This window comes from Spinacia oleracea, chromosome 6, assembly GCF_020520425.1.
Source record: "Spinacia oleracea cultivar Varoflay chromosome 6, BTI_SOV_V1, whole genome shotgun sequence".
Taxonomy (NCBI): domain Eukaryota; kingdom Viridiplantae; phylum Streptophyta; class Magnoliopsida; order Caryophyllales; family Amaranthaceae; genus Spinacia; species Spinacia oleracea.
This window is the reverse complement of record NC_079492.1, coordinates 118469997-118542085: the sequence shown is the minus strand read 5'-3', so window position 1 is coordinate 118542085 and position 72089 is coordinate 118469997. Positions and strand designations below refer to the sequence as shown.

The 72089-nt window shown below is 36.1% G+C and overlaps 3 protein-coding genes and 1 long non-coding RNA gene across 5 annotated transcripts; 2 read left to right on the top strand and 2 right to left on the bottom strand.

Moving 5' to 3' along the window:
- Window positions 1-36999: 36999 nt before the first annotated feature.
- LOC110790820 (UDP-arabinose 4-epimerase 1) lies at window positions 37000-43952 on the bottom strand. 2 transcript variants are annotated; one of them, XM_021995588.2, is made up of 11 exons: window positions 43783-43952; window positions 43091-43212; window positions 42456-42580; window positions 41978-42091; window positions 41787-41894; window positions 41344-41435; window positions 40698-40839; window positions 40469-40566; window positions 38341-38470; window positions 37672-37816; window positions 37000-37537 (listed from the first exon to the last, which is right to left on the bottom strand). In XM_021995588.2, the coding sequence occupies exons 2-11, from the start codon at window positions 43149-43151 to the stop codon at window positions 37293-37295; spliced, it is 1260 nt and encodes a 419-aa protein (XP_021851280.1). In that variant the 5' UTR covers window positions 43152-43212; window positions 43783-43952; the 3' UTR covers window positions 37000-37292. The 2 variants fall into 2 exon arrangements, with proteins under 2 accessions (XP_021851280.1, XP_021851281.1); XM_021995589.2 differs by lacking the exon at window positions 43783-43952 and adding an exon at window positions 43340-43464.
- A 3521-nt stretch (window positions 43953-47473) lies between these two features.
- Window positions 47474-48199, top strand: LOC130462401 (uncharacterized). Its single transcript, XR_008922507.1, has 2 exons — window positions 47474-47564; window positions 47675-48199. It is a non-coding gene; the product is annotated as an uncharacterized lncRNA (long non-coding RNA).
- Window positions 48200-51105: 2906 nt separating this feature from the next.
- Window positions 51106-55885, top strand: LOC110790818 (uncharacterized). Its single transcript, XM_021995587.2, has 4 exons — window positions 51106-51298; window positions 51454-51685; window positions 52134-52159; window positions 55614-55885. Exons 1-4 carry the CDS (start codon window positions 51242-51244, stop codon window positions 55779-55781), a joined length of 483 nt encoding a protein of 160 aa, XP_021851279.1. The 5' UTR covers window positions 51106-51241; the 3' UTR covers window positions 55782-55885.
- Window positions 55886-56397: 512 nt separating this feature from the next.
- LOC110790817 (cationic amino acid transporter 2, vacuolar) lies at window positions 56398-63769 on the bottom strand. Its single transcript, XM_021995586.2, has 14 exons — window positions 63100-63769; window positions 61548-61749; window positions 61315-61399; window positions 60854-60994; window positions 60628-60746; window positions 60448-60544; window positions 60177-60349; window positions 60031-60097; window positions 59706-59864; window positions 58784-59030; window positions 58349-58457; window positions 57615-57727; window positions 56956-57031; window positions 56398-56861 (listed from the first exon to the last, which is right to left on the bottom strand). Exons 1-14 carry the CDS (start codon window positions 63266-63268, stop codon window positions 56705-56707), a joined length of 1914 nt encoding a protein of 637 aa, XP_021851278.1. The 5' UTR covers window positions 63269-63769; the 3' UTR covers window positions 56398-56704.
- Between the last annotated feature and the right edge of the window lie 8320 nt (window positions 63770-72089).

The following is a 72089-nucleotide window of genomic DNA, read 5'->3' as shown; positions in this document are numbered from 1 at the left end:
GATCGAGGAGAATTATTTTGCAATGATTGTTGCACCTTCGTAAATGATTTTATGTGAATATTTTTTATTGAGGCGATCTCTATGGTCAAATCAAATATTGCTTGATATAGAATGGCATGTAAGTGATGTTTAGAACCTAAGATAGAGTATATTAATTTCAGGTCGTGTTATAGAATGGCCAACAATAATGATTTAGTTGTTGCTATTCGCCACTTGGCGGAAAAGCTGATCCAAGAGAGAACTGAGCGTCCCGATTCTGCTGAGGACATGTTGGAGAGACTAGCAAAAGTTAAGTCACCATACTTTAAGGGGGAAACTGATCTTACTTTTTAGAGAACTAGTTTAGAGTTTGAGAAATTGTTTGAGGCTGTGAACTGTCCTGAGAATATGAGAGTGGGTCAAGTTGTCATGTATTTGAAAGATGAAGCCGATTTATGGTGGAGAGAGAATAGAGTTAGGCTTAGCGCTGCTGAGAGATTCAATTAGGATTCAATTATTACTGCCTTAAGGGAAAGTTTTACCCTACCTTTTATGAGAAAGCAAAAAGTTTAAGAATTCATAAACCTTAGTATGGGGAGCACGACCATAGCTGAATACTATGCAGACTTATAGCATGACCACCTTAGGATTAGGTGGAGAAACCTCTATGTCTTTAGATATTGTGTATGGGAGAGCTGCTCATATTTATGGCCTGTAGTCCAAAAGGGACAAGAAAAATGTTTATGGGGAGAAAAGAAAAGAGTTTAATGTTGGGGAAAACCAAGGGAATTTCAAGAGGAATATGAATAAGAATATCAATGGGAATGGAAATAGAAATAGAAATTTTCAAGGAAGCTAGGAACAACCAGGGAAATAACCACAACAATAGGAACCAATCTGAGAGAGTGTATCACTGTAACATGTGCAATAACAACCATCACAAGGCCCGGTAAACTGCATGTGATAAGTCGAAATGAAGCTGAACGACCTACTGACTTAGTTTCTGTTACTTTTCTATTAACTTCGTGCTAGTTAGAAAGTTATTTGATTCGGGGAAAGCTTATTCTTTTGTTTCGTCATCTCGTATTACGAGTCTGAAGTTGGTAGATTTTGAGGTGATTGATTTACCTGTTAGTATACCTACTGGTGTAACCTTAGGGTGTACCAAGTTATTTAAGAACTTTCCTTTGAAGATAAAAGACTGCGTTTTCTTTCTGACTTGATAGAGTTTAATGGGAAACCTAGATGCAATTCTGGGAATGGATTGGCCAAGTTTTTTTTTTACAAGGCTAAGGTAGATTGTGAAATTCTGAAAGTAAGTTTAAGGAACCCTATGGGAAGGTTGACCTCATGTGGATGTTTTTAGAAGTCCAAGAACCTTTAGTGATTTCTGTAATGCAAGTGAGGAAATTGATGAATAGAGAGTGTGAACTATTTTTCTGTAGTGTGTTAGAGGTGAGTAAAGAAGTTGGAGTGAAAATCGAGGATGTTCCCATTGTGATTGGATTCATTGATGTTTCTACGAGTGGAATTGCGAGTATGTCACCTACTAGAGCCCTTGAGTTCATTATAGAGTTAAATCTTGGAACGACACCTATATCCAAAGCACCATATAAAATGACACTTCCTGAAACGAACGAATTGAAGACACAATTGCAAGAGTTGTTCGATAAGGGTTATTTTAGAGCCTAGTACATCACAGTGGGGAACTCTTGTGTTGTTTGTTAAGGAAAAGACAAGAGTATGGAATCATGCATCGATTTTAGGGAGCTAAACACCATCAAGAACAAGTATCATTTGCCTAGAATAGAGGACATATTGGATCAATTGAATTGGGCGAGTGTATTCTCGAAGACTGAGTTGTGTTTGAAGTATCACCAATTAAGGATAGCTGATAAGGGCCTAAGACCTCATTAGGACTCGTTATTGTCATTATGGGTTTAGAATAATGTCTTTTGGGTTAAACAATGCACCTACCATAATTATAGATTTGATGAATAAGATTTTCCACGAATTCCGAATTAAGTTCGTTATTATATTGATGATATCCTGATTTATCCAAGGAATGATAAAAAGCATGACAAACACTTAAGGATTATTTGGAGACGCTTAGAAAGCATCTAGTTTTATTAAATGAAGTATACAAATCTTGAAGTCATGTGTGTATAAGTGGCACCGACGGAAAAATGAAGGACTAAATTGATTGAGAACTATGTTACGTAAGGAAATAAATTTAAGAGAAGATTCCAGTGGTCCAGGATCGTTAGAAATCATTGTTGTATTGAAAAGATGGGAGGAAACACATGAATTGGTGTAAGATCTAAGAGTTAAGCCAAAAGTTATACATCTATTAAAGGCGTAATGAAGTTCGGTAAAAAGGAAAAGTTGAGCAGAAGGAGTTTTTGTAGATCCTGCTAAGATTCAAGCTGTGAGTGAGTGACCTACTCCAAAGAACGTGTCCGATATTTGAAGTTTTCTAAGCCTAGATGACTATTATAGGAGGTTGTGAAAGACTTTTCGAAGAAAGCAAAACCAGTGACCAACTTGTTGAAAAAGGAATCGAAATTCAAATGGAGTGAGAAATGTGAAGTAGCTTTCAAGAGTTTAAAAGAATGTTTGACTTCCGCACTCGTTGTCGTGTTAGTTGAAACCTTATGAAGCTAATTAACCTACTCATGACCTATAACTAGCTGCTATTATGTTCGCTTTGAGGTTTAGAGACATTACCTTTAGGGGAAAACATTTGAGATCCTTACCGACCATAAAAGTCTGAAATTGGGGAAAAAGGTCCAGTTAAATCTTGGGACAACATTGAAAATGATACTGCTTTCCACCCTGCAACCGATGGTCAGCCTGAGAGCGCTAACCAAACCATGGGAGATATGTCGAGAGTGTACTATTGGCTTTAAAGAGAAATTGAGAGATCATCTAGATTTGATTGAATTTTCGCACATCAATAGTTACCATGCGAGCAGTAAGATGTCACATGTTGAGACATTGTATGGGAAAGAAGTGAAGAAGTTCTACTTACTGGAATGATTTGAGTGAAAATATAGTATTAGGGCGGAATTCGTTGAATAAAAGTCATTCCCTGAGATGAGTTACGAGGGCGTAACTCGTTTTCTTTAAGGGGGTAGAATGCGATAGAAATTCACGCTTTTTACCTATTTTTATGGTATTTTTATGCATTTAATGCTTTTTTTTAGCAACTTATACATGTTGATGCAAGTAAATAGATTCTCCGCATAAGAAAATGTGTTCTTGAATATTACAAGTAACTTTTAGTTGGCAAAAGAGTGCACAAGAGTGGCACATAGTACTTCTCCAGTAAGAATAAGTTGAAAACCTTTGAGAAATGGGTGAATTTTCGTGTCAAGTTTCGGGACGAAACTTCTTTTAAGAGGGGTAGATTGTAAACCCCCGTAAATTTATAGATTTTATTAATATATTTTAACGTATAGTTATTTATATTTTAATAGAATTTACGAATTTTAATAATAAATATATAATTAACGTATGTTTATTTTAGTTGATTACATTTTAAATATTTTTAACGATTTATGAAATCAAAATAGTTTTAGAACTTTTCAATGAAAAGAATTCGTTTTACGAAAACACGTTCGATTGAATTTAGAAAGCAATCTTAACCGTTTTGGATTCAAACAAACTCAATTCTATTCCTAGCCCAAGTTGCAAAGCCCAAAACAAGTAAGCCCAAAATTTCTCCTCCCTTCCCTTCCAACTTCACGTGAAACTCAAAACCAAATACACAAAACCCTTCTTCTTGCCATTCACGTGAACCTGTAAAAAAAAAAAAAAAAAAAAAAAAAGAAATTTCTCTCGAGCCTCCTCCTTCGTCAGCCGCCGCACCAGGCACCGACTGGCCGTCGTCGTTGTCACGCCGCCGCTCTCCTCCACTCGGTAACTCATTCCTTCTCCTCTCGTCCGTTCTTCTTTCTCTTTTTCGTGTTCCCTCTCCTAACTTACTGGTTCTTCTTTTCTTCTCCGGGCAGTCACCACCGCACCATCACTGCCACCGTGCACTGCTGTTGCACCGCCCAGCTCGTCGACCAACGTTTCCTATCATCCTCTTTCTTGTCTCTTCATTCTCACGACGGCAGCCAAGCACGATAGAGTGCGACCACCGTAATCACCACCACCAGGCTCCAGCCGCGTCGCCCGTCCCCCGCGACCAGCGCCTTGTGCAGCGCCGCCTGTGCTCCGTCGGCCAGCCTCCTCTCTCCCTCTTGATTTGGTTAACTCTTAAACCCTAAACTAATTAATGTTTTAATTACGTTTTATTAATATAATTCATGTTTTCCTTGAATTAAGTTATAGTTTTTATGGGTTAATGATGAATTTTAGATTTTATGTTTTTCACAATTAATAATTTTAATTTCAGATTATATAATTGAATTAAAATAAGGATTTTAATTATTAAAACATGAATTTTTAAGGTTTTAATAGTTTTAAAATCATGATAGAATGGTTTGAATTATTAAAGTTATTAGTTTTATGTTCTAAGCATGATAATTTGGTTTTGGGAAAGCTTTAAACGATTTCATATTGCTGAAAATTTAAAGTATGATGTTTGCGAAGAGTTTTCAACGAATTTCAATCAGTAATTTAATAACTATGATGTAGGAAATCAAATATTCAAGTTTGGATATTGGGGAAGGTTCTAAATATGTTTAGGATGTATTTAGAATGCTTTATTATAGTTGTGAATGATTAGAAATTGATTGGGAATCCTTGTTGGTTGTTTTAGGCGGAGAATTCTCTTTAGACGACTTTTGAAAGTGTTAAAGTGGCCTACTAGTTGTTTATGCAAGGTACGTACATACCTGTGTGCTTGGAATGTGTGCTAATTGTTGAAACCATGTTGAATTATTGATGAACTTGGTTATGTTAATGTTGTTGATGAACTTAGTCAGGTTGAAATTGCATGTTTGATACTGTTGGATGAACATATTAAACCTTTATTGCATTTTAAGGATTATAACATGTTAGTATGGAAGATTGATGCAAACATGTTCGATTGGGAACACTAGATTATTTAGTATATAATTCAGATCAGTTAATTGTTGTTCCCTTTTTAGCTTTTCACTACTTTATGAGGGCGGAGGACCTTATTTAGTAAGTTGAAACCTTATACCCATATTCAGGGGTTGATCAGTATTAAAGAAAAGATTGGAGTTAATTGGAATGAGTCTTGTTTGATGCCTTTGTGATCACTTACTCAATTCCAAGATAAAAACGGTTATAAATAAATGTGAGTTGCATGCCTTATGTGATTGTTGAGTCATAACAGGGTGTCAATTTGTAAATCATGTAAAGTGAAACTGAGTAGCAATAGCTTTAGACTGTGCACGTCTAAAGTGACGGACAAACAGGAGTTGGGGTTCATGGTGGTAGCCCATGGCCTTTCATTCGGACCGGATTGATCACCGCGTCCTATTTTCAGTCAAACGTTCCTCGATATCGCAGGTCACTGAGGTTACGGAGTCGCGCCCGTACCTCGCCTAGCTAGAAAACTCGGTCCATTGCCTATTTCAATTAAAATAATATTATTGTTATCAAAGTCTAGTCCAGTCTAGCTTAGTCTAGTCAAGTGTGGTATTCAAATTAATATGTGTCGTTTGCCTTTACTTATGTTTCATCAGCATCATGTTATGATTGTTCGTTTAATAGAATCATGTTAGGATTATTATTGATTTAGTATGTAGTACTCAGCTTTGCTGATTACGTGCTTTTGCTTGTGCATGTTGATCATGGCTATGCCTTATTGATCCTGTGATGACCCAATCTTTGGTGAGCAGTCTATAAGGATCAATAAGCATTGTCCATCTGCAGGTTTGAAGATGTTGCATCATTGGGATCGGGAATAGAGAGCTTGTATTTAGTTTTGATTTGCTAAGTTGACTTGGGTTTGTTTAATTGGACTTTAAACTGGTCGTACTATTTATATTTCCTTATTTTTTGTTTATTGGTTTTTGGGATTAAACCTGTAATCGATTATTTATAAACCTAAAATTAGTTTTATGTTTTCCGCTGCAAAATTCTGAATAAGCCGTTACGTTTTCACACGGGCGATAATGCCTTGATAATTTTCTACGTTTTATATTAAAAGATTATTTTAGAAAAGAGAGAATTGTCGGGGTGTTACATTGAGAACATGTGGACTTACGGGCTTGCCTTTCTTAAGCTTGGTCTCAAGAATTTGCCTATGAGTCTCGAATCTTTCGACTCGAGCCAGATCTTGGAACATGTTCTTCAACTCACTGATGATTGTGAAAGCATCTGAGTTGATGAACGTTTTCTGCAGATCTGCACTCATGGTGGCGAGCATTAGACATTTCACATCCTTGTTGGCATCAATCCAACGATTGAGGGCTGCCTGAGTGACCCCGTCGCCTGCGGCTTCGGGCATCGCCTCTTCCAGGACATACTCCTTTTCTTCCTGCATAAGAACTATTTGCAAGTTCCTTTTCCAGTCAAGGAAGTTTTTCCCGTTCAACTTCTCCTTTTCGAGAATTGACCGAATGTTGAATGAATTGTTGTTTGCCATAGTTAAAACTACAATTGAAAAGAATAAACAAATAAATAACCATTCACAGTTTCTCTTAATAAACTTAAATTCTAGCATACATGCATAATTCAATGTTCATTAAGCATTTTATTCAAGTTATATGTTCCGGCAGGTGTGAATAAAATGATTCCAAGATCCTAAAATCATTGAAGAATTAAGCACAGTTTGACGACTGAATTCTAAAACATCTCAGGTAAGCAAAAGCCTTTTTCTAATAGTCTAGAAACTATTCTTGGTTGATAGGTACGTCTAAAAACTTATTAGGTAAACCTATCGATTTTGCCACGACATAAAAGGACTCCTTACTTATATCGTTGAGTTTCACCAATGTACTCACAATTATTTGTGTACCTTGCCCCTTTAGGACCAATAAATAACACCTCGCTGAGCGAAAACTATTACTAGATTGATGTAAAGGATATCCAAGCAAGTGTATATTTTGGCATGGCACCTTTTAACTCAATTTTTAAGTTTGGAACTTAAGGCTCTTACTATGTTGGTTAGATTTTAAGTGAACTAAAATCCTTAATCATGCAACATAATCAAGCTTTGATCTCATGCATATTTAAGACATATTTAAAAGCAATAAATAACTTAAAACATGCATAAGATAAATGTGATCTAGTATGGCCCGACTTCATCTTGAAGCTTCAACTTCAAAGTCCGTCTTGAAAATCTCCGTGGGAGGCACCATTTTCTTCAAATAGGATAAGCTATAATTAAAACTAATTACAACTATTTGATGGTACGCAGACCATATTTGAATTGAAAAACAATTTTGGTACTTTAGACCAATTACTTTCAAATTAATGGTACGCAGACCATATTTTCTATCCTATTTGGGCCATACTAGTCACTTCATAACCTGCAAAACAGTACATATACAATATATACCATTCACCCATTCATTATCATGAATGGCCCACATAGCTGGTTAGTAAAACATGTTATGCATCACATAATTATTTGCAGCAATTAATCAAGGGCACCAATAATCTACAAATTATTCAGTCCTTATTAATTCTAATCAAGTTGTTTTAACCTTAAGGATTTGTAGACCTAATCAAGAGTTTATGACTAAAAGGGCTCCCACTTAAACCAATAAATTCATATGCTTTACTAATTTTAAACATAAAAATGTATTTCTAGTCTAACCGGAAACATACAAATTTAATTAAAAATTTAAAGCTCATATAAATTTATAATTGAATCCGCTTATTTAATTTATTTTTCAGTCGTATTTAAATTAATTCATGATTTTAATTTTAGTAAAATAATTAGAATAAATAAAATTTATTATAATTATAATATTCAAAATTAAAATCCAAGAAAACAATTTAAATTATTAATTTTAAAATTAATTAAAATTAAGAAAACTGAAAATTTCAAATTAAAATTTTAAAACGATCTAATCGTAACGCAACAACCCCACGCAACGCACAGCCATGGGCCACACGCACACAGCCATCGCTGGCCATGTGCGCGCAGCCCATGCGCTGCATCGCATCGCTGCTGCATTCCATCGTAAGGCGCGCGCCAGCGCTCGTCGCAACAAGCACGCTGCTCACCATCGCTGGGCGCAGCGCTCGTCGCATGACTGCGCGAGGCAGTGCGCGCAGTGGCGCAGCTCGCTTGCTGCCCACACGCGACTGCTCGTGCCTTGCTCTCGCCCTTGCCCATGCGCCCATCGCACACAACCCACGACACAAGGCAGGGCAACTGCCTTGTGCTCGTGCACCATGCCCTTGCTCGCTGCATTCGTACCGCATGGGCGACGAGCTCCCTTGCTCGTCGTCGCATGCCCGCACTATACAACACCCCTTAAGGGTAACACGTAGCGTCCATTGCTTTGTGCGTGCAAGTTATATGAGCGAATCGCATAAAAATTAAAAATTTTATTTTCAAAATTAATGACAAATTAATAAATCATATTAATTTCATAATTTTAGGGCGAAAAATCAAAAATTTATTAATTTATTGATTTCCGATTAACATGGATTCAAGTCTAGGTCATAAAAATTTAAAATTTAACATAAATTTACAATTTTTATGGTGGTTTTTAATTATAGGTATCTAATTAAATGATAACTAATTATGAAAATCAAATTAATTCTAATTATTCCAATTTTCAACAAATTAATCATAATTACAAATTAGATTGCATAATTAACAAGGCTAGGCATTCAAACTTGTTAAACATATACAGTAGGTCAATCAAAAATTCAAGATTTAACAACAAGAATCGCAAATATTTAATTTAACATCTTAAATTTACGAAATTTTGCATTCGAAAAACTAAAACCTCCAAAAAGTCATAGTTAGGCTTCGAATTTGAGAATTCTGGGTTCGGCCGAAAAAACTAATTTTGTCAAAATTTTAGAATGCCTTTTACATGCGGAATTGACACAAAAATCACTCGATTTGGATGAGTAACGAAAAAACTGCCGAAAAACTGCGTACGTATAATTAAATAAACGCAATTTGCAATTAATTAACAATTACGAAAATTAATCACCCCTTTTAATTCTTGCAAATTTGTAATATTTAACCATTTTAATGCAATTTAGATTATGAAAAAAATAAGAGGCTCGTGATACCACTGTTAGGTTATGATACATATGACAATTCATAAATCATGCGGAAAAACCATAAAGCCAGGAAAGCATATTATTTACACATAATCATTTAGCATAGAATAGATGCATACATGTTGTAGCGTGCCTTCCCTAGCTGCGCCCGAACCGAACAAGAACAAGTCTTTAGGACTCCAAATGTCGTCCCTCCGTAGATAGTCCACAGTACGTTCGGATCCGCCTCAAGTTAGACCAACTAGAATCGCCCTTAAGGTGCTTAGGAATTTCGGCTAGTGTTTGCAAGTGTATGGCTGATTTTTATTTCAAAAACTTACCCTTTGAATACTTCAATCGTGCCCATAAATTGTGACCCTAGGCACCTATTTATAGGAGTATGGAAAAGGAATTGTAATCCTACTAGGATGTGGATTTGCTAGTTAGAACTTTATTAGGACTCTAAATAAAAAAACAAATCTAATAGGATTAGGATTTTAATCTTTGCACAAATCCTAATAGGATTAGGATTTCCCGCACAAGCATTGCACAAGCCGTGCACCCGCGCAAGCCTTGCGGCCCACGACAGGCGCACAGCCCACGCTGCTGTGCTGCGCGCGTGCGCCCTTGGCTGGGCCTGGCCTTGCGCTGGGCCTGGTTGAGGCGTGCGTTGGTGCGTGCGGCTCGCTGGGCGATGGCCTGGCTTCGTGCTGGGCCTTCGTCTAGCGAGCCTCGTCCGATGCTAATTCGTACGATACGCTTCCGATTAAATTCCCGATTCCGGAATTCATTTCCGATACGAACAATATTTAATATTTCCGATTCCGGAATTAATTTCCGTTTCGAACAAATATTTAATATTCCGTTTCCGTAATTATTTTCCGATTCCGATAATATTTCCGATTCTGACAATATTTCCGTTTCCGGCAATATTTCCGATTCCGGCAATATTTCCATTTCCGATAATATTTTCCGATACGTACCATGTTTCCGTTTCCGGCAACATCTACGACTTGGATAATATTTATATTTCCGATACGATCCATATTTCTGTTTCCGGCAATATCATCGTTTCCGGAGTATTCATTTCTTGCTTGTGACGATCTCAGCTCCCACTGAAACCAAGATCCGTCGATTCCAAATATCCATAGATAGAGTATTTAATGCCATTAAACACTTGATCCGTTTACGTACTATTTGTGTGACCCTACGGGTTCAGTCAAGAGTAAGTTGTGGATTAATATCATTAATTCCACTTGAACTGAAGCGGCCTCTAGCTAGGCATTCAGCTCACTTGATCTCACTGAATTATTAACTTGTTAATTAATACTGAACCGCATTTATTAGACTTAACATAGAATGCATACTTGGACCAAGGGCATTATTTCCTTCACTTACTAGCTCAGCATAAATAATTGAAGGGACATGCCTTAACTATTAAACTAATCTGAATTGATTTTAGCAATATGCAACACATAATACTAGATCGATCGTGATTATCTGGTTTAGATTGATTTGGGGGACCTAGCATGATAGTTCAATTGTCCAAGATATTATCTTTATTAGGCGTGATAGAACAATCAGATTTAATAGTTTAACAATTTTATAAAAGGGTGATGAAAGCGATTAAATCAGGCGAAGGGACACATTACGACGCACCCTTGAGAGGTGCGTCATGGTTCTCAGAAAACTAACCACTTTGGCTTTGCTATTTCTCCTTTTATTTAACGAATCTAAAGTTTCCGGGCTTACTTCTTCAGCTACAAGGGACAGGATACGTTCTGTTCGATTTTTGGATCGATTACGACAGAACGCGGGATCAATTTCGCAGCGTGAGGCTTAGGCTTAGGGGTTGGAGTCAATACTCAGAATATGAATTGTGTGTTCACGTCGAATTTGGGGCTGTATTTAAAGAGAAGAGTTCGTCGAAAGATAGAATTTTAGAGCACTAATCTAAGAAGAATTAGGAGAGAACACGTACCCAGGTAATTTCAGCGCCCAGGGCTGGGCGCCGAAGATTTCGGCGCCCAGAGCCAGGCGTTGAAAATAGGGTCTGGGCCGTATTTCCTTGTCAGATTTGGACTTGTGGAATACGGAGTCTTTGAGACTTATCCGAGTCTTTTAGTGCATATTAACTTTATGACGGAATGCGTCTGGGCCCGTTATGAACTCTAGGTTCGTTAAGATTTTAATTAATACGTAACTCTTTATTTTCGAGCTATACTAGGAACAGGATTCCTCTTGCAAATTATATCTCTTTTAGGATTTATGTTGGAGTGCAACACCTAATTCTGACAGGTTTCTATCTTTTATGTCTTGCCACTTTTAGCAACTACCCGTTACGGCAGTTGTGAGGGGGTCGAAAAAGCACGAGGCTAATGCGTGACCTCGTCCCTCGTGGGTGTGACGTTTCTTTTTGTCAAATCAAGTGTAATTGGATTTCCTGTGAGTTTACACCCAATTGACTAGTAATATAGGAGTCGCCATTCAGTTTTTAATGACAATGAGAAAAACTGACAAAACCCGGTTAACGTGACATAAAGGGAGTGCAATTATGTTTGACCACGACGGCCGTAGGTTCCCTTGTGATCCCTGGTGTGGGGATCTCTCAACATACACCCGCAAGGTAGAGATTGAGGGTTCGGGGGACTGTAACTACCGAGAGGAGTACTCGCTTTTCGATAACTCCAGAGGCAGGATATCCTTACTAGTTCAGCATAAATAATTGAAGGGACATGCGTTAACTATTAAACTAATCTGAGTTGATTTTAACAATATGCAACATATAATACTAGATCGAGCGCGATTATCTGATTTAGATTGTATTAAGGGACCTAGCATGATAATCCAATTTCCCAAAAATATTATCTTTATTAGGCGTGATAGAACAATCAGATTTAATTAGTTTAACAGTTTATAAAAGGGCGAGGAAAGCGATTAAATCATGGAAAAGGGACACATTACGACGCACCCTTGAGAGGTGCGTCACGGTTCTCAGAAAACTAACCACTTTGACTTTGCTATTTCTCCTTTTATTTAACGAATCTCAAACTATGGGACAGGATACGTTCTGTTCGATTTTTGGATCGATTGCGACAGAAAGCGTGATCAATTTCGCAGCGTGAGGCTTAGGCTTAGGGGTTGGAGTCAATACTCAGAATAATAATTGTGTGTTGTGTCTTTTTCACGTCGAACTTGGGGCTATATTTATAGAAAAGAGTTCGTGGAAAGATAGAATTGTAGAACTCTAATCCACGAGGAATTAGGAAAGAACACGTCCCAGGTATTTTCAGCGCCCAGGGCTGAGCGTCAAAGATTTCGGCGCCCAGCTCTGGGCGTTGAAAATAGGATCCAGGCAATTTCAGCGCCCAGGGCTGGGCGTTGAAAATGATGTATGGGCCGAGTTTCTTTGTCAGATTTGGACTCTTAGAATCCGGAGTGCATGAGACTTATCCGAGTCTTTTAGCGCGTATTAATTTTATGAAGGAATGCGTCTGGGCCCGTTACGAACTCTAGGCTCGTTAGGATTTTGATTAATACGTAACTCTTATTTTCGAATCGTATTAGGAATAGGATTCTCTCGCAATTTCTATCTCATTTAGGATTTATGTTGGAGTGCAACACCTAATTCTGACAGGTTTCTATCTTTTATGACTTGCCACTTTTAACAACTACCCATTACGGTAGTTACTATTTTTAGCAGGTTTCCATAAATAGCAGGTTTCTATAAATAGCAGGTTTTGGGGGAAATGAAAAGGGGAATTGAGATTTGTTATTTTATAGGAGATGCGTTGCCAAGTGGAGATTTATGTTCTCATCATCGAACCTTCCCTTTCGGGAATGGGGACAAAAGTAGGTGTCTACAGCAGTTACTATTTTTAGCTGGTTTCTATAAATAGCAGGTTCGGGTGAAATGAAAAGGGCGATTGAGATTCGTTATTTTTATAGGAGATGTGTTGCCAAGTGGAGATTTATGTTCTCATCATCGAACCTTCCCTTTCGGGAATGGGGACAAAAGTAGGTGCCTACAATAAAAAAAAGGTTAATTAAAACATAATTTCTTTTTGCAATTGTATGTAATCTTTTTAGCCGAATTAAAAATTAAGGAGAAATGGGCCCAATATTCAATATTGTTTAATTTTTTTTTTTCTTCTGTGCGAATGAGCCATAAGGGAAATACTAATAATAATGAGGGCGGGTATTTGAAACAGAATCCTATCATACGCAGAGTCATAAACCTGCACTTTTAACCACTAGACCAAGACCTCGTTGGTATCAATATTGTTTAATGCTTGGTGAGTTAGTATGGGCTCAATGCCCAAGTCACAATAGTTATACTTTATACTCATAATGTTAGAGCATCACCAATGGTGAGTTGCTACTCAACCATTTATGATCTTATCGACTTATCTCTCTTCCACATCACTATCCACAATCTTGAGTTACTATTATGAGTCACCTCCTTTATTTTTCTACAATGATGAGGTTGTCCACCATCTCTATCCTAATTTATCAATATCCCACCATTTATTCTCTCTCTTATGTATTAGTAATTATTTCTAGTTATTGAGCTTATATAATTAACTAATGAAACTAATAGCATTGTTAATTATTATTTTTTAATTAAAGTATTTTATTTAATATTAATAATCACTTAAATACGTAAGCTATTTCAATTTGTTTTTTTTTTTTTGCTAATTTTTGAATTAGAAATGAAAAAGAAAATAAAATAAAATTTAAATGACATAATTTATAAAACAAAGAAATACATAAAAATTCAAAATACAATCTTCACTAAAAACGACTTTGGTATTCTTAATCTCTCCATTCGTTGCCGAAACGACCTCATATATGCCCAACCAAGTCATTTTTTAATGAAATATGGGTCTCCCTGTCACGAACATTATTTCTGCTCGCCATATAACCACTTAAATTGAGCATATACAATCATCCACTTCTCACGGTAAATGGTTGGTTGTTGTTACCGTTTGATGATCCAACTACATTTTGAGGTTGACCATTAATAAATTCCGATGCATCGTAATGCAAATATCCATCTCGCTCATCTTCAACCATCATACTGTGCATGATACAGGCCATTACGTTTTGCCATAAAATTTCAGTCGACCATGCTAGACCTGGTTGATATATTATTGCAAATCGAGCTTGTAACACTGGCACGTTCAACATTCAAATTTTTTTTAAAAAAATTGTGTCATTTTAAGGGATTAACGGTAAAAAATAAAGATTCCATTAAGCATGGATCCCGCCATCTGGGTGACTCTCCAGCGGGTGCTTCCCCTCCCCGTGGTAGAGTTGTGTGTTACCACCTATAATGGTGAGTTAACTCACAAGTAAGAGAGAGAGCATGGTGAGTTAGTAGCAACTCATCATTGATGATGCTCTTAGAGCACCATCAGGTAAGTCACTACCCTACATACTCACAACCATAAATGATCTTATCTCTCTTCCACATCATCGTCCACATCATTTCCACTATCTTGAGTCACTATTATGAGTCACCTCCTTTATTTTTCTACAATGGTGAGGTTGTCCACCGCTATCTCTCCTAATTTTAAAAATACCACCATTTATTACTAATTATGTTTAGTTATTGAGGTTATATAATTAATTAATAAAACTAATGACATCGTTAATTATTTTTTAATTAAAGCATTTTATTTAATATTAATAATCACTTAAATACGTAAGGTATTTAATTTTGTTTTTGAATTCGAAATGAAAATTAAAATAAAATAAAATTTAGATCACATAATTTATAAAACAACGAAATACATAAACATTTAAAATACAATCTACATTAACAACGACTTTGGTCTTCTTAATCTTTTCATTCGTTGCTGAAACGACCCCATATATGCTCAACCAAGTCATTTTTAATGCAAAATGGGTCTCCCTATCACAAACATTAATTTTGTTCGCCATATAACCACTTAAATTGAGCCTATCCAATCGTCCATTTCTCACGGTAAATGGTTGGTTGTTGTTACCGTTTGATGACCCAACTACATTTTGAGGTTGATTATTACCGTTGATATTACTCCTGAAAACAAATAACCCAGCCAAATGATGCTTTCATGAGACACTTGTCAAGTTTTGATTGGACCACAAAATAATGCTGACGCGCGTCAGCAGTGTCAGGTAATATTTTTTTTATATATATAATATAAATCAGCGATTCAGCGTTTGAACGACCACGATTGTAGATGGCTGCAAAGTGGGTCTCGCACGTCAGGTTCCCCTTTAGAGGTTGCATCCCCTTCCTATGGTAATGTTGTGAGTCACTCTCTTCAATGGTGAGTTAACTCACAAGTAGGAGAGAGGGTGCTGTGAATTAGAAGTAACTCACCATTAATAGTGCTTTTAGTAACCAAGTACTCAGTATTAGCCTTTACTAATTTTCTAATGCATTAATGATGAATTGTCATGAATTAAAATAAAAACTATTTAAGTGGTAAGTTCAAGGCCTCCTAAAGTCCAGCTAGAAGCTTGCACATGTGCAGACTTTAGCACACTTGTTTCCTTTTCTGAGTTTTCTACTATATGGGGGTCAAGATTTCAGCAAAAAAAAATCTCCTGCCCTACAGGTGTTCTAAAGTTCTCGATTTTTTTTAAAAAAAAAGGGGGTCCCTTTTTGGACCCCATGAGATACATGTAGGTCCGCCCCTGTGCCTTTGTATTTAAGGATATTTTTCTTAATTGATAACTTCTACTCATTTGAATATCACCAAATGAACAAAAATGAACTTGGATGTTATAAGCGTTAGAAAATCCAGCCTTCACAAACTGCACACACTAATGTGTATAACGTGAGATTAACTTTTTCGAGGGAACTAGAAGAGATTCGCCAAGACATATTTAAGGGATATGTTGGTGAAAAATGGAGAGAGAGAGAACTATCGACTGAGAAGGAAGATCTCATGCGGAGTTCTAACAAGAAATTCAAACATACAACGGGTGAATCAAAAGAAGAAGATTCGACTATATGTTGAAGGAAACCATGTAATAAGTTCTAAAACCTAGGGTTTATATAGTATAATGTCCCAAGGGGGTGGTGGGAACGTTCATAACTGTTACACCCCCAAATTTCTCTCTTTTTAAAACCAACATTTATTTGAATAAAACCAACATGGAGAGAAACTTAGGAGTATTACCACCACGTGATTACGTTAAAGGCTAATTAACTCAACTAATGCAGCGGAATAACTCAAATACTTTTCTTTATTGAATAATAATAATCGAAATAATAATATATAGTGTATATTCGATAAACCCTTGAAAATAAAATACTAAAATCTGAATTCACAAATGAAACCAACTTAGAAAAATAAATCCTAACTAGTGAACTCTCCATTAATCCCGTGTGCAAGCATGTCACATCATCACATCAAGTTCCTGAAAACTGCTCACCAAAAGGTGAACAGGGCCAAGCCAAAACAAATAGGAAATACGGGTTAGCAAAAGCTAAGTACGAATATATGCAAGACATGTAAAACATTTATACATAGTTGAACATACTTTCATAAACCATTTAATTCAAACTTGCTTAATTGAAATCATGGAAGATTCATTTTCCAAAATTAGTAACTTTCCATAAATAGTAACTTTCCATAAATAGTAACTTTCCATAAATAGTAACATTCCATAAATAGAAACTTTTCAAAAGTATAAGCATTTCAAGAATTAAGATTTCCAAAATAGAAACTTTCCAAAAGTAGAAACATTCCACGAAAAGAAATATTCCAAATATATAAACTTTCCAAATATAACAATATTCCAAAAGTAGAATCTTTCCAAAAATAGATTCCAATTAGAATATGAAAATCAAACACCTCTTCTTATCTCCCCTTCCTTCCTAAATGTGCACACCCCCAAGCTAGTATTCCATCACAAATCTATACATTGGGGTACTAACCAAATAATAGTCAACAAGTGACCCTCGACTTACACAACAAGTGATGCGTATGAACATAAAAGTTCCATGAAATCTATTCCACCTTGAGACTTTATAAAAGTATAATAATGTCATGAAAGACCATTCAGTTCCAACCATATGATAAACCAACAATCCTCCTTTTATTTAATCAAACGTATTTTTAAAAGGTACGGTAAGGTTTAAAAATGAAACAATAACAAAAAAACACTCTTTTCTCTCTCTAGAAATGGCGACTTAGGGTGTACGGTAAGGTTTCCTGCTATTGTGCACCTCTCTTAGCTATGGCGAGGAGGAAGAAGCAGACTAAGCCCGAACAGCGAGACTCGAGTGAGGAATCCTCACCCCAACCTCCTGCTCAAACCATGAGATCTATGAACCAAAGCCAACGGAGAAATGTGATACCCAGCAATGATGATGTTCGAATGCTAGATCTGAGCCCAGCAGTTCCCCCCCACCCGAGCAATGGACCACCGTCACCGGAGTTAATGGAGGTTATCAGGGCCTATCATGATTCTGTTAGGCGTCCCATCCCCCAGAATGCAGATACTCACGTAAACTTGCCGAAAACTCCATTGATGATAGAAGATGCACTGGAGAAGTTGCAGGGTGGGCAGCCGATGGATGGAGGGGCATTATCTAGGATGGGAGAAATTATGCAGAGTGTGAATGCCTCGCTTGGTTTGACGACCAATTCTGGTGTGGGTAGGGTGCAGCAAACACCCATGGAGGGTACTGAAACAAAGCATCAAACTGCCCATGGTGATAAGGGCGATGAAGCAGGAATCCCAAAACCAGTGCAGAGGCAACTTAATGTGGAACATGTAAAGCCTTGGGCAAGCCTATTTCCAGCGGCAAACCTCACCTCGAAAGGTACATCACTGGCTTTTATTGCACCTTCAATTTCTGATGGCAAGCCAGTAGTTGTATTGGATAGAGTAGATATTGATAAAATGGCTAAGAACTGGGAAAGTGCTATGATTATGTATGTGGTGGGGGAAAAACCATCCATAGGGGCTGTAATTCAATTTATTGAGAAAGATTGGGGTAAGGCTAGCAAACCACAGGTTTTTCTCCATGATGAGGGGTATTTTGTCATTCGATTTAAGAGCAAGAGTGAAAGGGATGCTATCATGATAGATGGTCCTTACACTTTCTATGGGAGACCCATGATGATAAAACTTTGGTCTGCAAATTTCAATTTCCAGGAGGAAATGTTGAGAGTAATCCCTGTCTGGATTAAACTTCCTAATCTACCTTTGAACTGTTGGGGGAGTGACTCACTTAGTAGAATTGGCAGCCTGCTTGGGGTGCCTCTTTATGCAGATGAGTGTACATCTAAACAAATGAGAATCTCATTTGCTCGATTACTTGTGGAAATTGATGTTACCAAGGATTTACCTAAAAGTGTTACCATACAAGACCCTGCAGGAATTGCAATAATTCAGAAGGTGATCTATGAATGGTTGCCTCCTTTTTGCACTAAATGTAACCTTGTTGGCCATGTGTATGGAAAAGGCAATGGCAGCATGACTAGATTCCAGCCTGCAGGACAGCAACAGAAGAAGATTGTGCAAGTGTGGCAACCAAAGAAAATTGTGTCTCGGCCAGTTGAGGAAGAGAATGAAACTGAAACCAATATGGAGGGAGAGGTTACCAATCTAGATACTAATCAGGCTACCACTGCTGATTCTGCTCCTATAGATGAAGGGCGGAGGGTGGTTACAAGAAGGAATAGGGAACCTAGGAATTCCCCAACCATAGTGGGCTGGCTCAGGTTCATGAAGAACTGCAGAGGGACAAGTTTGATGGTGGTGGAGGAGGGGGAGATGGGATCATTCCTATCTATGCTACATGAATATTTGCTCTTGGAATGTTAGAGGGATGAATGATCCCTCAAAAGTAGTAGAAATAAAGAAATTCTTAGGGAATAATAATGTTAGTGTTGTTGCTTTAGTTGAGACAAAGGTTAAATTGCTAATTCTGGGAAAGTTCAGAAAAAGTTTGGAAATGGTTGGAGGTGGATAATGAACTACACCAATTCTCCAAGGGGGAGAATCTGGGTTGGGTGGAAGCATGATGTGATTACCTTTCAGCCCATCTTCCAATCAGACCAGTTGATTCATGGGTGTATTTCAGCAAAAAATGGGAAATTCAGAACCACTTTTACTGCAGTGTATGGCTTGCAATGATTTAACTCAATTGAGTTCACTTACAACATGGGAGTGGATTGTTATGGGGGATTTTAATTCTGTTCTGTATTCTGGTGATAGAATCAATGGTAACCCTGTTACCCATGCTGAAGCTAGAGATTTTGAAGGGTGCATTGATGCTACTGACCTAACTGAGATTAAAAGTTGTGGACACTTTTATTCCTGGAGTAATAAGGGGCAAGGTCAGACAAGGATTTGTTCTAGAATTGATAGAGTTTTTGGCAACACTGACTGGCATAGTACCTTTCTTGATGCAGTAGTGGATTACCTGAATCCTGGGATTTCAGATCATTCTCCTCTATTGTTAAGCTGCAATATTAATGTGAAGACTGGGGGTAGACCCTTTAAATTCTTCAACTATATGGCTGATCATGATGAGTTCATGCAGGTTGTTCAGGAGAAATGGAATATTAGTGTTAATGGCACTCCTATGTTTACTTTCTGGCAGAAAATGAAAGCAGTTAAGGGAGGGTTGAAACATCTCCACCATAGAGACTTTGCCAGATTAGAAGAGAGGATTGAACTACTTAGACAAGAGTTGGATGGGATTCAAACTCAGCTAGCTACCTCTTATACTGATCAGCAGCTTCAAGATCAAGAGAAAGAATGTAGTTTGAAGTTGAAAAAATTTCTGAAAGTGCAAGAAAGTGCTTACAAGCAGAAATCAAGAATTCAGTGGTTGAAGGAGGGTGATGCTAACACTAAATTCTTCTTTAGTGCTATGAAAGAGAGAATTGCAAGAAATAGTATTGATGTTCTTTACACTGTTACAGGAGAGAAATTGGATACAACAGATGCTATTAAGGAGGAGATCAAAGGCTTTTATGTGAATCTTATTGGTACTGCTGCCCCCCTGTTAACCTCCATTGATATTGATCTAGTTAGAAAAGGAAGTCAACTTTCAGCTGCTGCTGCTGAGGACTTGATTCAACCTGTAACTAACATGGAGATTGATGCTGCATTAAAAGGGATAGACAATAATAAGGCTCCTGGTATTGATGGGTTTAACAGCCTGTTCTTCAAAAAGACATGGGGGATTGTAAAGGAGGATGTCTATGATGCTATCAAGCATTTTTTTCTTACTGGGACTATGCTGCAGCAAGTAAACAACATTGTGGTGACTTTGGTGCCAAAAGTTCAGAATGCTACTCATGTGAAAGACTTTAGTCCAATTGCATGCTGTACTGTCATTTACAAGCTAATCTCAAAAATTTTGACTAACAGAATGCAGCCTGTTATTGGCACTGTTGTTAATTCAGCTCAAACTGGCTTTATTCCAGGTAGAGCAATCTCTGACAACATTCTTTTGGCCACTGAATTGATCAAGTGCTACTCAAGAACTCATGTTTCCCCCAGATGCATGATCAAAGTGGATCTCAAAAAGGCCTATGATTCCCTGGAATGGCCTTTTCTACAGGCTATGCTTTATGAACTGGGTTTTCCTGATAAGTTTGTAAAGTGGGTGATGGCCTGTCTGTCTTTTGTGTCATACTCTATTTTGGTGAATGGAATCCCTTCTCAACCTATTCCAGCAAATAAAGGGCTTAGACAAGGAGATCCTATGTCTCCTTTCTTGTTTGCACTAGGTATGGAATATCTCTCAAGATGCTTAAGTACTCTCAATACTAATCAGCTATTTAAGTTCCACCCTAGGTGTAAAATGTTAGGTTATGATACATATGACATTACATAGATCATGCGGAAACAACCATTAACCCAGGACAACATATTATTTACACATAATCATATAGCATAATTTAGATGCATACTCTTTGTTGCGTGCCCTCCCTAGCTGCGCCCGAACCGAACAAGAACAAGTCTTTTAGGACTCCAAGTGTCGTCCCTCCGTAGATAGTCCACAGCACGTCCGGATCCGCCTTAAGATTGACCAACTAGAATCGCCCTTAAGGTACTAGAGAATTTCGGCACTTTATGAGCAAGATGTGTTTTAATTTTCTCTCAAAAAACTCACTTTTGAATACTTTGAAACTTCTGTATAAATTATGACCCCTAGGCCTTTATTTATAGAGTTATGGAAAAGGAATCGTAATCCTAGTAGGATGCGAATTAATTGGAATTAGAATCCTACATGAATTCTATTTAATTAATTTATCCAATTAGGAATAGAAATTTAATCATACACTGACTCTTGTAGATTCAGGAATCACGCATGAGCACAAACTCACACACACACGGCAGCCACAAGGGCTGCCCATGCGCGTGCGAGCAGCAGCCCGCGCAGCACGGCCCACGCAGCCGTGGCCCTTGGCGCGCGCTGGGCCTGCCTTGCGGTAGGCCTGGGCGCTGCCTTGGCTGGGCTTGTGGCGCGCATGCTTGCTGGGCGATGGCCCCGGCTTCGTGCTGGGCCTTCGTCCGGCAAGCCTCGTCCGATGCTAATTCGTACGATACGCTTCCGATTAAATTTCCATTTCCGGAATCTATTTCCGATACGAACAATATTTAATATTTCCGATTCCGGAATTAATTTCCGTTTCGAACAAATATTTAATATTTCCGTTTCCGGAATTATTTTCCGATTCCGGCAATATTTCCGATTCTGACAATATTTCCATTTCCGGCAATATTTCCGATTCTGGTAATATTTCCATTTCCAATAATATTTTCCGATACGTACCATGTTTCCGTTTCCGGCAACATCTACGACTTGGATAATATTCATATTTCCGATACGATCCATATTTCCGTTTCCGGCAATATCATCGTTTCCGGAGTATTCATTTCTTGCCTGTGACGATCTTAGCTCCCACTGAAACCAAGATCCGTCGGTTCCGAATATTCATAGATGGAGTATTTAATGCCATTAAATACTTGATCCGTTTACGTACTATTTGTGTGACCCTACGGGTTCAGTCAAGAGTAAGCTGTGGATTAATATCATTAATTCCACTTGAACTGAAGCGGCCTCTAGCTAGGCATTCAGCTCACTTGATCTCACTGAATTATTAACTTGTTAATTAATATTGAACCGCATTTATTAGACTTAACATAGAATGCATACTTGGACCAAGGGCATTATTTCCTTCAGTCTCCCACTTGTCCTTAGGGACAAGTGTGCATTTCCTAATTCCTTTGTCGCTCGATGCTTGCTCTTGAACATAAGGTAAGAGTTGTCATCCTTATTATGTCCAGAGGTGTTCCTCGGTTTCAGAGTTCAACTGATCAAATAAACAGATAATCATAGCCTATGATTCATCCGAGCACGGCCATGCATTTCACAGTTTCTAGCTCTCCGAGTGGCCTTGTACAACTTTTAAGCATCTCATCCCGATTTATGGGAGGACAATCCCAATCTTGCGATCTTGAGATTAGACTTCGTTTGATAGGTGATTACCTGAGCGTTGCCTTTATAGCCTCCTTTTACGGTGCGAAGGTTGGTCAACGTCAAAGCAACCAGTTCTCAAACAAGTAATCTCAAATCACTCAGGTATTGAGGATTTAGTGTCTAATAATTTAATGAAATTTACTTATGACAGACTTTCATCTCTTACAGTAAAGTTTCATAGGTCTTGTCCGATACTAGTCTTCCCAAAGTAAGTATCTATGCAAATGATTATGACATTGCCATGTCCACATAGTTCAAGAAACAGAACTACTAGTCATCTTGCACTCTAATCGTCTAACGTTTTCTATGCGTCCAATTTTATAGAAAACTCCGATTAGGGACCATTTTCAACCTTTGACATTCAAGTTCACTTGATAGACATTTCTTAGTCACAGGACTGGTCCTGACAGTCTATCTTGAATATATTGTCAAATTGAAGGGACTCATCATTTAATAAACCACAAATTAAATGGAAAAATGAATTTCTTTCATTTATTGTGAATGATTAACCAATAATGTTTTACAAAGATTTAAACTCTAAAACTTTAAAACATTAAACAGAGATATCAAAGCCATTCTCCAATATGCTTGATTCCCATAGCTGCAGTGTGCGAGTTGTGCTTCGCTTGCGGCAGAGGTTTAGTTAATGGATCTGATATGTTGTCATCAGTTCCAATTTTGCTTATCTCGACTTCTTTTCTTTCAACGAACTCTCGTAGAAGGTGAAATCTACGAAGTACATGCTTGACTCTCTGGTGGTGTCTAGGCTCTTTTGCCTGTGCAATAGCTCCGTTATTATCACAATACAGGGCTATTGGTCCTTTAATGGAGGGGACTACACCAAGTTCTCCTATGAACTTCCTTAGCCATATAGCTTCCTTTGCTGCTTCATGTGCAGCAATGTACTCCGCTTCAGTTGTAGAATCCGCAATGGTGCTTTGCTTAGCACTTTTCCAGCTTACTGCTCCTCCGTTGAGGTAGAAGACAAACCCAGACTGTGATCTGAAATCATCTTTGTCGGTTTGGAAACTTGCGTCCGTATAGCCTTTAACAATTAATTCATCATCTCCACCATAGACCAGGAAGTCATCTTTGTGCCTTTTCAGGTACTTCAGAATGTTCTTGGCAGCAGTCCAATGCGCCTCTCCTGGGTCTGACTGGTATCTGCTCGTAGCACTGAGTGCGTACGCAACATCCGGGCGTGTACATATCATAGCATACATTATTGAACCAATCAATGATGCATATGGAATCCCATTCATTCGTCTACGCTCATCAAGTGTTTTTGGGCACTGAGTCTTGCTTAGAGTCATTCCATGAGACATGGGTAGGTAGCCTCGCTTGGAGTCCGCCATCTTGAACCTATCAAGCACCTTATTGATATAAGTGCTTTGACTAAGTCCAATCATCTTTTTAGATCTATCTCTGTAAATCTTGATGCCCAATATGTACTGTGCTTCTCCTAGATCCTTCATCGAAAAACATTTCCCAAGCCAAATCTTGACAGAGTTCAACATAGGAATGTCATTTCCGATAAGCAATATGTCGTCGACATATAATACTAGGAAAGCAATTTTGCTCCCACTGACCTTCTTGTATACACAAGATTCGTCCGCGTTCTTGATGAAACCAAAGTCACTGACTGCTTCATCAAAACGTATATTCCAGCTCCTGGATGCCTGCTTCAATCCGTAGATTGACTTCTTTAGCTTGCATACCTTTTTAGCATTCTTTGGATCCTCAAAACCTTAAGGCTGTGTCATAAACACAGTTTCTGTTAAAACGCCGTTTAAGAAAGCAGTTTTGACATCCATCTGCCATATTTCGTAATCGTAATATGCAGCGATTGCTAACATTATTCGAATAGACTTTAGCATTGCAACTGGTGAAAAGGTTTCATCGTAATCCACACCGTGGACTTGCCTGTAACCTTTTGCAACCAATCTAGCTTTGAAAACTTCAAGTTTCCCATCCTTGTCCTTTTTCAGTTTGAAAACCCATTTGCTTCCAATGGCTTGGTAGCCATCTGGCAAATCGACCAAATCCCATACTTGGTTTTCAGACATGGAGTCTAATTCAGATTGCATGGCTTCTTGCCATTGCTTGGAGCTAGGGCTCGTCATAGCTTGCTTGTAAGTCGCAGGTTCATCACTTTCAAGTAATAGAACGTCATAGCTCTCGTTCGTCAAAATACCTAAGTACCTTTCCGGTTGAGATCTATATCTTTGCGATCTACGCGGGGTAACATTTCTAGATTGACCATGATTCTCACCAGATTCTTCTAAAGATCTCTGAGTTTCATCTTGAATGTCATCTTGAGCATTCTCTAGAGTTTGTTGTTCGACTCGAATTTCTTCGAGGTCTACTTTTCTCCCACTTGTCATTTTGGAAATGTGATCCTTCTCCAAAAAGACACCATCTCGAGCAACAAACACTTTGTTCTCAGATGTATTGTAGAAGTAATACCCCTTTGTTTCCTTTGGATAGCCCACAAGGATACATTTGTCAGATTTTGGATGAAGTTTGTCTGAAATTAATCGTTTGACGTATACTTCACATCCCCAAATCTTAAGAAAAGACACATTTGGAGGTTTTCCAAACCATAATTCGTATGGAGTCTTTTCGACAGCTTTAGACGGAGCTCTATTTATAGTGAGTGCAGCTGTATTTAGTGCATGTCCCCAAAATTCTAATGGAAGTTCGGCCTGACCCATCATTGACCTGACCATGTCTAGCAAGGTTCTGTTCCTCCGTTCTGACACACCGTTCCATTGTGGTGTTCCAGGAGGAGTCAATTCTGATAGAATTCCACATTCTTTCAGATGGTCATCAAATTCATAGCTCAGATATTCACCGCCTCTATCAGACCGCAGTGCCTTAATCTTCTTGCCTAATTGATTCTCTACTTCACTCTGAAATTCCTTGAATTTGTCAAAGGATTCAGACTTATGCTTCATTAGGTAGACATAACCATACCTACTGAAGTCATCAGTGAAAGTGATAAAGTAGCTGAAACCACCTCTAGCATTTGTACTCATTGGTCCACATACATCTGTATGGATTAAACCCAATAGTTCATTTGCTCTTTCTCCGACTTTAGAGAAAGGTTGCTTTGTCATTTTGCCAAGTAAACATGATTCGCATTTACCATAATCCTCTAAGTCAAATGGTTCTAGAATTCCTTCTCTTTGAAGTTTTTCTAAGCGTTTCAAGTTTATATGGCCTAATCGACAATGCCACAGATAGGTGAGATCTGAATCATCCTTTTTGGCCTTTTTGGTATTTATGTTATATACTTGTTTGTCGTGATCTAATAAATAAAGTCCATTGACTAATCTAGCAGATCCATAAAACATCTCTTTAAAATAAAACGAACAACTATTGTCTTTTATTATAAAGGAAAATCCCTTAGCATCTAAGCAAGAAACTGAAATGATGTTTTTAGTAAGACTTGGAACATGGAAACATTCTTCCAGTTCCAAAACTAGCCCGGAGGGCAACGACAAATAGTAAGTTCCTACGGCTAATGCAGCAATCCGTGCTCCATTTCCCACTCGTAGGTCGACTTCTCCCTTGCTTAACTTTCTACTTCTTCTTAGTCCCTGTGGATTGGAACATAAGTGTGAGCCACAACCTGTATCTAATACCCAAGAAGTTGAATTAGCAAGTATACAGTCTATAACGAAAATACCTGAAGATGGAACGACTGTTCCGTTCTTCTGATCTTCCTTTAGCTTCAAGCAATCTCTCTTCCAATGCCCCTTCTTCTTGCAGTAGAAGCATTCGGATTCAGAAGTGGGTTGACTGACCTTCCTCTTTGCAGATTTGGCGCCAGTTTGCTTAGTTGGGCTGGCCTTGTTGCCACCTTTCTTAGCATTCCTCTTCTTTCCAGATTTCTTGAACTTGCCCCCACGCACCATAAGCACATCCTGCTTATCACTTTTGAGCGTCTTTTCAGCGGTCTTCAGCATACCGTGAAGCTCAGTGAGCGTTTTGTCCAGACTATTCATACTGTAGTTCAGTTTGAACTGATCATACCCGCTATGAAGAGAATGGAGGATGGTGTCTATAGCCATTTCCTGAGAAAATTGCTGATCCAGCCGACTCATATTCTCAATGAGTCCAATCATTTTGAGAACATGTGGACTTACGGGCTCGCCTTTCTTAAGCTTGGTCTCAAGAATTTGCCTATGAGTCTCGAATCTTTCGACTCGAGCCAGATCTTGGAACATGTTCTTCAACTCACTGATGATTGTGAAAGCATCTGAGTTGATGAACGTTTTCTGCAGATCCGCACTCATGGTGGCGAGCATTAGACATTTCACATCCTTGTTGGCATCAATCCAACGATTGAGGGCAGCCTGAGTGACCCCGTCGCCAGGAGCTTCGGGCATCGCCTCATCTAGGACATACTCCTTTTCTTCCTGCATAAGAACTATTTGCAAGTTCCTTTGCCAGTCAAGGAAGTTTTTCCCGTTCAACTTCTCCTTTTCGAGAATTGATCGAATGTTGAATGAATTGTTGTTTGCCATATTAAAAACTACAATTGAAAAGAATAAACAAATAAATAACCATTCACAGTTTCTCTTAATAAACTTAAATTCTAGCATACATGCATAATTCAATGTTTATTAAGCATTTTATTCAAGTTATGTGTTCCGGCAGGTGTGAATAAAATGATTCCAAGATCCTAAAATCATTGAAGAACTAAGCACAGTTTGTCGACTTAATCCTAGAACATCTTAGGTAAGCAAAAGCCTTTTGCTAATAGTCTAGAAACTATTCTTGGTTGATAGGTACGTCTAAGAACTTATTAGGTAAACCTATCGAATTTGCCACGACATAAAAGGACTCCTTACTTATATCGTTGAGTTTCACCAAAACTAACATGTACTCACAATTATTTGTGTACCTTGCCCCTTTAGGACCAATAAGTAACACCTCGCTGAGCGAAAAACTATTACTAGATTGATGTAAAGGATATCCAAGCAAGTGTATATTTTGGCATGGCACCTTTTAACTCAATTTTTAAGTTTGGAACTTAAGGCTCTTACTATGTTGGTTAGATTTTAAGTGAACTAAAATCCTTAATCATGCAACATAATCAAGCTTTTGATCTCATGCATTTTAAGACATATTTAAAGCAATAAATAACTTAAAACATGCATAAGATATTTGTGATCTAGTATGGCCCGACTTCATCTTGAAGCTTTGACTTCAAAGTCCGTCTTGAAAATCTCCGTGGGAGGCACCATTTTCTTCAAATAGGATAAGCTATAACTAATTACAACTATTTGATGGTACGCAGACCATATTTGAATTGAAAAATAACTTTGGTGCTTTAGACCAATTACATTCAAATTAATGGTACGCAGACCATATTTTCTATCCTATTTGGGCCATACTAGTCACTTCATAACCTGCAAAACAGTACATATACAATATATACCATTCACCCATTCATTATCATGAATGGCCCACATAGCTGGTTAGTAAAACACATTATGCATCACGTAAACATTTGCAGCAATTAATCAAGGGCACCAATAATCTACCAATTATTCAGTCCTTATTAATTCTAATCGAGTTGTTTTAACCTTAAGGATTTGTAGACCTAATCAAGAGTTTATGACTAAAAAGCGCTCCCACTCAAACCAATAAATTCATATGCTTTACTAATTTTAAACATAAAATTGTATTTCTAGTCTAACCGGAAACATACAAATTTAATTAAAATTTAAAGCTCACATAAATTTATAATTGAATCCAAAAATTTAATTTAATTTCAGTCGCATTTAAATTAATTCATGATTTTAATTTTAGTAAAATAATTAGAATAAATTCCATTTATTATAATTATAATATTCAAAATTAAAATCCAAGAAATTAATTCAAATTATTAATTTTAAAATTAATTAAAATTACGTGAACTGAAATTTTCAAATTAAACATTCAAAACGATCTAATCGTAACGCAAACACCCTACGCGTTGCACGCCCATGGGCCGCACGCACACAGCCATTGCTGGCTATGTGCGCGCAGCTCATGCGCTCGTCGCATAGCTGCTGCTGTCCTATCGCAAGCCTCCGCACAGCGCCCCATCGCACGCGAGCTATCGCTCGCAGTGCGCGCGCGCGAGATCGCTCGCTGGGCGCGCTGGCTCGCTCGCTGTGCGCGCGAGCCATCGCTCGCTGGGGCGCGACATCGCTCGCTGGGCGAGCGACATCGCGCGCTGCGCGCGCGAGCAGTGCTGGGCGCAGCGCTCGTGGCACGCGAGCTTGCGCTCGCTGCGCGCGAGGCTGCGCGCACTTGTGCGAGGCAGCGCGCGTTGTGGCGCAGCTCGCTTGCTGCCCACACGCGACTGCCTTGGCTCGCCCTTCGCCCATGCCCATTCGTTCATTGCTCGTGGCACACGACACAAGGCAGGGCTGCTGCCTTGTGCTCGTGCACTACGCCCTTGCTCATTGCATTCGTGCCGCACGGGCGACGAGCTCCCTTGCTCGTCGTCGCATGCCCGCATTATACAACACCCCTTAAGGGTAACACGAAGCGTCCATTGCTTCGTGCGTGCAAGTTATTTGAACGAATCGCATAAAATTTAAAATTTATATTTAAAATTAATGACAAATTAATAAATATTATTAATTTCATAATTTTAGGGCGAAAAATCGAAAATTTATTATCCAATTGATTTCCGATTGTTATGGATTCAAGTCTAGGTCATAAAAATTTAAAAATTTATCGTAAATTTACAATTTTTATGGTGGTTTTTAATCATAGGTTTCTAATTAAATTACAATTAATTATGAAAATCAAATTAATTCTAAATTATTCTAATTTTCAACAAATTAATCATAATTACAAATTAGATTGCATAATTAACAAGACTAGGCATTCAAACTTGTTAAACATATGCAATAGGTCAATCAAAAATTCAAGATTTATCAACAGGAATCGCAAATATTTAATTTAACATCTTAAATTTACGAAATTTTGCATTCGAAAAACTAAAACCTTCGAAAAGTCATAGCTAGGCTTCGAATTTGAGAATTCTGGGTTCGGCAGAAAAATATTATTTTTGTCAAAATTTTAGAATGCCTTTTACATGCGGAATTGACACAAAAATCACTCAATTCGGATGAGTAATGAAGAAACTGCCGAAAAACTGCGTACATATAATTAAATAAACGCAATTTGCAATTAATTAACAATTACGAAAATTAATCACCCCTTTTAATTCTTGCAAATTTGTAATATTTAACCATGTTCATGCAATTTAGATTATGAAAATAATAAGGGGCTCTGATACCACTGTTAGGTTATGATACATATGACATTACATAGATCATGCGGAAACAACCATTAACCCAGGACAACATATTATTTACACATAATCATATAGCATAATTTAGATGCATACTCTTTTTTGCGTGCCCTCCCTAGCTGCGCCCGAACCGAACAAGAACAAGTCTTTTAGGACTCCAAGTGTCGTCCCTCCGTAGATAGTCCACAGCACGTCCGGATCCGCCTTAAGATTGACCAACTAGAATCGCCCTTAAGGTACTAGAAAATTTCGGCACTTTATGAGCAAGATGTGTTTTAATTTTCTCTCAAAAAACTCACTTTTGAATACTTTGAAACTTCTGTATAAATTATGACCCCTAGGCCTTTATTTATAGAGTTATGGAAAAGGAATCGTAATCCTAGTAGGATGCGAATTAATTGGAATTAGAATCCTACATGAATTCTATTTAATTAATTTATCCAATTAGGAATAGAAATTTAATCATACACTGACTCTTGTAGATTCAGGAATCACGCATGAGCACAAACTCACACACACACGGCAGCCACAAGGGCTGCCCATGCGCGTGCGAGCAGCAGCCCGCGCAGCACGGCCCACGCAGCCGTGGCCCTTGGCGCGCGCTGGGCCTGCCTTGCGGTAGGCCTGGGCGCTGCCTTGGCTGGGCTTGTGGCGCGCATGCTTGCTGGGCGATGGCCCCGGCTTCGTGCTGGGCCTTCGTCCGGCAAGCCTCGTCCGATGCCAATTCGTACGATACGCTTCCGATTAAATTTCCATTTCCGGAATCTATTTCCGATACGAACAATATTTAATATTTCCGATTCCGGAATTAATTTCCGTTTCGAACAAATATTTAATATTTCCGTTTCCGGAATTATTTTCCGATTCCGGCAATATTTCCGATTCTGACAATATTTCCGTTTCCGGCAATATTTCCGATTCTGGTAATATTTCCATTTCCAATAATATTTTCCGATACGTACCATGTTTCCGTTTCCGGCAACATCTACGACTTGGATAATATTCATATTTCCGATACGATCCATATTACCGTTTCCGGCAATATCATCGTTTCCGGAGTATTCATTTCTTGCCTGTGACGATCTTAGCTCCCACTGAAACCAAGATCCGTCGGTTCCGAATATTCATAGATGGAGTATTTAATGCCATTAAATACTTGATCCGTTTACGTACTATTTGTGTGACCCTACGGGTTCAGTCAAGAGTAAGCTGTGGATTAATATCATTAATTCCACTTGAACTGAAGCGGCCTCTAGCTAGGCATTCAGCTCACTTGATCTCACTGAATTATTAACTTGTTAATTAATACTGAACCGCATTTATTAGACTTAACATAGAATGCATACTTGGACCAAGGGCATTATTTCCTTCATAAAAGAGTTGGGCATACACATATGATGTTTGCTGATGATTTGCTGTTGTTTGCTAGGGGTGATATCCCCTCTGTTTCCCTTCTGTTTGATGCATTTAGTAAGTTTTCTGCAGCTTCTGGTTTGGAAGCTAACTTGATGAAAAGTGAAGTGTATTTGGCTGGAATCAATGATACAGTTGCTAATGATCTCCTTGCTACACTTGGTATGCCTAGAGGGTCTTTTCCCTTTAAATATCTTGGTGTGCCTCTCACCACCAGGAAATTAAGCTTCACTGATTGTAAGCCACTCATTGAAAAAATTGTTGCTAGAGTGAAAGGATGGGCAGCTAAATTGTTATCTTATGCTGGTAGATTACAGCTTATCAGATCAGTCCTTTTTGGCATCCAGTTGTACTGGTGTCAAATCTTTGTGATGCCCAAAAAAGTAATGAAAGAGATTCAAAGGATCTGCAGATGCTTTTTATGGACTGGTGCTGAGGGTGGTTCTAGGAAAGCTCCTGTAGCTTGGGAGCATTTGTGTCTACCTAAGAGCTGTGGGGGGTGGAATTTAAAAGATCTCATCATATGGAATAAAGCTGCAACCACTTAACACTGCTGGGCTTTATCTATGAAGGAGGACAGATTGTGGGTAAGATGGATCCACACTTACTATGTGCAACATAGAGACTTTTGGAGCATGCCAGTCCCTAATGGTCTCTCCTGGTCATTAAGGAAAATATGGCAGCAAAGAGACATTCTAAGACAGGCTGGGGACATTCAGCAGTTCATTGGTGCTGGTAAATTCAAGATACAGAAAATGTACAATCACTTGAGGCAGCAAGGTGATTATGTGGCTTGGAAAAGGATCATCTGTAATAGTAGAGCTAGTCCAAAAAGTCTCTTTGTCACCTGGTTGGCTCTGCAGAATAGACTTGCAACAAAGGATAGGTTGATCAAGTGGAATATGATTACTGATAGCTTGTGCAGTTTCTGCCAAGGATGTGATGAAGACCTCCCTCACTTGTTTTTCAATTGCAGTTACACTACTGATGTTTGGTCTCAAGTTTTGCTTAGAAATGGGATCCATAGAAGTATTTGTGCCTGGCCTGATGAAATTCAGTGGGCTCAGAAGAAGTGCAGTAGTAGTAAGAAAAGAGACAAGTTGTGTGGAAGTCTGTTTGTGGAAACGATTTATGCAATTTGGCTCCAGAGAAACCAGAAAATCTTCTCAAACAAGTTAGAACAGGTTCAAGAAGTTGTAAACAGAATATTGTTTAGGGTAGCCTATAGAATTGGTTGAGCTGTGTTTCTTTTGCTTTGTGTGTTGACAGTTGCTCCTGGTGTGGAGTTGTATTGTGGTTAACTCTCTTTGGTAATTAATATATCCCCTTATTATTTGCCAAAAAAAACGTATTTTTAAAGAAAACAACGTATTTTGAAATAAAGATTTATAACTCATCAAAACCAAACAAACTATTTCAAACACAACTTGAACAAATCCATCATCATATTAAAATCAAGAAAAATATTTAACCTTTCAAAAATCCTCAAACAATTTTCACAAATCAAGAAACAATTCAAAATCACTAATTCACAATTTTCATTTTGAAAACAATTAATAATTCGAAGTTAATAATCAAACCATACATAGATTTCAATCTATAACAATCTAGCCACATACACGTACCTTGATTAAATAACACATCACAAAAAGATTAGTTTGATCCTCCTACGGATCACTCACGAGTTCCTAACAATTAATAAATAAAATCCTAATTAATTATATTCATGATTAAACAATTAAATTAATAAAAATAAATCTAATGGACTTAAATTTAATTCATGATTTATGAATTCATAATAACAGTATTATAAATCAAAATTTCGAACTCATGGTTTAAAAATACTCTTTTAAAAATTACGGCATTAATTTAGAAGAGTTTAAATGGTAAAAACTGACCGTAAAAAAAAGAAGGCTTTGAAAAATAATTGGGGTGTTGAAGTCACGACACCAAAATGTAGACGTCGGCGGCAAGGAGTGCACGACAGGGGTGTCGTGGTGGTTGTATAAGGGATTTAGGTAAGAAGGTTTAGAGACAAAGAGGGAGAAGAAGTTTAAGAGCGGGCTTGGGAAAGCTCTCAACTTTTGGTGTGAGGAATGATGAATGAAGTAGGGGGTATTTATAGGTGTAGGATTAGGGTTAGGGTTAGAATGGAACCCTAAGAGGTATAGCCGTGGTTGGTATTTAAGCTAAGATAGGATTCTGAATCTAGTCATGATTTTGGTGATATTCGGTTTAGAGTAAAATTGTTTAAAATAGAAATACAAAAGATAAAATCATGAAATTTTAAAAAGAGGCTTGAATAATTAATTAAGATTTATCCTGAAATTGTCAGAATTTATCTCAATGAATTAGGATTTTTAGGGAATTTTGAATTGGTAAAACTCTTAAAATCCAATTTTAAATAGAATTATCTTATTTTTCCAAAATAAATCCGAAATATATTATCATAAATATATTATTATATAAAACTGATTTTATAAAATACTAAAAATAATTTTCGGATTTTTAAAATAGTTTTAAGTTGATTAAACTCTTTTTCTCCAAAAATGATTCCTAATAGAATTAGGAATTAATAAAATCCGAAAAAAAATAATTTAAATTCAGTTTTGAAAATAATATTCCCTCTAAAAAATTTGAATATTTTCCCTCCAAAATATTTGAATATTAAATATATATTTAAAAAGATGCATAAAATGATTAATAAAATGCCTAAAAATATGGGGTATTACAATAACATTGGCGGTAGAGTTGACATTTGATGGGGATGATACTGCATCAGATGATGTTACTCCTTTGCAATGTGAATCCGATTAAAATTTCTTCTTCTTCTCAATATCATATAGACGAAAGTGTACACCTGAAGCATGAACCATGTGTTTGTGTTGAGGAGGTTAATAGATTGAGAAAGTTTAATTTGAATTATGAAGTTCTCAAAATGGCAGATGAGTATAACAGGGAAGAGGTTGAATTGTCAAGGAATTAATTAATATTAGTAGAGATTTAATGTGATAAACTGAAAATAAGAGAAATTGGGAAAAAATATTTTTTTTAAAAAAGAGGAATAAATAAATTTTATCAAAGGTCTTATATGCCTCCGGTGTACACTTTAGGCCCTGTTATTTTCGGATTAATTTCAGTTTCAGGGAATATTTATAAGTTCAGTTAATTTCCATTCAGTTCCATTCAGCTCAATTCAGTTCAAGTTAATACAATTCAATTCAAACTTACTATTATTATTATTATTATTATTATTATTATTATTATTATAATAATAATTATTATTATTATTATTATAATAATAATAATTATTATTATTATTATTATTGATTATTATTATTATTTATTATTATTTACTATTTACTAATCGTATTTAATATTTAATATTTAATATTTATTCCTGTATTTATATTATTTATCATTTATTAAGGAGTATTTATTATTTATCTCAATTCATATTAATTCAACAAAGTTTAGTTCATTTCAGTCCAGTTCAGCTCAAAAGCACAAGGCCTAAGTCTATGGTAAGTTGGAGTAACTTTTAATCACTATTTATTACTTTTTACAATATGGAGTAACTTTTTATCAGTAATTTTTATAATAAAACTTACGAAGTAAATGGTTACTTTTATACATCATGAGTGATTTTGGAGGGAATTTATCTCTAAAAATTAAACCAATTTTTATCATAATTAGTAGTTTTTTCCTTGATTTATTCAATTAATACTCTGTTATTTTAGGGAATGGTTATATTGGATTTGTTTGGATGATAAAAAAGGGTGAAGATTAGTTTTTCGTGAAGTTTAAGTTTGCTAGTTGTAGTTGGAGTCTTGCTTCATAGTAGTTTCTAATTTGTGGTGGTATTGTCGGTTTGTTTTTTAGCATCTACAAATTATCATGAATAGTTTCATAGAAATTAGGGGGATTTGTGTTTATCTCATTTTGAAGAGGATGTTGTTTCTTCTGACAATCTTATTCAAACAGTTAGTCAGTTACGTTGGAAAACCCTATTGGGGTTCTAAATCTAGTTAGAAGGTCGAAATATGAGAGAAACAAGCTCTACAAACAGAGTACTAGCTTGGCTATCACAAAGTACTCCGTTAGTCCTTTACACTCAAGATCTTATCATTTGTTTCGGTTTATAATGATGAGGATAAGTTAGTTTTTTTGGGCCTTGCGGTGTCTCTTAATATGAACTTGGGTGCACATTTCAATTATGTTCGGTGGTGTTGTGTTATGATACTTCTAATGTGAAAGCTTACTATAAAAGGGCAGTGGCAGTGGCAGCGGCAACGGCAGCGGCGGCGGCGGCTGTGGAGCTTAAAAAGCCCTACTTAACTTTCATGGATCTTGCTCAAGCACTGAAGATTGATCCATAAAACGGAGAATTTCAACAAAAACTAAAGGATGTGATATCTTTGTTAGGATAGTCTCCGGATTTTATTGAAGACGCACTTGAAGTAGTAAGAGAGGATGACATTATCCAAAAACTATGCCCACAAAGGGATGAAAATTATTAGGAACATTCGGGTGCACCGTGTAGCCAAGAGTATTTTAATGCTCATTGGTGGTTCCTCTCATATTTTCTCCTCACGTATAAGGGAAAAATGTGAGAGGGTGTTTGGTACTCCCGGGTGCACCTAAATGTTTTAACAATGAGAAGAAGGAAGAAGAACAAAGAAAGAAAGGAAAGGAAGGACAAGGAAAGGAGGGATATCGGCGTGTTCGTAGGTGTCTTGGTGTGGAAGATAGCACCAAAACGGAAAATAACGTTGTGGACAAAGTACCCAACGTTACTCAAAACAATTCTGTTATGAAGTCAACTTCAGGAAAAAAAAAACCCCCCAAATCTTACAGGGTCCCATTTTGAATTTTCAAATCGAAAACGACATGAGACCTTTTATATCTCACTTCATCAATGCATGATGTGATTTCAGTGGAAGAACTTTACAGTTTACATTATTATTGTTCTTCCAAAAAGATTATTATTGAGTTCTTGATCTTTCAAATAGGATGGATCGTAGTAAAACTCGTAAAATACAACAGATTAGTCACTCCTTGTTGAAGGGGAAGATAGGTGTGAAACAACTCCACATATGGCGCAAGAAGACAGAGCCACAAGTACGACAACTCTAGCACCATCATATGAAGCTACGCCGAAGATCCTTTGAAGGGCATCCGTCCTTTCCCCGTTGCAGTCATTGTTCGTCGTTCTGCTTATTCCTCCAAAGAAATGAGGAAGACCATCTCTTCTCGACGTTCTCGTCGCTCCATGTTTAGAAGGACAAATGGAAATCTTAAAAGTAAAAAGTCTCTCGAATTTGACTAACTCTTGATTTTGCAGGGTGAATGTTGACTCCAAAAGAAACTTGTCTTGTCGTGCGGGAGATACTTGGTATCTCCGTGTTTTAATGTGTAATTTATTTCCTGAATAATATGTGTTGTAATTTACCAATGGCAAAAAAAAAAAAAAAAAACCTCTAATTGTGATTTGTGACTAGTTTTAGGTGATCAATAGATTAGCCCCCTGGGTCAGGCTGACCTCAATGCGTTCATGCGTTCATATACAAAATCAATCCCGGTAATTTTACTCAGTAGGTTTAAAAGAGGTTGAATGTAAAATCTAATTGCCTGTGCCCAAAATCATTCATAATCAAGAGAAGCCTCCCACTGGGATGATTATTGTTTAATTATACATCTAATTGGGCAATGACACAATGTAAAAAAAAAATGAATTATTGGTTCCTAAGGTAACTATCCTACCCAACAAGTATAACTTATAACAATAATAATAATGAATAAATACCCTATAACCCTCAAATTTAACCACCCTCTTCTCTTCTCCTATGTGATCTCTAATCAGGGGCTATGAATCTTACAAATAGGGTCTACATTAGCCTTTACGGAAACCTAGATAGCTGTTGCTAGTACAGACGGTCCATAGCCATTCCGATGAGCCTTTTGCCATCTCCATGCTGTTTGCAAACTCTGTTCGAGATCCACATGTCTCGCTGTCCAGTTCAGCTCCTCCCTAATCTTTGTAGGGTCGCTGAAAACTTCGGCGTAATCCCCTGGGCGACGAGGTAGGTATTCAACCTTGATATCCACACCAGTCGCCTTCTTACACGCCTCCACAAATTCTTTGACAGAACTACCTGGTAGGTCAAGATTGAAAGCAAGTTTCCAGAAATCAAACTTCAGTAAGGAATCATGCACCATTTAGAATTTTAAGTTTTAAAAGGCTATTTAATTTAACCTCCCATGGTAGAATGAAAATTTACTACGTTACCTTTTCCTGTGCCGACATTGTAGATTCCAACCTTGCCAGGCCTTGCCTTTTCAAGAGCTTTAACATGAGCATCAACCAGATCCGTAACATCAATGTAATCTCGTATACAAGTTCCATCTGTTGTCTTATAATCTGTTCCTCTTACCTGAAGTGTCAACAATCAATTTCTGACATAAATGTATGGTTCTAACAGCAAGATTAGTTCACCAGAAAGTGATAAGATACAAGGAGACTTCTTTTTGTCCTTTGGCTTTAGAAATTAGCAAATACAAAGAAGAAACAAAAGGAAGACTAGTAAAGAAGCTGCATCGAGGCCACTAAGCATTCACTCATCAAATAGCTTTCAACAAAAGCTGTGTCACTGTGTGTGTCTCAGAAGCACCAATGGACAGTAAAAGATCATTGGATAGAAACATGTAGGGGACGAATTATCTTAACATGATGATACAATATTGTTGGAGAAGATGTTTTCATCGCATGTAACGAGTAAACTACAATCAATTTTACAAGAACAGAATAACAGCATGATCCAAGTTATCACTTATCAGACAATGTTTACGTGATTTACATGTTTACACACTACCATTCATGTACAGAAGCAGAGATCACGAAGGCATAAGAAACACACACACAGTGTACAAGTGAGTACATCATATATATAAAGCATACCTTCAGTCCATTAGTAATTCCACGAGCTGCATCAAAACAGGCACCTGAAATCCGTCCATGCTCGCGCAGCTCAGGTCTAGGAGCCTCCCCCAATCTTCCATCGGGATCGGAGCCAATAACATTAAAATATCTACAAATGCAGAAACAAGGTTCAAGTTAGAAAGATCAAGCATCAGATAGAACAAAAAGGCTTGAAGCAGTCACCCAGAGCACATATAGCACAGGGTGTACTCTAACGAGTTTTATATCATCATGCAGAGCAGCAGAGGGCATGGCATTTGCAATGTTTGACATATACAGCAAACCCGTGGAAGAAAAAGCCTACCAACTAGAGCTCAGGAGATTAATTTGGAAGACACAATTTTCAGATATCATTTTCAACATGTACCCATTTCCGTGTGCAATTAAAAGCAGTTCTAAGGTCTACCTGACCCAAAGGACAATATAAAGTATAGGGGGGAAAAAAGACAAATTTAACAATGTACAATTATGTAAGGTAAAAATACATCATTGGGCATTTCTACTTTCTCTCTCAACCCCGTGGAAGCAAGCAGTGTTGATCAAGGTGTTGGAAATGATGAGTCAAAGGAATATGAGAGAGCAAGATGTATGGTAGGGAAGGGATAACACAGGAGTTTGGATAGGCTAGGGTGAGGAAAAGTGCTTGTTCATGCATACCAAGTTTCAAATGAGCAGGGGGTCATGTAATCCAGTATAGGTACTAATATATTTATATGTCAAGCCTCCTGTCCTTCTCTATTTGTGTTGCTGCAGAGGGCACATGTGCACCATGCCTAGAATACCCACATAGATGTGATCATTTTCTTTATTGAACAACTCGCTTCTCATCTAGAAAAACTCGTAAGATACTCAAAATTATTTTCTATACAATTCTTTATGTTTTCTTTAAAATATTACTCCCTCCGTCCCTTTTTTATTGCCCCATAGAGCATATTGCACTTTAATTATGCACATGGGTAGGAAAAGGGGGATCATAAGGAGAGAGATAGAGGGAGTTCAAGTGGGAAAGTTATCATTTAAGGCATGGGGCAAACTCAAAAGGACGTCCATAAAAGGAAAATGGGGCAATCAAATAGTGACGGAGAGAGTAGTTATTAGTTTAAACTGTACTTTAGCCATAATGTAGTGCGTACTCCGTCTTAATATATATTTTTCGAATATCAATTTTTATAATTGCAGATTGCTACTTATTGATAACTAAAGATATTAATTGTTTAAGTCACACATTGGCAAGCGTGAAAGACAAAGCGTTGCAAGTAAAAAGAAACGGTTTGAGTTGAGTCAAGCTCTAGCTTGAGAAGGAGTTGAGTCAAGCTGTAGTTCAAGAAGGAGTTGAGTCAAGCTCTAGTTCGAGAAGGACTTGAGCTCACATCACAAGCACCACTAGGCAAGCGTACCAATTACTAAATCCTTGTAATTTATTATGTAAACGAGAAAAGAAATAGTGTATTACTAATTACAAGAATCAAATATCATTTATAACGAAAGTGATCTTAAGAGCTCAAGAACACTTGAGAGAGATCCATTTCTAATAAGAGATTCACCTAGTATACCTCCAAAAAGATATTAGGAGAGTAGAAAGGAGAAAGTAAAAAGAGAACAAAATAGAGGGAATTAGAGAGAATGAAGAGGAATTCTATGAAAAACGTAGGCGTAAAAAAAGGAGATATGAAGTAGAAACCATGGGAAAGGCTGAGAGTTCCAACCTGATACTAGTCACCGAAATAGCACATCTGACTAGCTGAATTAATATAAACTAAACTTTCTCTATAGGCAAGTAATATAACAACTTTGTAAGGACAATCCTAAACTAACAAGATAAGGAAAAGTAACAAGACTTTCAAGACTGCAAAACAAACTAGGAAAAAGTTGGTCTCATATTTTTACTAAAATTATTCCTCAGATAAATGTCAATAGTTAACACCTTAAATTCCCTCACTTCCATCTTGCAAGATAACATATTTAGGTAGTTCAACTCAAATTAAGCTCAGTGTGCAACACTCCATTATTCAAAAAAAATCTTCTACTTTGGGGATTTTAGACGTTATGTGTAACATAATGAAAATGCTTAGGTTACTTTCTGTTGGTTCACAGGCGGAGGACTAACCTTAGAATCATAACTGCCATGTCGGTATTTGGCTTAGTGAGATCCAAAATAATGTCTTCTGACATCTTCTTAGCCTTACCATATGGGTTAATAGGAACCTGAACCAGCAACAGAATTATAATGAGGACAGAGTCTATTGTTTTCAATAGTATGACATTCTACCAAAAAAATACAAGTACATAGCAAGTGAACTGATAAACAAGCTAGAGAATTTTCAATAGGCTCTCACCTGGGGAGTTTCCTCTGTTATGGGCATCTTCTCAGGCTCACCATATGTTGCACATGTACTTGAATATATTAGTGTCTGTACTTCATGTTTTACCATTGCCTTCAATACCACCAAGGTGTTTGACGTAATATTGTGATAATATCTGAACAACATCAATAAATTGATAGTCCGCAGAAACATCAGGAACCTTACAGTAATCAAACAAATGACTAGCAAAGAACTATGATACGATGCATCCATGTATGATAGGGAGATAGAGAAAACCATTAGCAAATGAAGCAACTTTGCAATTATTTTGCAACTTCCTAAAAATATAACGTTACGACAATTGAAGCCGGAAATTGTAGAATTAATCCAATGCTTTCCATACTAGAGAGAGTAGTATTCAACATATATCCGTTATTCAATTCTGAATCTCTTGAAGTATAAATTTTTATTTATCAAAAGAAAAATAAGGTAATGTAAGGAAGAAGTTTTCACATTTCCATGTAAATATTCCACCTACCATCAACTGTAGTCACTTCTAAAAATATATTCCCAACTATAATGTGTAGGAAATAACCCAATAAAATATGACTACAACTTTTAAGTGTTCTAACCAAACTTCATAGAAACATTCAAACACGGCTATATAAATAATGCTTACCTAAGAGGGTCAAGAGTGCTCTCTCCAACATAAGCAACAGCAGCGAAATGCATCACAGCATCAAAAGCATTTTCTGAGAAAAGTTTGTTTACCTGGCATTTATATTAAGGAAAAATACGAAGAATAAAAGTCTCTTATTCTGTCTATATTACGGTCTGGAAATGAGACAGGACAAAAGAGAAATATATGTTTGCTAGATTATCAGTTTAAAAGGTTCAGTTGTATGCCAAATTGAAGCCTTATGGAAAGTGCCTAAGGCACATTTCTTTCAGAATAACTACAAGAGATAGTACTATCAGCAAGTTGCAGTATAAAAATTACACTGGCAAATTGATCTAGATAATGCTGTTGAATCCAATTCATATTTATCTCAAATTCTGATAGGGAAGGCCCAAAGGAAAGAATAATAGCACATAAACAATGGCCTGCCACGATAAGGATACAGCATTAGCATCTCCCAGATCAGCATATACAAACTGAAGTCTTCCTGGTTCTGGAAACATTTGTTGCAAAATCTTAACAGCAGCCAGGTTCCCACGAGAAAGATTGTCCTACACAAAAAAAACGATCTCTTTGTAAACCTCAAGAACTAAATGAGTAGTGGACATCAACGATGATTGGAGGAAGGGGATACCACAATTGTCACACGATAGGAGTCTTTTAGAAGTCTTAGTGCTGCATGGGATCCAATAAAGCCAGCACCCCCAGTTACCAGGACATGAGTGACACCCATTTCACGGCGGGAAAACTGAAACGAAATGAAAAAGGATATTAAGAACAAATGCAAACATAAGAGGATTACTTAAACATCACAGGATCCAAGATTAGACTGTAACGAAGGACCTTCCAGTGAGGCAAAACTAATACAAATAGATATGGAGTACATAACAAAGTCATAGTTACGTGAAAGAAGAAAAATTGGTGTCTTCAAGAAGACTCAATCCAGAATTTCTATCTTAACTTAGGCTTACCCTACCACTACATACCAAAATAATAAATCCACCAACAAGCTTAGATGTTGACTCACAACTTTACCTGTCTGTTTACAATGCAATCACTCATTTGGACACATACATTTAGATATAAATGAAAGGTTGTGATATTAAACTTACTTGGCTGGGGCTGTTGAAAGTTGGAGACTGCTTGATCATAATAAGGCAAAATGCAATTAACCCAGCAGCTACGACTATTTTACCTACGACATTACCTTTCCGCTTTGGATCAGCGAAATCCATGCCTACAAAGCCAAAGGAAACAAATAACATATAATCAGACAAGAACAACCTACATTATATACTTCATCAGCCCAATCTGCATACCTTTTAGATTAGCATCATGTACTTTGTGACATTATAGACATGCGAGAAAAGCAACAGAAAAGCATTAAACTCTAACAAACACAACTGATTCAGCTTACAGAACAGGTTAAACGAGATCCATCATTTCTAAATAAATGCGAAAGAAGAAACGGAAATCAGCTTTCTGTTACTTTTACATACTACCCTTCTTTCCTTTTCTTCTTTTTCAATTAGCTAAATGTATACATTCAACACAAATTCAATTGCCAAATAAAAAATCAATTTTTAACAGAAATAATTTCTAGAGCCTGATTAGCTTAGTTGGTTAAAGTCTAGGGAGGTGGTACCCTGATCAATTCTTGGCTACGCCATTGTTCTTCGTAGCTCCTTATACACCAAAACAAAAACTAATTGAAACAAAATAAAATTGATGATGAAAGAAAACCAACCTGCAACAGGCAAAGATCTACCGTTTCTCGACTGATTTCGCGCTCTGGTTAACCCGAGCATTTGAGGAACCACAGCTTCAACCAATAATATATACAATCAACAATCAACCCAGTTTAATCATCTGCAAAATTCACATGACAAATTATTAGCATTCAGCAATTAAAAATGTATATCAAAAAGAAAAATCATTACTCCAGCAAACATAATCAAATCAAACCCAAAAACAAAGAAATTTTCAATTTTTTTACCCAGAAAACACTTCAAAATCTAATCAATCAATCAACAATGATAAATAAAGATAGAAAAGGCTGGAAAAAGGGAGACCAATTGGGAAAAATAATTGCGCAAGATCCCAAATTCCAATACGTGGAAAGTGACAATTTACATTTCAAATTTAATTAAACCTAACACATGCATGCCGCTTCCACCCATTTACAGTTGCAAACAAAATATTGCATCAAAAATTCAAACCAACCCTCTTAAAAGTATCATTCAAATTTGAATTTAAAAAAAAAAAATTGAATTTGTTTTTATTTAGTTAACCCAATCAAACTAACAAAATCATAATCACAAAATTTTTAAAAAAATCAAACTTTTAGAGGAGAAAATCAAAATCAAACATCAAACATCAAACTAAAACTGATGGAATAAATAAAATTAAAAATTGTAAAGAAGGAAAGTGAAACCATACCAATGTCGGACAATAAAATTTGACAGAAATTGAATCTGGAAAAAATCAATTAATAAATAGAAAGAATGGTGGAATAAAATTGAATAAAAATTTCCACAGAAATTGACAAAAGCAGTTGGAATTGGAATTAGATTGTCGAGGTCAAAGATTATGAGAGAGCGGTCAGAGAGTGTCGATATTTATACAGTGAGCCGACGTTAAAGGGAGAGCGTGGAGCTAACAAGTGTTACGTTAGCGCGTTTAATGGTATTAATTTTAATGCTTATATACGTGAACACTTTGTGGAATTTCGTTTTCCATTAGTGTTACACTTTTTAGTTTTTAGGTTCATTTTCCATTCAATTATTTTTGCTACCTACTTTACCTCACATGTCCGTGCAATTACAACGCAACCGATACGTTTTTTTTTGTGAGGAAATAAAAACAAACTCAATGGGTCCGAATTTGGTGAAATTCTTTCTTTTTTGACGACTTTATTAGTCTTTTTAAGTTTTTTTTTTAATTTTTATAATCAAATTAATTCATTGATGAAAAGTCACATCTACATTTGAATCTAACAAATACATTACAATCCAATGAAAAATTTTCTTTCACCATATCTACGATGGTAGTATATCAAATATTTTATATACCTTCTTCTATATCGTTGTGATCTACCGTCTTTTTCGACAAGTCGGTCTATAGATCTGTTGTAGATGTGATAAATATGATTTTCGTCTGATTGTAGTCGAAAGCTTGACCTCCTTTTTGACCTCGCACAAATCTTTACCAAAGAAACAAACTAAACTAAACATACAAAACTTAACTAGTTACAAACCCAAAAAAATGTAGTTTTATGGAGATCTAAAGAAAAAAAATAAAACAAAACAAAATTGAAGAGAAAGGCTCGAAAATAACCAGGCTATTTTCGCCCTAAAAAACACTATTTTTGTAAACCTTATTTAATATTTTAATTAATTGAGCGAGATAAGGATTTTGTCCTCTAAATGATGTTCCTTGATTGAAACCGATATGTTACCTTACATGTGTGATTCCCCAATTTATGAATTTTGTACGTTATTGCTCATTCGCACCCAATAAAAATAATGTACGTTAGATGAAAGAAATGCGTTTTAAGACCTTAAATTTTAATAAGGGCATTTTGGGATGAAATAATAGATTAATTGCGTAATCATGTCATTGTGTTTTTCTCTTTTGGTGAGTTTTTTTTTATGGCATTGATCGTCTTTTATGACTTTAATTAATTGTGTGTGTTTTAACATGTTCGCCAAAAATCTATAAATTTGTGTAAGTAAGATTAAAATTAACAAATTATAAGACTACGTATTTATCATTGTTGATTGATTAGATTTTGAAGTGGAGATATGATTAGGGCTCATCCATTTGGCATAAATAATTGGATGAAAAGCGAGTGATAAATGCGGGTCCGATTCAAGTGATACTTTTTGGTCCATCAACCAGGCCCAGTGACCCATCACCCGTTTACCACCCGATTCATTATCCATTTGTTTCATATATTTTTTTTACTTCTATTTCATAATAGGTGTCTTCATTTCTTTTTAAAAGCATGATAATTTTCTTAAGTTAGTGTTTGTTGAATTTCATTTTTTGGTTATACGTTATGGTGATGAGAAGTAACTATGCATGTGCCGGAAGTAAATGTAGGAATAATTTTTTTTATTAGTTATTATGCATATTATTATGTGGTAATTTTTTAATGATTTAATATATTTCACCCAAAATAACCTGATCTACCATTTTCACATGCGGATGATGGGTGATGGATGGATCGGGTGGCATGAGCGGATGGAAGCGGGTGATGGATGTGGATGATACTCCACCCGATCCGATCCGAACCCAATCCATTCCCATCCCTATATATGACGGAAGTTTACATAATAACCATATCAGAAAATTGATGTTTGAGTTCTTAACTACGTTTGACGTTTGTTCTACCTAGTTGTTGACTTGTTGGATAAGGGATTGATGTTGGCTCGTCAATGAGGAATTACAAAGTTGCTGGTGAAATAGGACAATGAGAGTTATGTTAGCATATATTATCAAATGAAGCATCATTTTTAACGGGAAATGTGTGCATTTCACGATTTTCTAATAAATCATGGAATCAACTTAACTAGAAAACAAAATCATAATTGTCCAATATAATTAACAACTTCCTGCAATGGACATTAGCGGGTTTATTCCACATTTCTAGATTAAAATCAAATCAAGCATGTTTTTGTTCATTAAAGAAAGAGAAAATGAATTTCAATATACAATCTCAATTGTATGGGGATACTTCACGTAAGTGTTGTTTTGTTTTTTTGTGTGTAGAGTCTACGTTTGAGTAAGAATTGTGTATTTTGAGCAATATCTGATTGCCTGTTAAGTAAATGATTTTAAATGAAACGTTTTGTAACTGAAAAGAATAATATAGTACACTAACTTTGAAACTAGGGTATCTGTGTTTTTTTAGTAAGTGATGATGCATTTCACATCATTAAATGTTAAAATGTGGTTACACAACTTCAATTTTTGGCAATTTGTCATGATTTTGTGAAATGAAAGGTATACCAATCAAATTAATTTAACTTATTTCATTCATACACGAATTAGTTAAAAGTACTCTCTCAATCCAAAAATAATTGAGTAACATCAAAATTTGTTACAAGGTTAAATTAATTAGAAAGAAATAGCATTCATTAGAAGTCAATTAATTTATCCCTAAAAGAAAAAGTCAGTTTACTTAATTAGATAACAAGTCAAAAATAAAGCATTGGTATAAAGTTAATTAATTAATACGGAGTATACCAACAGTATAAGATTTAATTATAATTCTTGGCCTAATTGATTGTTATTTTTATTTTTTAACATTAAAATAATTAAAATCAGCTTACTAAATCAACAATAACTTAATTACAATAAAAGTTATAAACACTAGAGAGTTATCTTAAGGTATGTTTATTTCAACTCATTTAAACCTATTTGACTTATTTCAACAAAAATAAGTTTTTTCCCAGACAATATATAAACACAAACAAGTTATTTTCAACAAAATAAGTTTATTCAGCAAAAGTAATAAATTCAAATAAGGGTATGTTATATTCGATTTGTTTTGACTTATTTCATAAAAAAGCACTACAAGAATTTGTATCTTTAACGACAACCTAATTACGACGGGTCATAAATCCTGTCGCAAAAGCCTTTTGCGACGGGGCTAACAACCAAACAATGACGGGAATAACCGTCGCAAATGTCTTTTACGACGGTTTTATGACGGATTTACGATGGGATTTCTATTAACGACGGCCCCCTTTTATGACGGGTTCGCGACAGGAAATCTCGTCGTTAATCAACAATTATTGGCCTTTCGCGACGGGATTTCCCGTCGTTAATAATACAATTTCTTGTAGTGAATAAGTTTAGATAAAACTCAGATAATACATGTTTAGAAAAAAATATGTATTTTCCAAACTATTTCGATTTTCTTACACAAATAAGTTTATTTCGAGCGAAATTATTTTATTTTTACAAACTTTTAGGAAAGACGGTCTAACCGTTAGACACTATCCATCAAAGGTATCTCGCGGGTCAAATGTTTTTCGCGGGTCGAAATTTGTCCGTGGGTTGTATCCGCGGGTCGTGTATTTATGTTTCTTTTCAGGTCATTTTCCTCATTTTACAATTCACTGTTCACTTGAAGAGAGAGAAAACGGTTTCCATTTGAGGAGAGAGAAACCACAATTCGTTGCCCAATCTTCTTCAATTTTCGCCAAATTTCTGTAAGCTCTTTCTTATTTCTTTTTGTTTTTGTTGATACTAATGTTGTGCTTTAATCTCGTTTCCAATTTGATATGGAAAATAATGCAATTTTGATTTTGTTTCCGATTAGGTTTTGGTGCGGCACTGGTTGTGTTGAGCTTGCGGTGGTGGTGCAGTGGCGCCATGAATTGTTGTTGGTGAGAAGACGGCGATACTTTGTTGTAGGTTCTTCTTCTGTGCTTGACAACGTGCGAGGAACAGATCTTGAGGTGGTTGTGACTTGAGGTGGTTGTGCCTTGAAGTGGTTGACTGCTGGATTTCTATCGTCTCCGGCGAGATCGTTGAGGAGATACGAAGGAATAGAGGCGGCGATCGAAGTGATGATCGGCTATTATTTGCTTTTCAGATCGAAGTGATTCACCTCCGTGCATTGGTGTTGGCATTATTGGACCTTCGGTGGTGGCGGATGGTTGTGAGGTGCTCCTGTTGCTGTGGCGAGATGTCGGGTAGAGTAGTTGGTGCTTACAAGGCTCTAATATGATTTTGGGTTTTGATTGTAAATGTAAATCAATTTTAGTTATGAATTATTCTATTTTAGTTAAATTTTTGTTATATTTAGTTATGAAATAAAATGATTTAGTTACATTGTTTTTTAGTTATACCTCTATTGTGTCTAGTTAAAAATATTCCCATTTTAGTTAAGAATAGTACCGTTTTAGTTATGCAAAAACTTTGTTATTTCGGAATAATTTTATATTAGTTAAGATTAAATTCAATTAGTTAAGCAATGAAACTAATTAGTTAAGTTTGAAATTCAATTAGTTAAACAATGAAAGTAATTAGTTAAGTTTGAAATTCAATTAGTTAAGCGATGAAACCAATTAGTAAGCTTAAATCATTCGATACAAATGGAAAAAAATAGTTAGGAGAATTATAGGTCATAATTATAACTAATTAGTTAAGCAATCGAACCAATTAGTTAAACACTCAAACTAATTAGTTAACCAGTGAAACTAATAAGTTTACAGATATAAAGGAAGTATTTGGTAAGCCTGAATTTCAATTAGTTAAGCTTAAAATTCAATTAGTTAAGCAATGAAAACAATTAGTTAAGTACAATGTTTTAATTTAAGATTTTCGAGTTTTAGTTATTATTTCAGAAGTTTTAGTTGAAAATAATTATGTTTTAGTAAAGATTATATTTGTTTTAGTTGAAAATCATTTCGTTTTAGTTAAGAATAATTTCGTTCCCATTTTATTTAATAATAAATTAAAAAACGACTTAAATGCTTAAAAAAGTATAACTAAACCATTTTTATTTTATAACTAAATATAAAAAAAGTTTAACTAAAAAGAATATATTAACAAATTTACACTTAATCATAAGTTGAATATAACAAAATTGGGATTTGTCGATGTACGTCTCAATAACAATAGATTTGCCCCTATTGCGCTGCATTTATATGCAGTTCAGAAGAACGGGATGCAACGATACAAGATAAGCAATCATTAACAACGTCAAATTACATAATTTTAATGATTAACCTTAATTAAAACGAAATAATTTTACTAACGAATTAGTTAAGCAATGCAAATAATTAGTTAAGCAATGAAACCAATTAGTTATGCACTGAAACCAATTATTTAAGCAAATAAAGAATCCAATTTGTTAAGCAATGAATCCAATTAGTTAAGTAGTGGAACTAATTTGTTCAGCAATGAAACTAATGAATTTACAATTATAAATATATAGTTGTTAAGCCTGAAATGCAATTAATTAAGCAACGGAACCAATTAGTTAAACAATTGATCAACTAGTTAAGCATTTAGACCATTTAGTTAAACGATGAAACCAATTAGTTAAGCAACCGAACAAATTAGTTAAGGACTGAAACCAATTAGTTAAGCATTAGAACTAATTAGTTAAGATTTTCTGAGTTTTAGTTATGATTTTAGAAGTTTTAGTTAAACTTTTCGGAGTTTTAGTTATGATTTCAGAAGTTTTAGTTATATGTTTCAAAGTTTAGTTAAGATTTTATAAGTTTTAGTTAAGATTTTCTTATATTTAGTTAATAATAATCGTGTTTTAGTTAAGATTAAATCGTTAATGAAAATTCTTTACTAGTGACCCTAAAGTGATACTATAATGGGTTAGGTGTAATATTTTTAGGCTTTGACCCATCCTTTCCTTGGTTTTGACTCATGTTGTTTCTATTTTCGTTATAGTGATTTTTATAAGTATTTGTTAAGCGTAAATTCAATTAGTTAAGCATTGAAACTAATTAGTTAAACAATGAAACTGATTAGTAAGCACTGGAACTAATTAGTTAATCCTGAAATTCAATTAGTTAAGAAATAAAACCAATTAGTTAAGCAACGAAACCAATTAGTTAGGCAACGGAACCAATAAGTTTACAGATATAAAAAAAATATTTGTTAAGCCTTAAATTCAAATAGTTAAATATGAAATTCAATTAGTTAAACATTAGAAATAATTAGTTAAGCAATGAAACCAATTAGTTAAGCAACGAAACCAATAAGTTAACAGATATAAAAACGTATTTGTTAAGCCTTAAAAAAGATTTAACTAAACCATTTTATTTCATAACTATATACAATAAAAGCGTAACTAAAATGAAGTTATTTTTAACTAAAACCAATAATCATTACAAATAAATCAAATACGAAGTATACACTATTGCTCCTTCAAAATGGCCGGAAAAGGAATGTCTGCTTCGGGCTTCATCTATCGGACTTCGGATTTCAGCCAAGGAAGAAACAGGGATGAGAATTAAACTCCTTAACCTCTCTTTAATCTGTGATTTGTCAAGCCTAATTGTTAAACAAGATTTTGCTAGCCATCGCAGTAACATAATCAAGAACAAGATCGATTTACCGCAAAGCCTAACCCTAATTCTCCGCCACCAATAGCGCAACCACCAGCGAAGCTGCTTGTGACGCCTCGTCAGACTAACCTCGACGAACCGAAACCCACCGCCCTCCCAAGCAACACCCAGCCGTACCTCCACTACCGCCAACTCCTGTTAAAAAAGCGAAAATTACCAAAAATAACCAACTCCCGATCTGTCTCTTGCCTCGCCGCCGCAAGATCTTCCCTCGCCGCCGCAAGATCTTGCCTCACCACCATCTCAGTTACATTCTGCCGGTGTAAAATGGGGTTGAGGAGAAGAGAGGAGAGCGAATCTAGGGTTTGCTGAAGGAGAGAAGGGGAGAGAGTTTAGGGTTTCTGGGTTTCACGGGAGTGAGAGAATGAAATTGGAGGAGAGAGTTTTTTTTTTTTTTTTTTTTTATACCTGCGCGTGAGTTCACGCGCGCGTGGGGGAAGTCGTCCGTCTGACAGGTGCGTCACTGTTAGTCCGTCTGACACAAAACTTTTGTTTTATTTTTGATAAAATAAGTTCATATATAAGTATAAATGAGTCCAGATAAGTACATATAATTTCAGATTGATAGGATATGTATGGATAAATTATGTTGAGATAAATTCAACAATATAAGTTTACCCAAAATAAATGGAATAAATAGTCGTAAGTGACTTTATGCTAAATAAACCGACACTAATTTTGTTAATACGCCAATAACTAAAAGTCAATGAGTCAGTGCTAATCACAGCAATTTGGCCATCAGAGAAGTCAAAGTAATCAAGAGAGCAAGAATCTCAACCAGTCAATCTGCGATGGCGGAACAAAAAGAATCGTCTCAATCTTCAGAACTCCCTCCTCCACCTCCTCTTGTAAGTCTTTCTCTCTCCTAATCTCTTCCTTTATTTCACAACAATGAACAATCCCAACTCATAATTGACCCTTACCTTATAATTTTAGCACTGATTTCTACCAATTCCCAAAAAAAATTGAATTTTTTTGTTTGAAATCATATAAATCGGTGCAGTATTTGGAGGTGACTTGCGCAAGTACAGGAAAAGTAAGGCGGTTTGCCCCAGGAACAAAGGCAGGTTTTGCATTAACTTTGATGAATAATAAACTGGATATTGGTGCCCCCCTTGCTCTGTATATCCAGGCGGTTAAATTTGGGGAAGAACCCATTTCTTTCGGGCCCACTTCTGTTCTTTTAAGTTATGGCCATGGTTGGAACTTGCAGACTGTATTGGATTCCCAAAGAGGTTAGTCCGGATATAGTTGTCACATTACTAGTTTAAATTTCATTCTATTAAATATTAATGAATCATGAATGTGATTACTAATTGTGGAAGGAGGGAGTACTGTTTGTTGTGTACTTGTGTTCCTTGTTCAACAATATTGTATTGGGCTGATTATTCTTAATAAAGTGGATTTTGAGTATGAGATAATCTTTTAAGGACTGGAGGGAGTAATAGTCTAATAGACCGCATTTCAATTTGATAACCTTGATTGTGTCTGTAATAAATGTCAAATATTGTGGCAAAATTAATTTTTAGAAAGCATTTTTTCATTAGAATATTAGATTGTTGTTTGTAGTTTTGCATTAAGTTGAAAAGTTTTAATCATATAAGTCAAATGTTGGCCAAATTTTATTTGGAAAGGAGGCAGTGATTTTTTTTCTTGCACTGAGTTTTACTTTTATTGTTGTAGGTAACAAGAAGCGCGAAGGTCCCCAGGTAATGGCAACAGACCCTACCTTTTGTTTAGGTGTTATGTGTTTTGTTTGTTTTTCTGATATATGTGCTGAAAGTTTGCCATATGATGAGATATGACATTTCAACTGATTTAGTCACTGTACCCCATCTAGGACCACTTGAAAAATAAATTGGTTAGCTCAGCGAAACTAGTTGCTCTTTAGGTGTTTGATAAACATGCTCAAATGTTGTTGGTGTTGGGTTTCGTGTTGGTGTTGGGGGAAGAGAAAAGATAAAATATTATACTTCGTGTTTTATTAGGTTGAAGTCCAAACTCGGTGTTTGCTAAACATGCTCTTAGTAAAGGCGAAGATTTTGCTTAACTTGCCTTGCTTTGCTTTTGTTGCGGAGCTTGCTATATTTTTTTTTGTTCGGAAGCACTGAGGCTTTTTCTTCCATTCCATCTTTACGGTAGCTTAGAATGTTAGCAGGGTACGTTAAAAGTAGATTATGTGAATGCCAAAAGTTAATTGGATGTAGTATGATCGCGTCTGGTGATTTGTAGAAAGTGCTTGCAATTTTGTCAAAAAAAATTAGAGTTTCACCCTGCAGCTATTGCATTAAGTAAGGTGGAAGTACTGCTGTGCTTTCTGCGAGGTTAAAAAATAGACAGGTACAAGGATGATAAAGATGGATGTTCTTCTTTCATGTTTACTTTGTGCTTTTAGATGGAAGAAACTATGCTAGAGAAATCAATCATACAAAATTTCTAGATTACTTAATAGTCATTGGCAACAAAAGTGAGAGGTTTCTGCTCGTCTGACGGGAGAGTGTGATTCCATTTACGTACTCAAATGCTAATCTTTTATTTCTTTGTTCCTTTCCGCCTCTTAACAAGCTAGAACTGTTTTTCTTGATGAAGAAAGCAATACACCAACTCAAACATAAAATCTCCTTTAGAATAGTCTGGTTCTTGCTTTACAGAAGCAGCTGATAGCATGAGAATTTCAGACATTACTCGTCTGGTTAAAACACTGATGTGAGAAGCAATTATCCTTTTTAATGCTCTGTGGAAAGCCAAGTGGTCTTAGAAAACAGTTTCATAACATTGCTAAAAGGGGGCTTCTTCTAGAACTTGTTGCAAATATAAAGCTGTCTTCTTATATGCGAAGTTAATAAACTTCTTTTCCCATGAAACTGTCTTTCTATATCAAAAAAATCGCGTGTCAGATAATCTAGTAATTCCGAGAGCACTATTATGTTAAAATTACTGACTGTAGCAATTGAGTACTCCGTAACTTTTATTGAAATGAAGCACACAATCATGGACGAAGCCAATTATTCATTTTTTTTTTTGCTCCCGCAAGAATCAAGTAAAAATCTTTAGAAAAAGATTCATGGAAACTAAGTTGTTTAAATCCCCTGACTGTAAGCTTTTCTCTGCCCTGATTATGTTAGCGTTTTTAACTCATTCACTCAGATGGTTCCGTGAAGCTCATCCCGAAAAAAGCCTGTAACATTTACTGTTGCTTGATTTAATGCAATCTCAGATGACAAAAAATTACTTTAGAATTATATCTGTTGTCTTCCTCTACAAAGCCGGAGTACACAAAAAGCTTGGGGTGATTCAAGTTATGACTGATTGAGCTTGAATAGCGGTTTGCAACATGGTTTGGTGGCCAGCTCTTGTTATTTGGATTATCCTATGACTGATCTTGTGTGGACTAGATTCAGTGCAGTTGCTCACACATTCCTGACTACCCTACCATCCTCAGACTTTATTGCCTTTTCATTAGACAAAATGGTGTTTTGAATTTTAGTGGTAAATTAGTAATGAGATGGTGTTGTCCTTGTCCTTTCATAGGACATGTTTCCTTCTGTACATCTTGTGATAGGATGTTCCCGGTCTAAAGCTTATGAACGAGAAGATCATAGAAATTGTAAGACCTACTAATGTAGTACGGAGTAATGTTGTCTTCCTTCTCTTAATCACTTCTCGAATAATAACTGACTTAAAACAGTTGTAAACATTTCTCTTCGCTGGGAGAAGGCCAGAGAAAAGATTAAAATGGTGTCAGTGGGAATGCATTTGTATGTAAATTTGTAAGGAAAATCAATATACATTCCCATGGTAATGCTACTTCACTCAAAATTATCTTTTTTTCTTTATAAATTTCGTTACCATCCATTACCATTCGGGGAGTGGTATTAGGTGGGAATGCAAATTTATGAAGAAAAACACAAAGTTTGATACAAAATTTCATTACCATGGACATCGTGATGTTATTTTATTGTCAAATAACACTTAGATTTATTACCATTCCCACTATTTATTACCGGCTACCAAACGGGCCGTAAGTGCCCGTGACAATATTCAGCTTATACGCAGACTTTGTTTTCTTCACTTTATCCTTATTGCTTATTAGACCAGAGACTAGAAAAAGCAAAAAACACTCATAGAAAACATTGAGACCATACCACATCAGACCAGACCAGACCAGAAACTAAAAAAATCAGACCAAATCAGGTGAAGAGAACAAGGCCACAGTTTTGCAGTTTCTGCTTTGGACAAAATTATTTTTATAATGTTAACTTGTATGTCTGATTTCTAAAGCTGTTTGATGGTAAAAACACCTATACAAAAAATATATGAAGGTTGAAGGACCTTGTCATACAATATAAATAATGTTGCAATGCTAATAAGATATTTTTCCGCTGATTGGAAAACGATTGAGAATTTTTGTTTTATGAAACCCTTTCGTTCGGGACATCTGACAAAGAAATGTTGTTGGACTGTTGAGAGTTTATCCTTTATCCCTGAAGTATAGCTTAGATTAGAACAAACGCCAATGGAAGTACCTTAGAAAGTCTTAGTTTCAGATGTTTGTCTTGTATCTAGCACGTCTTAGTTTTAGTTCCTCTTCTCCTGGATTTTGAAGAAATTAACTGACTCTAGATAATGATAAAGTTATTTTGTTTTTCTGGTAAAAATGTGTGTTCTTTATCTTTCTTCCTCCTCCAACAAGGTACAAGATGCGAGTAGCAGATTTATTTTTTATCATCCTTGATTCAGATAATGGAATTCATCTTTACTTGACCTTTTGTTGTTAATGGCTAAAAGTAGCAGTCTGTCTATAAACAGCCATGTTTCATAATAAAATCTTTCTTCATATATTGTCGGTGGCAACATTCGCCTTGACATTTTATTGTTAATGGCTAAAAATAGCATTCTGTCTATAAGCAGCCATTTTTCATTATAAAATCTTTCTTCAGGAACTGTCGGTGGCCACATTCGTCTTGTTTTGACTTCCTATAGAAGTTAGTAATTTATACCTTAAGATAAATCTAACATGATAATTTATAATAGAAGTTAGTATATATGTTTTGATATTAGTTGAGTCCATGTGAGTACTCTTTATCAGTACAGATGCAACTGCTATTTGTACTGCAGAACTGGACCCTGATAGGCATGTTTCTGGGTTTACCATTTATGCAGGAATTAAATACTGGAGTGAAGAGACAAGTTTCAGAGCCAACAATCACTCATCTATATATTGGGAAGATAGTTATCGCTTTTCTTTTCATTTTTTTACTGGGTGGAATTTTTACAGTAGCTCTTGAAAATCTACCAAGACTAATGCTGTTCATCAACTCGTCTTTGTAATACTCTTAACATGACGTTTCTGCAATTATAGCAAATGTCAATAAATTTTCGTTCTGAAACAATGAATTTGATTTTTGATTGGTTCTATGGAGATGTTAATTATATTTCTAATTCCGATTTAATGGCATTTGCACATGTTAAAGGCCTAGGAGTCCACGACTGTTTCGTGACCATATGTTGCACTTTGCTTCCATTTGAATCTTGTTCCAGCAATTTATCAAGTTCAAACATTTCAAGACGGAAAATAGAACGTTGTCTATAAGTTACCCTATTGGAAAACCTTAATTAACGAGAAAAAAAGACATTGAATCCTTCCTTTATACTTTCTCTGTAACTGGATGTTGGCTTCTGTCAATCATTGCATACAAAACTAATGGCAATTTCAGTCTAAATCCGACCCGAATCCGACAAATGAGAATACGATCGTAGGAGGTGGAATTTGTGTAAAATCCGACCTGAATCCGATTACTATTGTCACCTAATCAACAAATATTTTAAAAGTACATTTCTGTGTTAAAACTCTTATTTTTGTGATTTAAATGTTAAAATAATCCGAACCCGATAATATAATTGACAGAAGCGATAGCTTAAAACAAATGGTGGCGTTAGGCATCAATAGAGAAACGATAGCTTAAAAAAATAGAAGGTAGGATGAGAGTTTATTGTTGGTGTATGTCAAGGACCACTTGACATAAAATTACATGATAAAACATTATTTACATTTTGTGGTAGTAAAAGGTAGACCCTTATAACAATTTGATACATGTATGTATACAAAATACACAATATACAACCCAACCAGCAGCATATTGGAACTAAAATGAACTGCTCGATCGATCTATGTAATAACTATTGCAAGTGAATGGCAACACGAAAAGCATGCTAATGCTAATGCTAATGCTAAGCTGCTAGTTGTAAGGAGGCTATGCTAGAATATCCTGTGAGCTGCTGTAAATCTCATCGACATGAGCTGTTGGCACATAAACTACATCCCTCAAGGAGCTGTTTCTCCTTCCATACACTAAGTAAACAACCACTCCTATTGCTAGCCACACCGAGACTCGCATCCAAGTATCGGCTCTGAACCCAGTCAATAGAAAATAATAATTATAAGCAGCAATAGAGTGAGAACGGGGATTAAATTAAGCAATAGAGTGAGAAAAGTAGTACAAACCCCAAGTTTATCAGCAAGTAGACGTTGATCAGAATGCACACAATTGGCAGTAGAGGAACCAATGGGCAGACAAAACCTGTAAGAACATAATCATACATCTAGTCATTCAAAAGTTTAATGGCCATCTCGAACATTTCAGGAAGATCATTGATAATTGACGGCATGGGACCTAGCTCAACTTGTACCATCTATGTCCAGTTATAGATTGTTACAGGCTTGCCTAGATTCACCATGATTTTTAGATGGTTCTAAGTTTCCAACAAGATCCATAGGTAGTATATATATTCACAGACCAAATTGAGCAAGGGAGAAGGAAAATGAGAGAGGAGAGTACTAAAATATTTGACATATACTGAAATATTTTATCCGGGTAGAAAATCTAAAGATCCAAAACAACAGTTTTCATTTAAGTTTCTGGGTATCTACAAAAAAAGCTTTAAAATCTGAATGATCTCGGTATCACCCACCCTGTTTAGTTTTCTTACTTGCACTTGAAGCATAAATTTCTTTTCCTCCATATGAATTTAATGTACACTCCGGTTATAGCCACTTTGCCTTTTACTTTTCATACTTATCTACACAGATATATCTCTTTCAGAGTCCTAGAGCTAAATATTTGTTCGCAGTGAATTATCTATTTGCACTCAAGCAGAACATACCTCCAGTGTGGCCAAAGTTGTGTCTTGCATCATCTTGGTCAATGCAAGTTAGCACTGTTAGACCAGATAGAAGAAGACCCCCACCCACTCCACACAATGTGTATCGAATCATACTGATAAAAAAAAAAAACCAAATTAGAACAGTATAACTGATGACTAAATATCAAACTTTTCCAATTGAAATAATCAAATTTTCTCACTTATAAACGTTTTTCAACTAAGAGATACTCCGTATATTTTGCAGTTGCTCTTGTCTTAGGAAATTTTCCATAATACGTCTGAGAAATTTTGCAATTCCTTATAACTTTTAACTACATTAAAAAAAACCTCAATTTTATAAATGGTATGTTCATGACCTTTCTTAGTGACAGAAGTTACAATTCCTAGTTGTTCAGGATGTACATTGACCACAATGTCCTTAAATTATCCACTTATCAAAATTATACTTAGTATTAAATTAATTATGATTCTTAATAAGTAACTTGATATTGAAAAAAGTTTAAACAACGGCATTACATCATCACCATTCATCAGTATTTTAATGGACCTGACATTTATTAGTGTGAAGGATGACAAAAGTATTGTAAATAAAATAATACAGTTATCTTAGATAGCACAGGGTTAAACAAAAATACATAAGAATCTCATGTGTATTGTAAAGTATTTTCAGAAGATTCCGGTAATATATTAAAATAGTTCTCTTTAACCAAGGAAGCTGACATCTAATCACATACCTGGGAAGACCAACGTAAGATGCGGCAGATGTGAGGAGCAGCACTCCTACACAAGTAAGCATGATAGTCCAACCAGCAACTTTTCTTCTATTGTCATCACTTAGTGTATCTGTCAAATTATCAAATTACTACAGGTTTTAGCTTGAATGCTGTCGAAGTATGAGACCAACTATATTGGATGCAACTACAATGAAATCACAACTTAAAAAAGGACTTTGATTTTCTCCTTCTCACTCAATGATTTCCTTTTTTTTTTACCAGAAATACCGAGACTCAGGTGATCTATTGCAGAAACTACCATAACCAATCTTGAATATCCAGACAACAAACCCCACCAAGCTCATATAAGCCTGGGAAAAGCTTCAAATTGCCAAGTTTATGCACTAAAGTCTTAAAATACCAGATAGATGAAAGTGCTATGGCAAAAGAACTTACAACTGCCATCAGCTACTTGCTTCAAAAGCACAGGAAAACTGACTTCCACGGTTACATTATCAAGTAGAGGTTTGTCAATATCCGTAGAAGAACCAAAATCCTTTGTAAAGCCACTGTATCGCAATGTAACAGTATCTATAGAATCCTGAAGTGATGATGGAAGTGGCACCACATCTGGTGGCACGTATCTTATTATTAGAAGTGAGATAGCCACCATAGTGAACGCCAGTAGTGTACCAACACTGACCTGCACCACAAAGAGGTAACTATTTAGTTTGCCTGCAACTCTGGGGTACGACAATACCCATCAAATATCTTAAACTATGACTCCAAGGAGTACAGCTGATAATTGAGATTATATCTGGCAAGTTAGAGTTGTACTATTTGAGTCTCAGCTGATACAGCTAAACCGACTACATATTTGTCAGTGAACAAACAGAATTCAGAGAAAAGGAGGGAACTGGTACATCACCCACCCCACCTCCCTGGCATACCAATTTTAAAAGGAAATATATAAATATCTATATGAATCCAGTGAGTTTACAGACAAAAAAAAAAAGCAGAGAGCTCTTTCAATCAAGATGCTCCCCCATAGATGACAACACAAAATTGTAATGGAAGTGTATTTGAACTAATTACCAAGAGTCCTACTTTGTTTGGTAAACACTTATTGAAAGGGTTATCAATTTATCAACATTATACAAGAGACTTCACCTTGGTCTATGATAATATAAACTAGCTAAAGCCACCCAAGGTAACCCAACTCCAGTCTCCAGCATGTCACATCATTGGACAATAACATGCTCATTAAAGCTATGGTTTAATAGTTCATGCTACAGAAGCACTTAAAAATTTCAGAAGACATGCTCACCAAAAATAATCACAAAGTAGTAGTATTTATTTACATATAAAAAAAACTTACCATCCCTGCCAATTGTGAAACATCCATAGAGAACGAAAGCAGCGCAGCAACAATTCCAGTAATAACAGTGCTATTAACAGGAACCTGGGTTTTTTTGTTGACATCTGAGAAAAAAGATGGCAGCAAACCATCCCTAGACATTGCCATGAGAATTCGCGGCTGAAACAATACAGATTCTTCTATTAGGATCATATCTGTAAATTATTTTTCAATGATAAACAATATTTTGTCAAAACAAAGATCTCATAACATATTGCAATATCTGGAAATTTCTGCTATCCTTCAGACTCCAAAGTAAAGAAAACACCTAAAAGCAGTGGCTTACCTGGGGAAGAAGTGAACCCATCAATGTTGAACAGAGAGCAGTAACTGCTCCAACAGTGATGATGTATCTGCAAATGGAAGAAATGTCTCTTAAAACGCGTTTGATATATATGTGTAAAATACGAACGCGCATCTAATACAACTTACGCTGCCCAGTGCAATCCATGACTTGTAAAAGCAGAAGATATAGGCGTATCGGGATCCATAGCAAAATAGGGTACCAGACCAATAACAACAATAGAAACCAGCATGTATAATGCACAACATATAGACAGTGCAGCAGCTATTCCTAGCGGCAAATCCCTTTGTGGATGTTTCACCTGCCAAAAGGAAAAATCATTAAGCTTCCATGTTCTTCAAGCAAGTAAGCAATTACAGAACCTTTCTTTGAACACAAAACTAGCAGGTGGTTTGCTACCTCCTCAGCAGTGCTTGCCACTGAATCAAAGCCAATGTATGCAAAGAAGACTGTTGCAGAGCCAGCAAGCATTCCATCCACCCCAAATGGGAAGTATCTAAAACAAGGGGGGAAAAAAGTTATAATTGACCTAAGGTGACTAAGCTCAGAGCTAGATCCAAATTTTGCTAAGAAGGTTACCCTGCAGATAGCTCATATCCAGGCCATCCATTTTGGAACCCAAGATAAGCACCAGCAATTATAATAAAAATCATGGCACATACATTTCCTGATGTGACAATGCCTTGTGCAAAAGTACTCTGCAAGGTTTAATTATGTCAATTTATCAGCTTTTACAACCATACAGAGATTAAGTTTAAAATTAGAGACTAGAAAACAAACAGAACGGAAGCAGAGAAAGTTATACCTCCTTGATTCCGACACATAGAAGCCCAGTGACAATAAATACAAGTACTGCGGCACAAGGGTCCACTGTGATGTCAAGAACAGGAATATATTGGCGGGCCATGAAGGAAGGCAGGCTGTTCTCCCCACCAAATAACAATGCCTGCCATAATTATATGCAAAATAAGGGGTTAGCTCCACAAACTTCCACCACTGAGTTAACGTAATTAAACAATGTAACAGAACTCCAAAAGAGGTTGCTGTTGGTAACCTAATACGATGTATGTTTCTATTTTTTTCACCAATAGATCAACAGAATAGGAAGGACATCTCAAAAATCCAAGTGCCTAACAATTTGCAACAATGAAGATGATCCATACTACAACTCTTGGATTGGTACATTTAATTACGGTATTCTACAGCTTCCCACTGCAGAACTGTAGCTAACTAGGACATCCATAGAAGAAAGGAAATGAAACACACCAGATTTGGGGAGATGCCACGAGCAACTGCAGAACCACCAACAGTATATTCCAGAATCAAAGCCCAACCAATTAACCAAGCAACACTGTGAATTACAACAACAGCCAACTTCAGAACATAAAGCTTGTTTTTGCTAAACCCTGTTTAAACAGACCTTGAAGCATCTTTCTAGCTTCCAGGATTAGATATGGAAAACTATAAAGACTGTAGAACAATAGAAACTAATTTATCACCTTTCTCCAACACATATGTACGAGTAATGGTAAGCACTTCCTGCAGAAGGACATCGGCTAGCAAGCTCTGCATAACAAAAGGCCGAAAGAGCAGCTGCAATACCAGCTATAAGAAAAGATATAGCAAGTGCTGGTCCAGAGTGTTCTCTTGCTACTGTGCCAATAAGTATATAAACGCCAGCCCCGATAGTTGAACCAACACCTAGCATACGAGACCAATAGATTCAATGTTAGCACCATCAAGGCAACTAAACACAGATGTATAGTACCAGGGAACCAGAAGTCCGCCAGATATCAAGGCAAAAGCCACGAAAGAAAACAAACTCTGATCTCGCAAATGAATCATTACATCAGAAAGGCGAATATTAGGAGATGCCCTGTGACCGTGGGACCTGGCTTCCATAAAGTAACCCCAAAAAAGATGACAATAAAACTTACCATTCCTCTCTAGCCAAAGCACCCACATAATTCAGAAAAATTATCTTGTCACAAAATCTGATGCCCCCTTTCACTTCTAACTTCATATATTCTATCCATAGAAAAGGCACAATCCAATTTACCAAGCAAATAAAATAACTTGTGTCAAATGGTTCATTTGAAGGGGCTTTCCTTTCCCCTGGTCAAAAATGCAATGTGGATAAGATGAACAGCTGAAGACATTCGTTGACAGTAGATCAGCCTTTTAGTATCCTTTTCCAATTCTCTTCATAAACTGTCAACTGCACATTATACCCCTATATCTTTGTTATGGGTGAGCAATTTTCTATTCATTCTAAGAGGGACCCTCATGATTTGGAATTAGGGAGCTTACTAGTTGCGGATCCTTAAAAATCTCTTTCTTTATCAACATTCCAACACAATATGTGCTTCATCCATTTATGTTTAAGAACTTCAAAATTATATTTTAACATTGGTAACCAAACCATAGTATATAACTCATTCTCACACAGGAAAAAAAATCATAAATATCACAGCCCAATTCACATATCCGTATGAATCATTTCACACAATCAAAAAGCAATATGCTAATCAAGAACTGCTAATTCACGAAACAATCATACAAAACTAAACTTGCCAATCTGCCACCTACTTTTAATTAATCAATTACGCCAGAATAATATAAAATGTTTAGCTAAATGCTAAGTTCCCAACAGGACCTCAAACATATACCAACACCACTCCAAGTAGCAAAAATCCAACTTCAGTAAATTGAACAATCCCTTCTCCTAAAATCAGCTCGAAACCCTTCTCACTTTCATCCTTCCAACAATTCATTTACATGTTTACTGCTACTAAATCCAGTCAATTACTAAAACATGTTGTAGACAGAGACTAGTTTAGTTAGTTAAAGCCTCGGAGGTGGTACCCCATGATTGAATCCCGTCTACATCACTTCCTTTTGAGGCTTTCTCTACACTAAAGAATACAAATTTACTACTACCTAGTACTAACCTTTCTTCATCCTTCATTCTTTATATATGAATTCAAGTGAGTTAAACAGAGACTGGATGAAATCCCAAAAATGAATTAAAAAAGATGTTAAAAATCTTACCAATAGCAACAAGATGAGGAACAGTCAATGCTTTAGCTAATTGATGATGACCACTTGAAAGATTGTTGGAATGCTGTGAATCCACCCGTTTTCTTCTTACAAAACTTCTCAATCCACCATTACTATTACTACCACCACCAACAACCATGTTCTCTTCACCAAATCCCATCCTGATTCTCTCTTTCTTATTTTCTGATTTCTCCAAAATGGGGTTTTTTATATAAAAAAAAATCCAGAAACCCACCGTTAATTTCAAAGAATACCCAATAATTAAAACAGCAATTCGAAGCTTGTACTCCTTAAACTCTTGATTGCGTGCAGCATTTAGGTATAATTATTGGGTATTTTAAAGAGGATAGAGAATGGATAAGGGGATAGTGAGAAAAGTTCTCCTCCTCTGCAGAAGAACTTGGTGCTTCCCCACGAATTATTATTCTATATACAGTGTCAGTAACCTTTTGGAAATCCTTATTTTAGTGATTGAAAATTGAAATGGCTGCGGTTTGTGCCAGTAAAAGTGGGTTGAATTTTTTATAATGACAAAGATACCATCATAAATAAATTTAATAAAATGATGAATCCATCAATATTGGTTGATATGGGTGGTGCAAGAGCGGGGATGGTGTAGGGTTACGCAATCGGAAATCCTGATTCAGAATCAGTATGGGCGGTGAGGCGTGAATCTCACTGATCCACCAATGCATTGATGCATCGCGCGTATGGTACACTCGGGTTTTCGTGTACATTCGGGTTTTTGGGTAAATCAGTTAAAGGACGGTCTGCACCGGAGGTTGTTTTTTCGCATATCAGATATGTATGGCAACACACATATCAACTAAAAGACAAATAGCTAAAAGACAAAAAAGGAAGTACCATTCTGTAAAAAAAAAGTACCATTCTGTAAAAAAAAAGTACCATTCTGTAAAAAAAAGTACCATTCTGTAAAAAAATAGTACCATTTTGTTTAAAAAATTACCATTTAGTTTCTTTTTTGTCCTTTTTCCTATTTTGTCTTTTGTTCTGATATGTATTTGCCCATAAATATCTGATATGCGCTTGTATTTCCTCGTCTGCACCGTCCCCGAGATAGCAAAGCTAGTTAGAGTAATTATTTAGAAAAAATATTTTTGAAAGATAGTTATTGAAAACATGTTATGAGATTGTTGCGTATTGATGCAATAAGTTGATCATTTCTTGAAGAAGCATGTTTATTCTTGTACTAAGATTATAAAAAAAAATCATTCTCATAGTACAACCTTTCACTTTGTAAAAATTCGTCAAATTGGTTCCAAATTAACAATAGGAGATAAAGTTAGCGATTTGGCGCAAACATTTACTTTGTGAAGACATTCATTCACATATATTGATACACAAAATATAATTCAGTCAATCATTTCAAGAATATATGTAAAATAGCAACTGGAGAAAATCCTACGGAGTTTTTATATAAATATATTCGTTCCCTTCAGCAATTTATAATACTCCCAACTGATTGGGTAAGCAAGCAAGCCATGATGACAAATGAAACTCAACATTCTTGGCTTCTCGTGCCAATTTGTGTCCCTTGGTCAGTTCAGCTAAGAGCATCGCTTTGGTTTCTGACGCTCGGACTTTGGCCTTGCCAATGACTCTAGAGTAGAGATCAATTCCATAGTTGTCCATCCTTTGAACATCGTCACTGGAGCACTAATATCACGAATCTGCAATACACATAAAATAATGTCCTCTTATGTAGAAATAAAAGTACATGTATGTATAGGTTATCTTGTAAAAGAATTCAGTAAGGAAGTAGATGTTGCAGCTAGGAGAGCCATGCCTCCCTAGATGAATACGGAAAACTGTTTGATGTTTTGCAATAACTTTATTTGCAGGGTAAGGAAGTACCCTTTGTAACGACATTTCTTGGAATAATTGTAGTTCAGGTTACCTTAGTGTAATACCCCGAAATTTTAAATTCGATTTATTAAAATTAAATATATTTATTAACTTGATTTCGTTTTAATTAAATTACGAATAATCGAATTTCGTTATTTTAATCGTTTTTACGATTTATTTTAAACGATAAATTTATAAACTGAAATTAGTTATTTTTCGTTAACGATAATTTTTAAGAAATTATTTTAAATAAACATTTCTATTTTTAGCAAATTCTGAAAATTACAAACAATTTCTGAATTTTGCCAAAATTGTGAATTTATTAAATATAAAATTAAAAAAAAGGGGGGGGGGGGGGGGAATTTCTGCTTTATTTCCCTTGCTCTCCACGCATGAACCATGAAGTTTTGACTTCCTCTCCTTTCCCTCAATTCAGTCCAAATTCAATCCTTGGACCCCAAGTATATTTCCTTGTTCTTCACTCTACCTACTTACAAATTCAGAAATTAAGATGGAATTTCAACAACAAACCAAATACAATTTCAATCTCACTCTTTGATTTTCTGTGATTCAATCCAATCAACCACCATCAACCACCATCTGCCACCACCGCATCCACCACTCAACCACCCGGATTCAACCAACGACCACCGTCTGCAACCACCACCTAATCCCCTGCTGCCTCGCCCACCAACCACCACCACACGCACCATCCACGCCTCCCCTGCCCTCCTCTCCTTCTTCACCCACCGTGCCATCAACACCACTCAACACCACCGACGCAACGCCCCACCACCGTCCAGCATAACCCCCACTGGCGCAACCCTTACGCGCCGCCCAGCCAGCCACCAACGACCCTTTCTCCTCCATAGAACTCATCGAAAACCCACTCCCCAAACTCCCCTGTTTTCTCGCCTCCTTCGCTCTCCCTCCTCCTTCTCTCGCCTGTACCACCGCCGCGAACCACCGCCCACCATCACCGGCGCATTAGACTGCGCCACCTAGACAGCCACCTCCCTTCCTCTCCTTCCCTGTACCCTACTCCCTCCTCCCCTGCTTCCTTCGTTTCCCCTTCCCCTGTCGTGCGGCTCGTGCCTCAACCAAAACCCAAAACCAAAAATTTGATTTTAAGTCTTTGTTTTCATTCTCCCTCAAACCCATATTAAATTGGGCCAACTAACCATTTGGGCCTTTGGTAAGACCAATCTGAATTTTCAGATTTTAAATTTAGCAATATTTATGTTTTAATAATTTTTATGATATAATTATTTACTAATAAATTGTTATTATTTTCAAGTTTAATTATCAAATATCGATTTTACTAAAATAAATTACTTAGCCTGAATTAACAAAAACGAAAATTTTAATATTATTTACATGAAAATCAATTATAAAATATATATGTATTTCGATTGAAAATTCGATTAATAATAACATTTTCGTTAAATTTCGAAAGTATAATTTTATTAAAAATTCGTTATTTATATTAAAACTCGTTATTTATAAAATTCATTACTTATAAAATTTATGATTTTATAAAATATTGATTTTAAATTATATTATCGATTTAACTAAAATAAGTTACTAAATGGATTTATCAAGGACAAAATTTAAATAAGATTTTCGTGTAAATTAATTAAGGAAAATATATATATTTCGATTGAAATTTCAATTAATTATATTCTTCAATTAAATTGGCGTTTAATTATATTTTCATTAAAACTATGAAATTATATATTTTTTAACATTATTGTTAGAAAATTGGTTAATTATAAAGTTTCGAAATTATTAAGTAAATTATTTATCATTTTGGTACTAATTCAATTATTTAATATTTTTTAAAGAAATTGGACTCGGAGCTCAGGACGAACGAACCAACGAAAATCCTTAGCAAAGTCGTGGAAGTGAGGTAACGACTATTGCTAGTACCCGCAATCCCCTTATAAATGTATTATGAAATTATGACGTTATGATTGAATTTATGAATTAAATGTTTTGATGTGTTTTATGGATTGTGGGATGAAATATGATTTGTTTGAATTGTTTCCTATAATATGATTTGATTGAGTTTTATCATATAATGATGTTTATGCAATGCTATGAAAGAATTGATATTTTATTGATCCCAGGATCAAAATGATGTTTTATGAGTTAAATGAGTTATGTTATTTCAACTGAAATACAAGCCAAGGCTTGGTAAAAATTACATACAACATGATAAATGAAAGTGAAAGACCTGGTTTGTCTGGCGGTATATAAACTACCATCTTCCTATCTATCGGTCATGCATGCACCACGGACACTTGTCCACCCATGGATTACGAGCCCAGACTCCCATGTTTACGAGCCCAGGCTTAGGGCCCTTGCCCATGTTACGATGATGAGCCCAGGCTCTTATGGGCGCAGGCCCAGTGGAGAATTCCTTCACGGTTCGTACTTGCCGACAACTAGCATGTTAAATTGCAAAGTTTATGAATGAATTGAATATGATGTTTTATTAAATGTTTTACTTATTCTATTCTCCCTGTGTTATTAAATAAAATGAATTGAAATGAATTTACGCTGCTAGAATAGTTCGTTACTGAGTCTTCGGCTCACCGTTTTGTTTTCCGTTTTAGGTACTGCGGGGGATGATGGACACGAGTAGTGGCGAGGAGTTTCACTTTAATATTATCCACCTAGTTTATGTTTACGGTTCTAATAGTTTAAAAATTTTAATTAAAGACTTTTAGTAAGTTATGTACTTTCATTTTGCTAATATAAAGGATTATTATATATATATTGGAGTATTTAAAGGCTTATGATTGATGTTTGCCTTGTAATTTCCGAAAAGGAAGTTACGGCTGGTAATATCCCGACCAATTAGGTTAATTCCGCTGCTAATTATGTTTTAATTATTGGATTAGAGGTCGGGGCGTTACACTTAGCCTACTAATCCTCATCGTCACCGCAAGATGAAGTATTGTAACTATGACATAATGGTGATTAATTTCTGATTTATCCCTTAACAAACAATAATAGAAGGCGAAAGAAAAATAATTCTAGTTCAATACATGAGTTAGAGAAAAGTTAAAGAAAGCTTAGAAGTTATCTCTGAACCCTCTCCTCAAATTAGCAGTTCGGTTGAATATTAAGTCCTCAATATTCAAGTACCTAACTAGTATAGGACCAGTGCGATGCACGGTTTACATATTTTAACTTTAAGCGCAAAGTTAGATTAATTTACACAAGAAACATAGAAAACTACGTACATTTTTTAATTCATTTTCACGCATCACCATAATTTCGATCATGTTAGGTATAAAAACCAGTTATCATCCTATACCATGAAAGATGTCAATTCTCAACCTGAATCGTTGAACCTATTGGGTTAGTCCAATCGTTTAGAACCAAGAACCGTTAACAACCCGCGAGATGGAACCCAAAACTTGATCTAATTATATTCAACCGAAACCAACAGGAAAATATTTGCCCGGTTAAGATCTGAAACCCGATAACAAACCAATCCGTAGCAACCCGATATGTTTCAATCCGAACCGAATGGATCCGAAACCTGTAATACCTCGTATTTTTTGGAATTTATAAATATATTTTAATGTTTTTATAAAGGATTTTACGAGTTTAATTACATTTAATGTGATTTAAATGTACTTTATTTTAAATAATTTAATTATTAATTATTTACGAAAACCGGATTTTAATAAATAAATTAAATGAATTTATTTATTCGGGAATTGTTGGGTCGCATTTCAAAACTATTTTAATTATATTCCGAGCCCAACCCAATTCCGTTGGTAAACCCAACTAGGCTTGCAAGCAGTTAATTCTAATTAAACCCAATTGCAAGCCCAACTCAATTTCCTAAAACCTAAGCCTACTAGGGATTGGAAAACTATAAATATAACCCTCCCTTTCAATTGATCCTCTCACAAAATTCATAAATCTCTCTCTCCTCTCTTTCCCCTCTTTTTCGTCCTTGTGCCTTAGCCCGCAAGCAACCGAGCCTTGCTTGTTGCCTTGCCTCGCACATCCCCGCACACTCCGTGCCTTGCCCTCGTGCACGCCTGCCCCTCGCCCTTCCTCTCGCGCCTCATGCGCAACGCCCACCTCACATATCTCTTCCCTCTCGCTCTCGCGCTCGCTCACCTCGCACACGCACAGCGTCGTGCTGTGTGCTGTGTTCGTTGTGTGTGTTGTCGACGAGTGCAGCGCCCAGCACTAGCCGAGGCTTCGCCCCTTGCTGCTCCTCGCGAGCCTTGCCCGCGTCTTGCGCCTTTCTGCTGCTCGTGCTCGCTGTCCACAAGCAACACACCATCGTGTGTGTTGTGCGTTGTTGTGTTCCGTATACTCCGTATATTTTAGCACTTTTTGCGCCAAATCACATCAAATTCATCATTGTACCGTGCTATAGGCCGGTTTGGTATATTTCTCTTCTTCCTTACCTATTCTATTTCAATTTCGTATTTCAAAATTATATTATTATTATTATTATTGATTTTGATTATTTAAACTGCTGAGTTATGAACACCGTGTTGTGATGTTTTTCGTATTTGAATTCATGAGGATGATTTTAATTATATGAATTATTATTTTCAGATTTAATGATTAATTAAAGCGTCAATTTTTATGACCAAAACATGATTTTTATGATTGTGTGTTGTTAGGGTTTTAATTCCAACTTATTAAGCATTGATTTACATAATTTAATGGTGATTTAAATTATGGGAATCAAACTTAATTTTCAGATTTAAAATAAGGTTGTAAAGTGTTGATTTTTATTGATTTTAAAGGCCAAAAGTCAATGTTTTTGTACTAGGACTTTAATTGACCAATTGAGACTATTAATTTATTAAAGAACGACGAATTTCGAATCAAAACAAAGATTTTAGAATCTAAAATAGTTGCTGAAAATTTAGTAAACATGGATAATAATTAAGTTTCTTTATTTTAAGTATAGGATGTGATTTCTAGCTTTGAGTCGTGATTCGCAAAGTGGCCCTCGTACTTAGGTATTCAAGGTACGTACATGACTAGGGCGACCACCTATTCCATGAGGATTATGTGATGTTTATTAATTGTGAATCAGGTGAACTTAAAGTGTTGAGAATTCATGTTTGATGTGTGAACAAGCATGTTGTGAATTATTATTGAATCTATGAATTCTATGTGGACAATCATGTTGTGATCTTTTATAATCGTTGAATTATGTCAAGCATGTTGTTCAAGTTTATATGCATGTATGAGTGTTTCACATGCAAGTTTTTATGGTTATGCTATTGTGCGGGATGTCTAGCATACTTTGAGCCAAGTGGATATGCCGCAGTGCATTATTTATTCTACCGCCGGGTAGAATGCGTTTGGGAAGTTTATGTGAATTGAACTAAGGACTATTCGTGCTATGGGCACACCCCGCTTGTTTATTTGCAATGTCGGGTTATCTCAACGGTGTTTGAGAAGGAACAATGGGAGTAATATCACTTGAGTCCTATGTTTGATCACAAGTCCTAAAGTATTAAAAATGAAGTGTCATTGTTTAATTGTTTGGATGTTATGCTTTGTGTGAGTCTTGAGTCGTCTTAAACATAACATATTAATTAACGTAAAGTGTAACCCGAATGAGCTTCAAAACATTTGGAACGTATATACTTTGAGTATGAACAATGGGGGGAGTCTTGCCGGAAAACTTGTACTCCTTGAATGATACAAGACTTTGTTTTATTCTTTTGTTTTATCGCTTTTATGCGCAGGAATGTAACACCCCGACAATTCTCTCTTTTCTAAAATAACTTTTTAATATAAATCGTAGAGAATTATCAAGGCATTATCGCCCGTGTGAAAACGTAACGGGTTATTTAGAATTTTGCAGCGGAAAACATAAAACTAACTTTAATAATTTAAATAAGTCAACGAACAAAACCAACAAACCGAAGTCGACATAATTAGTTCAAATCAAATTCAAGTCCATTTAAACAAGTTCAACAAAACCAAATTCAAATGAAATAAAATAATGACTACACAAATCTCTCCAAATCCCGAACCCCAGTGATGCATCATCTTCAAACCTGCAATGGACAATTCTTATTGATCCCTAGAGACTGCTCACCAAAGATTGGGTCATCACAGGATCAATAAGGCATAGCCATGATCAACATGCACAAGCAAAAGCACGTAATCAGCAAAGCTGAGTACTACATACTAAAACAATAATAATCCTAACATGATACTATTAAACGAACAACCCTAACATGATACTAATGAACATAAATAAGGGCAGACAAAGCATGATAATTTGACGACCATACTTAACTAGACTAGGCTAGATTGGACTAGACTTTTATAACAATAATATTATTTTAATTGAAATAGGCAATGGACCGAGTTTTCTAGCTAGAGGCTTCACTAAGGAAAACGAGGTACGGGCGCGACTCCGTAACCTCAGTGACCTGCGATAAACGTTTGAATAAAAATAGGACACGGTGATCAATCCGGTCCGAGATAAAGGCCATGGGCTACCACCATGTACCCCAACTCCTGTTTGTCCGTCACTTTAGACGTGCACGGTCTAAAGCTATTGCTACTCAGTTTCACTTTACATGATTTACAAATTGAAACTCTGTTATGACTCAACAATCACATAAGGCATACAATCCACATTTATTCATAACTGTTTTTATCTTGGAATTAAGTAAGTGATCACAAAGGTATCAAACAAGACTCATTCCAATTAAATCCAACCTTTCCTTTAATACTGATCAACCCCTCTGTATGGGTATAAGGTTTCAACTTACTAAACAAGGTCCTCGGCCCTCATAAAGTAGTGAAAAGCTAAAAGGGAACAACGATCAATCGATCTGAATCAATATATATATATAAAATAATCTAGTGTTCCCAATCAAACATGTTTGCATCAATCATCCATACTAACATGTTATAATTCTCATAATGCAATATAGGTTCAATATGTCCATCCAACAGTATTAAACATGCAATTTCAACCTGACCAAGTTCATCAACAATATCAACATAACCAAGTTCATCAACAATTTCGACATAACCAACAAATAACACACATTCCAAGCACACAGGTATGTACGTACCTTGTGTAAACAAAATGA

Excerpts from the sequence above, each read along its gene's own strand:
- LOC110790817 (XM_021995586.2), bottom strand. The coding sequence starts at position 63,268 with ATGGGATTTGGTGAAGAGAACATGGTTGTTGGTGGTGGTAGTAATAGT. Across the intron at positions 59,031-59,705 it reads TTTCACAATTGGCAGGGATG|GTCAGTGTTGGTACACTACT; the intron begins GTAAGTTTTTTT and ends TTTGTGGTGCAG. Across the intron at positions 56,862-56,955 it reads TACTTGCTGATAAACTTGGG|AGCCGATACTTGGATGCGAG; the intron begins GTTTGTACTACT and ends GACTGGGTTCAG.
- LOC110790820 (XM_021995588.2), bottom strand. The coding sequence starts at position 43,151 with ATGCTCGGGTTAACCAGAGCGCGAAATCAGTCGAGAAACGGTAGATCT. Across the intron at positions 42,581-43,090 it reads TAGATCTTTGCCTGTTGCAG|GCATGGATTTCGCTGATCCA; the intron begins GTTGGTTTTCTT and ends TTGGCTTTGTAG. Across the intron at positions 37,817-38,340 it reads GAATTACTAATGGACTGAAG|GTAAGAGGAACAGATTATAA; the intron begins GTATGCTTTATA and ends TTGACACTTCAG.
- LOC110790818 (XM_021995587.2), top strand. The coding sequence starts at position 51,242 with ATGGCGGAACAAAAAGAATCGTCTCAATCTTCAGAACTCCCTCCTCCA. Across the intron at positions 51,299-51,453 it reads TCCCTCCTCCACCTCCTCTT|TATTTGGAGGTGACTTGCGC; the intron begins GTAAGTCTTTCT and ends AAATCGGTGCAG. Across the intron at positions 51,686-52,133 it reads TGTATTGGATTCCCAAAGAG|GTAACAAGAAGCGCGAAGGT; the intron begins GTTAGTCCGGAT and ends TTATTGTTGTAG.